Source organism: Cannabis sativa, chromosome 9 (assembly GCF_029168945.1).
Source record: "Cannabis sativa cultivar Pink pepper isolate KNU-18-1 chromosome 9, ASM2916894v1, whole genome shotgun sequence".
Taxonomy (NCBI): domain Eukaryota; kingdom Viridiplantae; phylum Streptophyta; class Magnoliopsida; order Rosales; family Cannabaceae; genus Cannabis; species Cannabis sativa.
The window spans coordinates 58897363-58961447 of NC_083609.1; the positions used below are offsets into that span (position 1 = coordinate 58897363).

Below are 64085 nucleotides of genomic sequence, written 5' to 3' on the forward strand. Positions count from 1 at the left end.
CATATATTTGTTCCATCTTGTTGTATGATCTTAATTTTCATATCAAAAGATCATATATCTATAATTCTTGATACATATGAAGTACTTCAGGACTTCAATACTAATGAACAAACTTTATACATTTAATATTTCTCGATATACAAAAGAAATAAAAGTTTGTTTTGCAATTAATCAAAAACTCTTCAAGAGTCTATCACAACGTATAATTTACGTATTTATATTGCATAGACAACCATAGGTATTTTTCAAATAATAATTTACTTACATGTCTTTATTTCATACAAAGATCTTTGTCATATAGTGCGCGCGACTTTGAATTTATATCACTTAAGACATGTATTAAATTCTTCTAGAATTTTTAGATAAGGCTTATTTCAAATTCTCACTATATTAGGAGCTCCAAATAAATAACCTTTTGTTGCAACATTTATGTGACGCTTATAAATCCTCATAAAATATATTCCATGCTATAATCAAATCATGATTATATTTTCTCAATATTTAAGCCTTACTTCAATCAATCTCATGTCTATGCAAACTTTGTACAACAATTCATTATGTACAAATACATATATGCAAATTTCTCATTAGAAATATTTATTTGCACACCCTACAGGTCTTACTTCACTTTATGTGAGTAAAGTTGCCTGGATTGCGTCATAATATTTTGGCCAAAAATCAAAATGTATGTCGATGATTCTCGACAAATCTAATACCATGATCCTTGCTATCTCATGTTAATTTATTGCATATGCAAACATTCAATATTTATTGTCGACAAAAATTTCAATAAATGATAATTTCCTCCCATATTGACATAACTTATAGAGATCTCTTTAAATTACATATTTTTCAAATATGTTTATCATTTATAGGTACCTATATAGAATCACTTCAGGGATTCAATTATGATCAAATGTGTTATGTCTAACTTCTCTTGGGAGTCTTTTCGAGTACCGTTTTCATCACGGTTATCATTTTAATACTTTATAACATTAAGGTATCTCCATGAGTACCTCTAGATTTAACAACTTCAGGGCAAATCAAATGAACATTTATTAATAATTTCTACATTGTTCATTTACGCTTCAGGCGTTTTCAACTCATTCTATCTCAACTTTGAATAATATTGATTTGCAGTTGGTATATATCATTTTGAACTATATCGTTCTTATACTTTGTGCAAGGATCATTTTTCAAAATTTATCATCGATCCCAACTGCTTCTCTCCCCCTGATCGAGAGAATTTTAAGAAATTGTGATATCTAATAATATTAATACACTTGTAGGGATTTCAATATATCACAATGAATCAATATCTATTTAAACTCATATATATTATATGACATTGAACTTCAGGTTCAATAACTTCAGTTTCAAGTTCAATACTTATGAACTTAATTCATTTCTAAGAATGAGTCATACGTGTATAATTAGAAATACATAAATTTACACATTTTGTAAATGCATGATCATATAATCTTATCACATCGATAAGAAACTATGCAATAAAAATCTAACAATGGCTCAAGATTGTTAAAGAAATATAATTTAAATATTTTCTATGTGCAAATATATGCACATTCTTCTTTTGAGCCTTATAAATTAACAATGAGAAGAATCTTTTGGTTCTTCAACAAAATTTAGTCAAATTCTTTGACAATTTATTGCATATGATTGATCATGTCAAAATAATTCAATTAATGAACTTCAGGTTCACTATAATTTGTATTTCAATGAAACTTTCACAAGGTAATGTAAAATCACTACAACATATAAGTAATCATAAAATGTTTCATTTTTATATACACGAATAATATAATTATATTATTCTCCAAAACATATACACTCTTCAGGAGTCACTATTATGTTTATCAAACTTTATATTTCTTCAGGAATCACTATCATCAATTCAATGATGTGTATAATTTAAAAGATACATGACAACTTCATCATGTTATTGTAATGGTCAAATAGATATAACCATAATATATCATTCATTTTTCCTGGTATCTTTTTAACAAGTCGTCTAATTTATTAATAGACTATTCATCAGTCTAATTATCATGATTTGATATATTATATATTTAAATGTACAACCAGTACATATAATAAGTTATTTCTTATCACTTTTATAACTAGATAAAAGTTATACATCTAGGTACATACAAATATATTTTACTACTCCAAGTAGCAATTGTATGTAAGACTTCTTCAGGAAGCTTTTCAAATAATCATTTTGTGATTCTTTATCACTTTGATTATATTGGATCACTAACAAATATTAGTAAATTATATATCCACTTTTGGGAATATGCAAACTGAATTATATAGTAACTATATATATACATATCCTGTGCCAACAATAGTTTGAAACTATTGATTTCAAGAAATAATAAAATATGTATATACTAATTTGCTTCTGGCATTACCAATATATGTGAAATCTATATTCTTTGAAATAGAATTTCATGTCTATTCATTCTCTTTAGGTAATGATATTTAAATATTCTAAATGTACAATAAGTTTGTACAATTCATATTCTATTAAATAATCAAGTATACTTTTATCTTGATTATAAGTGTGTCCGTACTACAGGTACGCGACCACTATTATTCAATTCCACACATGATATATAGATTTCATGCACTTTGATTGTGTGTGGTATTTCATCTTTTGGTTGTTTCCAATTTCTTCTGAAAATATTTGAGTAGCAAACAATGCCATTGATTATTTAAAATCATTACATTCACTTCGGGGAATGACGTTGAACAAGTAGAACATTATTATAAATTTCTTAAAAATTTATTACTTGTTCATATATAAAAAGAAATTACTCAACAATTTCTTTCACAATATTTCAAAGAATATATGAATGCAATTTTTGCATAGTCTCCAAGATGTATGCAAAATTTAATCTTTAATATATGTCAGATTCAATAATTTCCAACATTGCAAGTAATAACAATGTATAGTAACATGACTAATACAAACAATCTTTAAAAGTAGTTGAATTCAATTCGTATCATTCTCTGCAGGGAATGATGAACAATAAATACATGTCTCATGTATTTAAATAACATTAGTCATGCTCATTGTTATTCTTATACTTTGATGTTTCAATGCAATTTTCTTAACATTCTTTTTGGATATTCAAAACCCACTATAAAATTGCATCAATAATAATCATTTTTAATGATTCTTTAGTTGTATTCACATAAATACAATCATTTTTTTTCTTCGATAAATATAAAACATTTACTTCAGGAAATGTTTGTCAAAATCTATATCGATATTAGATTACTTTTCATTGTCCTCAAAGAATACAAGAACATATATATAAATATGTATTCATCTCTTTCATTATGTATCCATCAACTATATAATGAATATTACATTTGCATAATCTTCAGGATATATGCAAGATTTTATTGAGGACGCATAATCATCAGGATATATGCGATATTTTATCGAGGATGCATAATCTTCAGGATATATGCAATATTTTATCGATGATGCATTATCTTCAGGATATATGCAATATTTTATCGATGATGCATAATCTTCAGGATATATGCAATATTTTATCGATGATGCATAATCTTCAAGATATATGCAATATTTTATCGATGATACATAATCTTTCTGGATATATGTATAATTTATATAGATTTTCTCTATCATATCATAGACAAACATATATTGTAAATATTATGAATGATAAGTACATAATATGTATATATATATGAATCAATAATAAATATATAAAAATATATACATACATATATAATATATAGATATATATAATAAAAAGAAAAAAGAAAACAAAGGATTCTTGAAATTGTTTCAGTCAGATAAGTATATATATAAATATGTATATTTAGTGTATCGTGACTTTGAAACAATTCAAGAATTTTAACAAAATACTTACATTGGGTCTTAGGAAGAGACTCATGCTTGAAGCTTGGGCAGAGACTCGTGCTTGAAGCTTGGGCAGAGACTCGTGCTGATAACGTGTTATGAAATAATATAAAATAATATAAAGTAGATGAGAAGAAAGAAGAAGAAGATGAAGAGAGAAAGAGAAAGTGAATGAGAATTTCTCAGTTCTTTATTCCAATGGGGTGAACCCCTATTTATACAAATACAAGAGTGAGATATTAAGAAACTAAGAAAAAGGGAAACTAAGAAAAGAGTAATGTTAATTACAATTAATGGTAATAAATAAAAATTTGGACATCCACATAATTAATAATATTTATAACAAAATCAACCATAATAACAATTCAAGATAATAAAAATAAGGGAATTTTTTTTTTTAAAAAAAAAGTCCTTTTATTTATAATTTTACAGTCTAAAATTTTTAATTACAAAAATACGTTTGTAAAGTTTTAAAATTACAAAACTACATATTGCTTAATATAAAAAAATAACTAAAAAATAATGAAAAATCAAACTCATTACAACTATAAATCAACTATATAAAAATAAATTATAAAACATACTAAAAACAATAAAAATTATAACAACTATAAATAAAAAAAATATTTTACTATTTTTACTGAATAATATTTTTATAGATAAAAAAAAATTAAAGGATAAAAATGAAATTCTTACCATAGACATATTTTTATAATTTTTTTTTTAATTTTTTGTTTATTATATAAATTTTTGTAAAAATAATATTTTTAATACATTAAATATTTATTTGGCTGGTTGGGGAAAACAAGGAAAGAATGTGCAAGTTAAAAGGCTTAAGCTACGTACCTACGCTACAATACGCCGTGGACTCCATTGCTTGACACCTTCGGCTGCTTATTTAACCATTCTCTCTCTCTCTCTCTCTCTCTCTCTACAGAGAAAATCATGGGCTCAGACTCTTCCTCTACGGTTCGTCTCAACATAGGTCAGCTTCTTCTTCTTCTCTCTCTCTCTCTCCCTTACACGTTTATTATTCACGCAGATTCTTTTTTAAAATTACTTGAATGTTTCCCCCAATTCTCATTCAATTCATTGCTTTTGAACCTTCTACGAACCCTAAATTTTGATTTAACTAATCTCAGATTATGATCGGATCCGATTGTCTATGACAATACTGGTTTTGATCGATTTCCATGTAAATTTTTACTTAGATGAAATTGTGAATAGCGGTATTGAATGATGATTCATTTAGTTTGAGATGATATAATTGTGCTTGTATTGTGAATAAGAGCTGAGTAAGGAAATCTTTTGCTGATTAATCAATGTTTTTAGATTACTCCATTCTTTTTCCAAAAAAAAAAGGATGATGGGATGTGAATTTGAGAATTTTTAGTTTGCCAAAGTGGTTAGAATTCTCTTGTTCAAATACTTGTTGATTACATATGTGATATGGCCACTCAAAGTTGGCCTTTTCCTTCATGCTCAATTGTAACTTAAGCAACTCTCTCTCTCTCTCTCTCTCTCTCTGCATTGTTATGTGAAGCTTCATTAATTAAGCATTACAGTTTCAATTGGAAGTAACTGTATTGTCATGAGGTGGTAATTACTTACTAATTTCTAATGTCTTGTTTAGAATAATAGTTAGTAATTATACAGGAAAATGATAATTTTTAGTACTTAATATTTAAAATGGGGTATGGGAATTAGAGTGTAATCGAGACCTCTCAATTACCTCTAATTACACAATTACAGTATTATTATATGGTTAAACAAATACACAAACTATATAATTGCCTTCAATTACACCCAATTCCAAGTTCCTCATGACTTCCCAAATGCGCCCTACAGGTTTTCTTTTTGATCATGATTTACAAACAATCTGTAACTGGGTGTATATTATTATTGTTTGCAGGCGGGGAGAAATTTTACACTACTATTGATACTTTGACTCAACGAGAGCCTTATTCCATGCTTGCTGCAATGTTCAGTGGTAGACATACTGTGTGTCAGGATCCTGAAAAGGTAATTTGATTATTAATCCGTGACATTTCATTTCCTTCAAATGCTGGCTTTCCCAATGTTTGAGTGGTGGTGTGTGGTATATTTGTCCACAGAAACCATTATCCCACATTAATTTGAGTTGCTGTACTTTGGTTTAACTATTCTTGGGATGATCTTTGACTTTTTCATTTTACTTAACATTTCAATTTCTCCAAGTCTATAGGGATACTTGTAAGCAATTATGCTCGCTTGAAAACTGTATAAAACTAATTTTGTTGAATATTTAAGTCATGGTATGTAGATTACACATAACCACTAAACCTTTTAAAAGATATGCATATTCATTTTAAAACCCGTATGACAGTATGTTATATTCATAGCAACCTAGAAAAAGTCAAATTCTGGGTTGCTACATGGGCTTACAAAACAAATAATTTGTAGAATTTTCTTTGCAAGATTTAAGTAGAGAATGGGGAAATCATATGCAGTAGTTTCTAAGTTTTTTGGGTAGTCGTTTATTTTGGAGACAAGTTTAAGGGTACATGTGTAGAGTTTCTGTTTGATTATTGGTATTTATGCGTAACTCTTGTATGTTTTGTTTTGATTTGTTACCACAGTTATGTGAGGCTCCCTAATAAACTTGGGAGGAGGTCAATCTAAGACATATGACCTCTGTCTTATTAAGGCAATAAAACAGTCAATACTTAATTAATTTTGAAAACATCAGTCCTTAAACTCACTGATTATTTGCAGGGATTTGTATTTGTCGATAGGGATGGAAAACATTTCCGACACATACTTAATTGGTTAAGGGATGGTGTTGTTCCCACACTAAAAGACTCTCACTATTCAGAGCTTTTGCGGGAAGCAGAATACTATCAGCTACTAGTAAGTAGAGTTTAATACTTATTTTTTGTTAGCTTCAGAATATTGCTTCAGTCTTTTTTTAGTCTAATTTTTATATGCTCGTTTTTTCCTCATGAAAGTTAATCACCCATTTCAATTGCCAAATGTGTCTTAATGCGTAGTTTCCTTTCTTCTGTTAAAAGTATTTTTCACATTTAATAAGACAGGTTTTCAGTTTTAAGAAGATTGAGATAGTATTAGTTATACCCTTGAGTTGCATATTCGTTCTTTTTTTTTTAATGGACATTTCATCGTCAAATTCTGTCCTATAAGCTTGTTAAATGCGTTAACTTTATGAAAAATTAATGATGTTTAGTGTTCACAAAGTAAACTTTTATTCTGTTTATTTGCATAGGTCATGATCTTTTAAACATTACATTCTTAGTTTATTTTTGTTTTTATATAGGAAACAATGATGATGTATTGATAAAAGATGATAAAAGTATGAGTTACTACCTAATATATCTCCATATGTTTATTTGTGTAAAGTAATATAATATATCTGATTCTCCATATTTTATTTTTTTCGTTACTCATTACAAGTGACTGCTGGCCAACGATAAATTATCAATTACAGGGACTTATGGATGGAATTAATTCTGTGTTAAATAGAAAGAAGGAGGACGAAGATTTAACTACCGACCTAACACGACTCGATATCATCAAATGCATACAGTCAGAAAAAGTTAGATTCCGAGGGGTTAATCTTTCTGGCCTTGATCTTTCAAAACTGGTAATTTTTCACACCCATGTTTTGTCTTGCTGAAGAGCTTCTTATTTTTTGCCAGCCAGATATGGTTTGTAGAGCAACCTTATTTATTTGGAAGAAGAAAAGTTTAATTATATGGTTTGGCATATAACCATGTCAGTCATAATGACAGTACTCTGCTCTGCTTAATTGAGTTATATTTACAATACTGTGTTTTTGAAGCTTCACCTTTTCTTGGAATTCTAGGATTTGTCTTACGTGGACTTCAGCCATGCTTGTCTTAGAAATGTATTCTTTTCCCGTGCAAATCTACAGTGTGCCAAGTTCCGAGTAAGTATTGCTGTGTAATTTTAATAAATTAAAATATTTTTGCTGTGTTATATTTCAGTACACAAGATATGGCTGTAAAGGAATGAGATAATTTTTTAGGATGTTGCAGTTATGGGGGAAACTCTTTGGGATTTCATTAAATTTTGGGTAGCCCAACATTGGTGTGTAATGTTTAAGAGTTTAAGGGAGAATTGCTCTCCGATTTAATTTGGAATTGGAAAAATTTATACAATTTGTCAACTTACAACCCCCCATTGTCTTTCATATTTTTTCTTCTCCAAAAAAAAAAAAAAGATTGAGAGGTTTCTTTTCGGTGTGCTACATACCAATTGTTTTTGGTCTTCATCATCAAAGTTGAATCATCGTTAATATCTGTGTCAAAAACAAATTATTAATTTCCATGAACACTTGGAATTTTGATTCTAATCTTTTTTTCTTTTGCTTTCTTGGTTTGCTTTGCTTTGGGGGCTAATATTTTTCTTTTGCCTTAGGACGTGGATGCCGAGGGTGCCAACTTTCATAATGCAACTTTGCAAGAGTAAGACAGTTGAAGAGCTACTCTCTTTCATTTGCTTATATCTATTAAATGGAAGGAAATACAAAAACCCTTTAAATTATCTTTATTTTGTCTAGAAAAGATGTGAATTTACTGGGGCCAATCTGCGTGGAGCTTTATTAGCTGGTGCTAGTCTTAAGAGTGCAAACCTACAAGGCAAATCTTTCTACACTCTGATAATCATTTGAGTAATTGTCACATCATCTTGGTCATATAAACAAACAAAAAGGGTTATATCATCTTATCTATATAGATTGGGCTTCACTCTTGTCACCCTAATTTCATATTGATTGTTAATTTTCTATCCTAAGTAATAATGTCTAAAAGAAATAGTTCTCCTTGCCAACTTTTGTATGTGAAAATTCAATTTATGTTTTTATTTCAACGTGCGTAGTTTATTTACTGTTGATTTTTTCTTTCTGTAGATGCATGTTTAGCCAATAGTAGTTTCTGCCAGGCGGACCTTAGTTGTGCACACTTACAGGTATCTGATTTTTATTTCTCAATTATATCAGTTCTTCTTTTCTAGTTATTATTATTTGTCCTTGGACACTTACCCATCTAACCAATTGTGTTAGCTTTTATGAATTGGCTAATATAATCCCATTTTATCCATAATTATTTTTTGGTTGTTCATATTACATAGTGAAGAAGTAGATTAAAAAGTGTAGTTTACCCTATAAGTAATCAGAGAAAGTAAAATGAAGAGTATCATCCTAAATGTTGTGGTTTAATTTTTTAATTTTTTATTTTTTCTCAGAATGCGGATCTTACTAATGCCAATTTAGAAGGAGCTATACTAGAAGGGGCCAACATGAAGGTAATTATTAATAGCTTTCAGGGTGTTCTTCATTCAAAACATATGTAAGACAAATTTATGTTAGAACTGCTTTTGAAAAAATAGGGTGTTTGAAAGTTGTTATAAGAACTAAGAAGTGATCCTTGAAAATATCTGCTATGGAGTTTTTCTGAACCTTAACCAATAGGGTCATATTGAAGCCCCTCCATGGCCATGATTACGCTGAAAAATCATAGACTCTCGCATCACTTAGAAAGACAAGAGATAGAGAAAGAAGAGAGTATTAAATGTAACTCAATTACCATATCATTCAAGAGCAGTAGATAGATTTATTAGTTGGAATTGATCTGTTTCAGGGAGCTAAGTTGAATAATAGCAATTTGAAGTGTGCAAACCTTCAACGAGCTTATTTACGACAAGTCGACTTGAGAGAAACAGTAAGTAAAACTAAAACCCAATATCTCTGCTACAATATCATCATATTATGCTCTAGCTCATTATTCTAATTTTTGTGTGTGAAACACCTAGATTAAAAGTTTTAGTTCGCTTGTGTATATATAATCGAATAATGTAATTCCTTTTCCATGTTTCCAGAATTTAGAAGGTGCCAAGCTTGATGGTGCAAATTTACTTGGGGCAATCAGATGACAGTAAAGCATTATATTGTATTATTTGTGCATTAATTTAAGATTATCTATGATACCCTCTTTATTTTCTTGTTCATATACTCTGGCCTTGTAAATGAAGTGTTGAACTCAAATTTAAGTTATAAGTTGATAAAATCTTGTAAATGACACTACACTAGCCAGTTGTTTATTATAAACTTTGATTTATTTTTACCTGAATAACCATTATTATATGTGTATCTATTCTTAATGAAAAGTACTTTGGAGGAAAAATAGTTTCTCAAAAGTTTTTTTTGGGAGAAGCTATAAATCTTAGTTTTTTTTTTTCTAAAAAAAGACTTTTAAATTAAAAAAAAAAAAAAAAGACTATTTTTTATCTAAACACTTTTAGAATAATTTTTTTAATTTTATAAGTTAAAAAATTGCAAATATTGATGAAAAAAATTGTATTTGAGTGAGTTGAAATTTGTAATTACTGATTTTCCTTGTTCTTTTTGAAAATTATAAAAAGAAAACAAATAGAAAAATGAAGTTTTTGCACCAGGGAACCTAATTTTGCACTTATTTACGGATTTGGCCTCGCTTTAAATAATACGGTTTTATACCGTTTTTTTTTTCAAATTTTTTATGCCACGTATACCGTTTATTGTGTTATTGGTTTTGTCCATATCTGATACGTGTATTACACGTTTATAGGGATATAGGCTAGATTTGCTTTTTTCAGTTAGTCCCAATCAGTCACGATCATTTCCTTCTTTTTCTTTAATCTTCTCTCTCTCTCATTGTTCAGTTTCAAAACTTTTCTTGCTTAACCAGTCACGATCTTAGACGGTTGATTTCCTCAAGGTTCTATATATTTTGAATTGATCAAGTAAGATTTCTTTATGTTTATGCATTTCTTTTTTAATTTTTTTTTTCTGTTCTTCTTCTTTAAGTTTTTCGAAATAGAACTGATTTTTAGGGTTTGTTTTTGTGATCTGTAAGAGTTTGAATGTGGTGGTATGGCTATTACTAGAAGTTCGATTTCTCCATCACCGTCTGGTTCGAAAAGAAAAGATGTTGGTGATGAGGAAGGCAATGTGAGGAAAATGTCTTTGGGTGATGATAAGAGTGATGATTCTGTTAGCAGGGATGTTGTGAATGAGAGGAGGAGTAAGAAGAGTAACGATCCTGTGTCTAAGGATGTTGTGAATGAGAAGAGTAAGAAAATTAACGAGAAGGTTGCTGAGAGTGTGAAGAAGAGTTCAGTGAGTTCTTTGGCGAAGAAAAAGAGTCGTGTGCCTGATATTGTTCCTGATGATCGTAAATCGAAGAAGTTAAAGTTGAAGAGTGTGGCAGAGGTTGATGAAGGAGATCTAGATTCTGAGGATGAAAGTAGTATTGCTATTCCTTCGAAAGCCAAGGTTAGTTTGGTGATTTTTTAGTGAAGATGTGTTGTTTTTTTTTTATTAGTTGATCAGTGACTGTTTTGTTTTTTTTTTATTGTTTTTTTTTTGTTATTTTAGACTTTTTATAGGGTCTGTTTTGATGTTTGGAGGTTGAGATGTTTGTTTTTTGTTTTTTTTAAAGGTTTTTTGTTTAGAATCTTTTTAGGTTTTTTTGTGTATGTTGTTATATGTTGTGTTGAAAAGTTTCTATTTAGTTTCTTTTTGTATAGTAGAGTGTTCATAGTGTTTTTTGTAAGTGTTTTAAGTTTTGCTGAATTTTATTTGATATGGAAAAAATGGGAACCGTTGTGTTTATCTGTATTGGTTGCTTGTTCTGTTAAGGCAGTTAGTAGGGGGATTTAAGGCAGTTAAAGCGAGTGTAGTCTCAACTAGTTAAGTTGTAACAAAAGAGTTCATTATGACATTATCTTTTAAACTGTTCATGTGTTTTATGCGGTGTAAGTGTCTATTGTGTTACTTATTTTGTGATTTTTAATGGTTTTATGGTACACGTTTATGTTGCAGTTGTGGGAATTTTACTTGAAGCCAGAGGAAAGATTTTGTGGTAAAATCATTTTCTGGGCTCATAATGATGATGTTTTAGTAGATATTAGAGCAAAATTGACTGAGAAGCAGCGTGCTATGTTTGTTGCAACTTGTTTTGGGCATTTATTGGATATTCAGTCTTATAAGTTGCAGCATCAGATTTTTCACACTGCATTGAATAGGGAAGTCCATCAACCAAATTCGAAAGAGATGTGGTTTGATTTTGGTCATGATAGGGTTCGTTTTGGTTTAGGGGAGTTTGCTGTTATTAGTGGTCTGTTGTGTAAGGGTGATATTGATATGATGAAGTATGTTGGGAAGGGAGACGTGTTTGTAGATAAGTACTTTAGTGATATGACGGTTACTCATGGAGCCGTTAAGCAGCGTTTTCTGAGTAGTACTTTTAAAGATGATGACTTTGCAGTTAGGATGGCAGTGTTGTATTTGGTTACTAACTACTTGTTAAGCAAACCTCCAGATAAACATGTTAGTATTGAGTTGTTACATTTGGTAGGTTCGGGTGAGTTTGATAGTTTCCCATGGGGCAAGGTTGTTTATGATACTACATTGTACTATTTGAGGCTTGGTTTGAAAGGTAAGAAGGGTGCTAGATTGAAAGCTCTTTCTAAGGCAAAAGGAATTGATAAGAAGGGGAGTGATTCAAATTGTAAAACTTACAAATTGGCTGGGTTTCCTTTCATCTTCCAAGTTTGGTTGTATGAGGTTATTCCTCTTTTTAGAAGTCAAAACATTTGTACTTTTGACCCTTCTTCAACATATAGGGTGTGTATGTGGTCCAGTGCGAAAGAAGTTACTTCAAGTGAGGTAGAGAGGAAAATCTACTTGTCATCTAAGGTATGGTTGCTTTTTTTTATTATGTTGTTTTTTTTTGTGTGTTTTTTTTCATTATCTGTTTTTTGAGTTATGTTTTGTTTGTATTTCAGCTTTCAGTGACTCCTGTGTTTCCTTCTGCTGAGGAGAATGAGAAATTTGATCTTACTGGATTTAATTTTTCTTATTTTTCATTGTCTGATGATGATTTTGAGAGTGTGAAAGTACCTAAGAGGCAGTTAGACAAGGGTGAGTCTTCAGGTGTTAAGGAAAAAGTTACTGTTGGGGGTCCTATGTTTGATGATGTTAAACATTATGTGATGCGTATTATCAATAAGCAATCTGAGATTGGGAGTTCTTTGAAGGAGCTGAGGAAGGATATTGATGATAAGTTTGTTCATTTTGAGAGTAAAATGAAGGCTCACATTGATTCTAAAATTGAAGAGGGTTTGGTTTTGTATTTGGATAAGAAGTTTTCAGATTTAAATGATGTGTTGGAGGGCTTGAAAGATTGTGTTAATAGTCAGGTAAAGTTCACTTTACTTTATTATTATTTTTTTATTTTTTAATTTTTGTGTGTTTTTATTTTAATGTTTTGTTATTTATTAATATTTGTTTTAGAGGTATGATGATCAGAATGGTGGTGATGGGAGTGATGATAGTGGTGGTGCGGATGATGATGGAAGTGATGGCGGTGATGGCGGTGATGGCGGTGATGGCGGTGATGGTGGTGATGACAGTGGTGATGGTGGTGACGGGGACGATGATAATTCTGATTCTGGGAAACTTGATGATATTGATGTGGAAAATGAGGTACTGATAGGTTACTTTTTTAGTTTTTATGTTTGTTTTTTATTTTATTTTAGTATATAATATAATGTTTAGTTTCCATTTTAATAACTTTTCAATTTTTATTTTGTTTATAATTTTTTTCATACGTGTTTGTCATTGTAGGATGATGGTGAGGGTAATGGTGCAGCTGTTGATGATTTGGGTGGTGTTAAAGATGATGGTGCTGAAGTTTATAAGGTGTTTATAAGTTTATAAGTTTTTAGGATGATGATTTGGGTGGTGTTTTTATATTATTATTTGTGTTTATAGGTTTTATTATATATTTGTATCTTTTTGCTGTCTTTTTTCAGGAAATAAGACAAATATCAGATGCTGTTGTTAATGAAGTTGTCGTTCAGGCTGGTGATCAACATGCTGAGGATTGCATGGATAAGGTTTTGTTTTTTATTTATTTTTGTTTTATTATGCTTTTGTATTTTGTTTTGTTGATTTAGTAACTAATATGTTGCTTTTTCAGGTTGGTAATGATCGTCCAAGTTTTGATATTATGGGTTCCTTGTTGGCCCAGTCTGAAAATGTTGTAGATTTGTTGGAAGATAAAAAAATTGTTGGGGATGACAATGTTATAGAAGCATCTAAAAGGGATAGTGAGAGCACTGACGATGGTATTACATCTGCTGAGATGTTAATTATATCAGAGAAAGTGGATGCTGTTTGTCATGATTATGAGTTGAAGAAGAGTATGGTATGAATTGTATATATTTATGTATGATTAATTTTTTAATTATTTTTTGATTTATTTTGACTTTTTGTTTTGGGTTTTCATATTATTGTAGGAAAAATCCAAAGTTATTGATTTGGGTAGTGCTGGTACCCCAAGGGATTTGGAAGGTGTTATTAGAATTGACTTTGGTGATTCGTCCGGAAAATCTGATAAGATTGGTGAAACAAAGTATTTGAAAGGTCTACACCCTTTCAATTCTGAGTTGCTAGATCCACCGCATTGTCTTCAACAAGATTCATTTGATGAGTGGTTTCTTGATGGCTTTAATGACCAGAATAAGTATGGTTTTTTTTGTTTTTACACAACTTTGTTTGTTTGATGTTTATCTGTATATGGTTATTCACTAATCTGTTACTTTTAATAGGAAGAAGAAGTTTGTTAGGGGAAAGAACATGTTGGATTCACCTTTGGATTTCTCAATTGATTCTGTTAGTGATAAATGGTGGTTTTATGATCTATTGACGCCTGGGAGATGTTTGTCTGACTCTGTGAGTATTTTTATATATATTTTTGTATCTTTTTTTATTGTTTGTATGTTTTTTTGTTGTTGTCTATAATTTATATAATTTTCTTTTTCAGCATTTGGATGTTATATTTTACTACTTGAGAAAGAAACTGAAGTATGATCCTCGGGTTACTGTTTCTGCAACTACGACAGATTTTAATTTTTACAACAAGGTGGTTGAGTTGTATGATAACTTTGTGAAGTCTAAGAAAAATATTGATTCTGTGCCTAAGAGTAATATGGTAATTGAGTATATGGAGGGGTATTGTATGTATGCTAATACTCGGTGGTTGTTTGTTGATTATGTTTTGATATATGTTCATGTCAAAGATGATCAACATTGGGTTTTAGTTGTTTTTGATATAAAGAATAGGTGTCTCAATGTCTATAATTCAATGTGGTCGAAAAGAGATGGTGACAAGACGACAGGATTGTATATCAGGCCTCTTGCTGTTATGTTGCCAATATGTTTGCATTTGATGGACTTTTATAGTCGAAGGGAGGATATTGACCGAAGCAAAGGTTGGTTTAGAGGGAAGAAAGACAGTGACAAGCTTGATGTGTTTACTGTGACTAATCTGCCCCAGCAATTGGATAAGTAAGTGTATGTTTTTTTTTTTTTTTATGTTTTAGTTTGTATATTTTTATTTATTTTGTTTTTTTTTTGTTTGTTGCAGTGACTGTGGGTTGTTTGTTGCTAAGTTTGCTGAGTTTTTTATCCACGGTGCGATTGATTTACTTCCAAATCCATTAGATGTGAAGTTCTTTAGAAACAAGCTTGCTGTGGATCTGTATGTTCATGCTAAGAAGAAGGAGATCAATGGGTACGAGTCTGAATCTGAGTTTCCAGGGAGGATTGGAAGAAGTGGACAGAAATGAAGGCTTAGGTTTAGAAGTGGACAGATTGGAAAATGCATAGTAACTTTTTTGAATTGTTTGTAAATAGTTACAATATAGTAACTCTTTTGGATATATTTAGTACCTTTTTGTATTTCTAAGACTAAGTACGATTTGCTGTTGTTATTTTTTGCCTTATAATGGATATTGGCAAAGTATTATGTTGGATATATATTTTGGATTTTTAGTGTGATATTTTTGTTGAAGTTTATAATGTTTTGTTGTATGTATGTTGGTTTTTTTTTTTTAAAGATTGATATTATTGAATTATTTATAAAAAGGTGATTCTATTATTTATTTATTTTTTATTTTTTTTACAGGAGTTATAATTAGCAGTTGGGTATGGCATAGGAAGAGTGACTGTATTTTTATGAGATTAATTATAATTAAGGTACACATTAGTAAATGTTTCTTATATGAGATTTATGATTGTATCTTCAAATTTTCCATGTGGAAATCTTTATTTGATGTTGAATTATTCAAACAGAACATACATGAAAAAATAAGAAATTTGGTTGCAGATAGTAATTGGAACGTATTGTTCATGTTTATTTAGTAGTTGTAGGAATTCAATGTCTATTTAGTATCTTTTTCTCTTTGCGGATGGTTCCAATGGTTCATTCTTGCAAGTCCTTCGGTTGTGTCCTCTTTTCAAGCATTGTGTGCATTGATTCTGTGTTGCTTTCTCCATTGCGGTCTTATACGAATTTGTTTTCTTGGCCTTCCCGCTGGTCTTTTGTGCTTTGGTGGCGACTTCAATTTGTCTAATATGATCAGGTAACTCCCATGAGTCTCGGTCACCTATTGGAAACACAGTTTCTTCGTATGTTGCAAGGAAGGCTTGTTTTGTGTAGAAATAAGAGCAGAAATTGTAGCATTTGAAGTGTCTTTTTGATATTACTGCCATTGCATGAGAACATGGCATTTCGTCATATTGGAATCTTTGACATGTGCATGTCTTTTTTGAATGTCTACTATGTACGAACTTTTTAACTCATTGACTGTATATATGGCATGGTTTGATGTTTCAACCTGGAAAGTTATAGGAAGGTAACTGTTAAGTATTTTTCACAGGTTATAATGAAGTATTGTTGAAAAGATATATTACCTGCAATTTTTTACTGCGATCTAATTTGTCTTTGAGTTCCTTTTCTGGTCCTTTTGCTAGTGTTGTGAGTGTAGCAAGAGCTCTATTTTTGTTTGTCCAAGTCCATCTTTGAACCAAGCAGCGTAGACATTCTAGTAGTGTGCCAATGGGTAACTCTCTTACTTCTTTCAAGGCTGAATTCACGGATTCGGATATATTTGAGGTCATTGTTGAGTAACGCTTGTTTGTGCTATAAACCCTTGTCCATTTATTGAGGCCAACTTCATTTGTCAAGTAAGGACGAATTCGGTTGTCTATGATGTCTATTTCTTTCATGAATCCTTCAAAATCAGCAAGATTATATGCTTTTGCCTGATAGAATGCATCTCTCAGCTCATCTCCTCCTTTTCTAAATCTTGATTTTATATTTTGGAATAGATGGAAGCAACATACCCCATGCATCAAGTTGGGAAATACCATTTTCACTGATTTCGCGATACTTTCATGTCTATCTGAAATTATGCATTGCTCTTCCCGTTCCCCATATGTTTGTTTGAGTTTATCCATGAAGTATTGCCATGACGCATCATTTTCTGAATCGACTATTGCAAAAGCTAGTGGAAATATATGTCTGTCAGCATCTTGTGCATTAGCAACTATAAGAGTACCTCCATATGCATTCTTCAAAAAAGTTGCATCCACAACTATTATTGGTGTGCAGTGATTCCAGCCTTTGATAGAAGATGCTAATGCAAAGAAACAGTATTTGAATCTCCCCTCATCATCTTGTACAAGATCTGTTATTGTTCCTACAAATATTACACATTATGATATAGTTAATTTATGAAACAGGTACTGTTTTGTTACTAATTGTTTTATTATAAGTTTATTTGTGTACCTGGGTTGCATTTTTGAATCATGTATAGGAAGCCAGGGATTTCATTGTATGAATCATATGGGCTTCCTTTAACGTCGAAAGTAGCTTTTTCTTTTGCTCTCCATGCTTTGTGGTAGGAGATGGAGATACTGTAATCTTCTGCTATGTCTTCAACAATGTCATTTGGTTTGTAGTTTCTTTTGGGGTTTATGATCCTTCGTTTGATGCAATCAGCAATTATGTCACTTGTTGCTTGAGGATGGTCTTCATAAATGATTTCTAGGGAGCATGTATGAGTGTCATTGAGTTTTCTGACCTTAAACATGTCGGTTTTGCCATGTTTTGATGCTAGGAAGTACCATTTGCAGTTACTGTCAACACATATTAGGCTGTAGTCCTTGGATGATGACCTTTTTACCTTGTATTGTTGATTCATTTTTATGGCATAGAGGCTTATGGCGAGTTTCATTGTGTCTTTGTCTTTATAAAGCTGTCCAATTTGTACGCTTTCAACCCTTGGATCAGTAATTATGTTTGATGTGTTCTCCCAGCTTGTGTTGGTTGCTTTTTCAACTTGGTCTGTTATATATTCTGCAATTGTTTGTGCAAGTTGAGCTGTTGTAGGTAACTCTTCTGTTTCTTGTACATACGGTTCAGCATTGCTGTCTATTTGAGTTGAGTGGGGAATGCATGATAATTGTTGGTCTGATAGACTTTGGTTGGGGTCTGAAGACACTGAAAAGTTAATGAGTAATGGGTATGCAGCCTCATCATCATTTTTTTTCCTTATTTGCTCATAGAATCTGCAGCCACTGTCATCCTTGATCTTCATTGGTGGTATAGTTGGTCGTATTTGAAACTGGATTTCCATACTGATTAGTGTCTTGTTGTTCAAGTCTAACTCACTACAAATTTTGGTTTGTAGGTCATTGTATGAGAAACTTTTTGGTAATAGTATCCCTGTGACTTCATAATCAGTGTATATGCATTTATCCACAATTTTACCATTGTAGTAAAGCACCAATGTCATCAATTCCATTTGTCTGAGATTAACAATGTAAAGATTTTCAGAAAAAGGAATAGAACATGTCTAGTTGAATGTGCATAATGAGGTATAAATGTAATATTAACTTTTCTGTTGAAAAATTACAAATGTATGTTAGGATAATCCTTTAATTACCTCTGTTTTATAGAGAAATTACCTCTGTTTTCTTAGCTTCTTTGGAGAAATTGAGTGTTTGTTGGAGCTGTTTTGTTGCTTTTTTCTGCAGGAAAGTTTGTATGAGGAACGAAGATGTTGTTGAGTTTTTCCAGTGGCGATTCTGAAGATTCGATTGATCAACTAATTCTCAGTTTGCACAGCTTCGATCGTGTATTTGATGATTAGAGAAACGCTATGGTGACGATCGACTTAATTTTTTGTGAAAATTGTGGTGATCGATCTGAAGCTTTTTTGGATATTGGCATGCACGATCGCTGAGTTTTTTTTTGCAGATGTAGGTGTTAAATCAAGGATGTTTTCACAATCGGTTGCCTTTTTTTTTGGTTTGATTTTTGGAATCGAGAGTTTCTGATGATTTTTCACAAGATCGGACCTTCCATTGTTGAGTTGCAGAGCTCTAATGGAGGTTCTGTTCATTGCTTCAATTATTTTTCTGGTGAGGTTAAAGTATATATAGGAGTTACTAATAGTGTATTGCTCATCTTTTTTTTCCATTTTTTCAGGGAAATTTGGGCTGTTGATGTCGGTTGTTTCTTCAGCCGGAGAAGATGGTGGTTTCCTAAAATCACGTATATTAGTTTCCGTTTCGGTAGGGACATAAACGGTATTTGCTACAATTAATGACCGAAGGTTATATTGCTAATTTTGTTACATTTTAGGTATATTACTAAAAATTGCCCTAGAAAAATTCTCTGTTTTTTCAACATAGAGATGTCAAAATATCACATTTTGTGAGATTTAGCTCGGGTTTAATCCACATCGTATTTTTCTAACCTTTTCATAAATTTTGATTATGGGAATTTTTTTTTTTTTTTTTTATGTTAAAAAAAATGTAAATCGTGACAAATAATAAAAAAATTATGACACGATAATGTTAATTATGTTATCTACTACTTGTGTCATTAAGCATTTCTCTATATATTTAACTTTTAAATTATATGAAAGAATTAATTTTTATTAATTATATATATTATACACAATTGCTCCACATAAATTTAAAATCAACAAGTTTTTTTATTTATTTCATATTATTATCTCTTATAATAATAGCCTATAATATTTATTTAAGTGTCAAATTAATGTATATATTTTAGTACGTCTAATAATAATGTGCTAAATTTAGTACTAAATTTTGTATTATTTTATCTTTTATTTTACTTTATTGCATTAACTCATATTTACTTATATAAGGACATGAATAAAAAATTAATACAATGATAAATAATATGCTAAATATATTTTATCAAAAAATACATGTATACATATGCTAAATATAAATTATTTATTTCCAACTATATAAAGCTCCTCCTCCGTGGACTCCATTTCCTGCTCACCTTAAACCTTAACCTCTCTCTCTCTCTCTCTCTCTCTCTCTCTCTCTCTCTCTCATGGGTTCAGACTCGTCTTCCACGGTTCGTCTCAATATAGGTTAGCTCCTTCTCTATCTTATATCTATACCTTTGCTTAATTTTCTATATTGTATAATCTTTGGTACATTAATTACTTGAATGAATGTTCATCTCAAACTAAAAACCCCCTCAATTTTGATTACCTTATTAACATTCACAGATTATGATCAGATCCACTTGTCTATGACGATCGACTTTCCTTGATTAATTTTCATCTAATTACTACTTAGAGGAAAGAAGCAATGGCTTACTCTCTAATTCAGCTAATTAGCTGTATTGATCATCTGTTTTAGTAGTAAGAGTATGGAGATTAGGTGATCAATTTTTTTCGTCTGAGTTTCAGAATTGTTAGGAAAACTCATACTCTTTCTCTCTTATAAATTATTAGTAAATAAATAGAGTAATTTGCGGCAAAACCCCCTTAACTATCAATTTACTTGCAAAAAACCATCCAACCTCATATTTTGGTGGGAAAACCCTCCAAAGTACTATTCTGTTTACATTTTAAGATGTCGTCTGTCCAGCTCCTAATTTTGCCCACGTGGCAATGACAAGTCACTAAAAAAATTATCCTATGTGGCCATATTTTACAAAATAAAAATAAAACTTTAAGAGTAATTTGCGGCAAAACTCCCCCAACTATCAATTTACTTGCAAAAAACCATCTAAAAAACTTTAAGGTTGGATGGTTTTTTGCAAGTAAATTGATAGTTGAGGGAGTTTTGCCGCAAATTACTCTTAAATTTTTTGTTTTTATTTTAATTTTTATTTTGTAAAATATGGCCACGTAGGATAATTTTTTATTGACCTGTCATTGCCACGTGGGCAAAATTAAGACTTAACGAGGCTGAATAGACGGCACCTTAAAAATGTAAACGAAACAGTACTTTGGAGGGTTTTCCCACCAAAATATGAGGTTGGATGGTTTTTTGCAAGTAAATTGATAGTTGAGGGGGTTTTGCCGCAAATTACTCAAATAAATATAACATTCATTCGTTAATTTGAGTTGGAACTTGGTCAAAGTATCTAAACATGGAAAATTCAATCAGGAGGAACAATACAAGTGATTTGCTCTTTTAATTGTATCTTATTATAAACAAAAAAGGTCAGTGAACAACAATATTAACCAATCAAATACAAAATCATACTTGTCTTTCTTTACACATTATATGAGCATGTTAAGGCACCATCCAACTGCCATTATAAGGTTCCTGTTTTGGTCTCTGAGCTGCTGTGATTACTGAATTGACCTGTGTAGCACTGCCCGAGTTTATTATTGTTGTTGTTTGGTGTGTTTGTGATGCTTTACATGTTTTCTTTTTTATTTAAACATGAGTTAAAACCAATCTGTAATTGAATGTAATTTACTATTGGTTGCAGGAGGGAAGAAATATTACACTACTGTTGATACTTTGACTCAACGTGAGCCTAATTCCATGCTTGCTACAATGTTCAGTGGTTGGCATACTGTGTGTCTAGATCCTGAAATGGTATTTAATTTTCAAATTTATTCCATGAACATGTCATTACTCTCCCCTTCAAATTCTTGCTTCCCCTATCTTTGAGTGGTGGTGTGGTATAATATTTTTCCACAGAAACCATCATCCCACATTGATCTTTTTTGGGCTCAAAACAGATTATCACTTTTATGACGTAGAAGAAAAAGATTACAAATAGGAAGAGAGATTTTTTTCATCCAACTAAGCTCATTGTCTAGCTTTAGGATATGCATAGCCAATCCGTGAGTGTTGTTATTATTACTTTTATCCCAAAATAATTTAAGTGGCTGTACATCGGTTATGATGACTCTTGGTGTGGTGGTCTAAAGTAACACTTGTAAAGCAATCAAGCTCATTTTTAAACCGTATAAAACTAGTCGATTTGAATATTAAAAACATGCTTTGACATTCGCATTTTGAAACCAGTATCATGGTATGCTAATAATTTTATATAAATGGCAATGGAAAAAGTCACTACCTACTGAGAGATGTATGGTTGTGTGTGTGTGTGGTAGTGAGAGATAATTTATTAGCATATGCATATGCTTTGTGATATGCAATGAATGAGTTTATGCTTTAATATTGATTTTGAAAAGATCAGTCATTAAACTTGTCGATTATTTGCAGGGATGTGTATTTGTTGATAGGGATGGAAAACATTTCCGACACATCCTTAATTGGTTAAGGGATGGTGCTATTCCCACATTAAAACACACTCAATATTCAGAGCTTTTGCGGGAAGCAGAATACTATCAGCTACCAGTCAGTGGATTCTAATACTTATTTTGTGTTAACATCATGATATTGCTTTGAGTATGTTATATAAGAGTATCCCACATCAAATTTGGTGTGAGGATATCAATCCGCTTATAAGAGTATGGTTACTGCAATCACTGCCAATTGGTTTTGAGATGAACCAGTGATTGTTCATTTCAATTAACCAGACATGTCTTAATGCATTGTTATAACTTATAATAAAAGGACAGGATTTCAGTTTTCAACATACTTCAGAGTTTATTAACTCTAATAGTATTAGTTAGACACATTGATTTGCATATTTTTTCGTTTTGCGTAGATGAAATAATATAACTGATTTTCCACATTTCATTTTCTTGTGTTACATGAACTATTGATAACAGGGACTTGTGGAGGAAATCAATGCTGTCTTAAGTAGAAAGGAGGATGAAGAAGATTTAACTAATGAACTGACACGTCATGATGTCATCAAATGTATACAGTCAGAAAGAGTTAGATTTCGGGGTGTTAAACTTTCTGGCCTTGATCTTTCAAAACTGGTAACTTTTCATAACCTTGTACTTTCAAGTTGCAAAAACAGTTTTAGTGAAAAATAATGAGTCTTGCTGTAGAATTTCACATTTTTGGATATGATTTCTATAGCAATCTTTCTTCATTGGAGCTAACACTTTTGTTTATCAAGTTTCACTGTATATATTTTCATGAATTGTAGGATTTGTCTTATGTGGACTTCAGCCATGCTTGTCTTAGAAATGTATTCTTCTCGCGTGCAAACCTACAAAGTGCCAAGTTCCGGGTAGGTGTTGTATGGGTTACTCTTCTTCCATACCTTTCTACCTTGGTCTGATTTTGTTTGTTTACTGAGTTTTGTTTTGTGTTTTGGGCTAATATTTGATTCTGTCTTAGGATGTGGATGCTGAGGGTGCCATCTTTCATAATGCAACTTTGCAAGAGTAAGACAGTTAAAGAGCTACTCTCTTTCATTTAACAACAACAAAAAAAACTTATAAATGATCTTTTATTTTGTCTTGAAAAGATGTGAATTTACAGGGGCCAATCTGCGCGGAGCTTTATTAGCTGGTGCTAATCTTAGGAGTGCAAACCTACAAGGCAAAAAACTTTCTACTCATAATTATTGAGTAATTGTCATTAGAATAGTTTAGAAAATTCCTTAGGTTGTTATCATTTATTTGATTATAGCTGTTATGAATTATGATGTCATGGGGATATAAATACTCATATTAGTTAATGTAAGGGAGATTCAATATATTAAGTTTCAAAAACTCTAGAGTGTTTTCTCTCATTTCTTGTTTATTTGGCCATGAATTTGGATTAATTTTATCTTCTATTTGACATTTTTTTATCAGTTTTCCAAGTTGAATATTTTTCCTTTCCTTTCCTTTTATTTTAAATGCATAGTATATCTAATATGGTAGATTTTTCTTTCGCAGATGCTTGTTTAATCGATAGTAGTTTCTGCCAGGCCGACCTTCGTTCTGCACACTTACAGGTATAGGATTTTAAACTACTTGAGCTCACCATCCACAAACTCAATCACCCAACTACTTCTCCTTTTTGGTTTTTCCTATCTCAACTCTATATTGATAAATGTAAGATATTTTTAATAGTAGAGTTTTCCCCAAGTGTGTTTTTAAAAGTGTAGTTTATAAGAAAGCATAAAGACATGAAGAAGATGGCCTTAAAAGCAAGCAAAATATTTGATGTCTTCTTTTTGATTTTAAATTTTTATTATATTTTTTTACATTCTCAGAATGCAGATCTTACTAATGCCAATTTAGAAGGAGCTATACTAGAAGGAGCCAACTTGAAGGTAAGCATAATAGCTTTCAGCTTATGTGCATTCAAAACATATATAAAAGACAATTTCATACACAAGAAATGCTTTAGAAAATGTGTTATATTTTGAAACCTCTTAATATAAGTAGAGAAATGTTGACACCAGCAGTGTCCAACACTAAAGTGTCATACTGTTACTGGGTGTAATTGAATACCGGACCTTATAGAACACTACTACCTGTAATGTGTTGCCTGGACCACCGGTGCCTAATATCAATGCTTTTATAGGATTGGGCAATCGAAGAATGAAACTCAAATTCTAATAAATAGAACTGATTCTGGCTGATGTACTGTTATGTTTAGGGGTGAGGCACTGTTTAATGAACTCTATACCGAATGTTACAAATATCAACTGTATTTTCGCTCTTCTTTTTTTTTATTATTTTTTTGGGAAAATCTCCTTTTTTTTTCCTTCAAATAATTGTTAGAATTGATCTGTTTCAGGGGGCGAAGTTGAATAATACAAATTTGAGGGGTGCAAACCTTCAGCGAGCTTATTTACGACAAGTAAACTTGAGAGATACGGTAACTATTTATTTAAACACAATTTTTCTTAATGTTATATATATCATTATAATATATATATATAGACACACTGCATAATTATTGTTATGCCCTCTCTTTCCATGATGAAATTTAAGTGATTGTGCTCTAAATTATTGTATTCTAAATTGACTAAAACACCTACACAACTTCAATGTTTGTTTGATGTTTTGAAAATGTTAGTACTTTTTTCTTACATTTTCATATCTTTGTACACATGCACCATGAGATAAAAACCATATGATCTCATCCATTACAAGTATATAATCGAGTAAATCTCAGTGTGTAATTCGATTTTTCATGTTTCAGAATTTAGAAGGTGCAAAGCTTGATGGTGCAAATTTACTTGGGGCAATCAGATAACAACATTAAAGCATTATTAATATTTGAATCCCTTTGAGTAAGTAAGTTGTATTACTTGTGCATTAATTTTACATTATCTGATATATGATACCATTTTGATGCCAAATGTTAATTGTTTGCATGTTTGATGAGTATTGGTGTCTCTAATATTTTCTTGTTCATATACAAAGACTTGTAAATAAAGTATTGAACCCAAGTTTAAATTGTAAGTTGATAAGTGCGTATCCAAAATGTAGTGCTATAAATTGAATTGACATAAAAAAAATAACATATTTTTTTAAAACAAAAAATAATGACAATGTTGTAATTACAATGTGATATTAGTTAATCATTAAGGTCCGACCATCGGACCCATCGGACCATGGGTCCGACCATCGGACCAATGTGTCTCTTTGTTTTCCTCAAATTGAAACAAAAAAAAAATAAATAAGGACCCATCGGACCTCTGGTTTTTTTTTTCAGTTTGAGAGAGAGGAAGAGAGAGAGGGGTTGGGTCCGCGAGAAGGGGCTGGGTCGTGCGTGGTTCGGACGGTGGTCGTGCGTAGTCGGGGTGGTGGGTAGTCGTCGGTGGCCGGGCGTGGTGGTCGGGCGCTGAAGCTGTGGTCAGCGAGAGGGAGAGAGAGGTTCGGGATGAGGCAGCCATGGATGGATGATTTGAGTTTTTGATTTTTTTCAAATGGGAGGGGTATTTGTGGGATGTTAGGAATGTGGTCATATATGACCAATATTATTAAGTATGTATTTAGGGAAAAAAAATTTAAGATTTTTTAAGTATAAAAAATCAAATTTCCCATACAAAAATACAGAATTTTAAATATTTTTATAATTTTTAAGATTTTATTCGTAGAAATTACTGTTTTTTTATGTTTTCATGTTATTTTTATTTTGTTATTTTCTATATTATTTTGATGTCGATGGAATGTTATTTTCTTATTACTTTTATATGATTTTTTTGTTGTTTTCGTAATATTTTTAATGAACACTATAAAAATGTAAAAAAAATATTTGATTGTAAAAGAGTAAAATTTTTGTAAACTCCTCAATCTGAGTATTTCACTTAAACCAAATTGAAAAACTTGACCAAAATTTAATCATTGTCAATGAACTCGAGCTAATCCAACAATAAAATTATTTATTTTTAAAATTTATGTATTTATATCGTTATTTTTTAATTTTAATATTTATTAGTAACTTATCTAACAATTTAAGTATTTATCCCTCATTTTGATGTAAGGAAGTTTTCTTTAATTTATTTGATTCAAAATTCAATGTGATGATAATCTCAGTCAAATTTAATGCTTTATTAAAATGAATTGCAACAAATGTTAATAATACTTTTTTATATATATACTTTCTCCAATGAATGAATGATGTGTGTATTTTTATCAATAATTTATAGTATAAATAATTATATAAGAGAAATAAGATTTTTTATGCTTATATTTGGTTAAAAAAAATTTCATAAACAAATAATAACTAATATTTGCAGGATATGACAACTTTTATGATATCCCTAAAATACCCTCATTTACATCATCGGACCACCCATCGGGCCACCCATCAGACCATCCATCGGACTCATCGGACCAGATCTGCTACCAATTTTTTTTTTTTATGTTTTTGTACATACAAAAATGGGCATTTTACAAAAATACTGGATTTGGGTAATACTTTTCAATTTTACTGCCACACGGCAGAATTAACATTTATACTGTCCTCCTTTTTTTTTTTCTTTTATACTGTCAATACCAAAACAAAAGAACGGCAAAACAACGGTAAAACAACACTAAAACAATCAAACAAAACAAAAGAAAAAAATGATTAAAAAAAACAAACAATCTGCTGCACAACCTCAACACCAGATGCAAAATCAACTATATTTGCAAGTCTATTCCTAAAAAATTATAATAAAAAAAACTACTAAAACAACACTGAAACAACACAAAAACAAAATGAAGCAAATATAACTACTTAGAAAAATATAAAAGAAACACACACCTCAAAACTCTCTTGTGAGTGAGCTCGTCAAATATATTTATAGGAGAACCAAAAGAAAAAAACCACAAAAATAGCCAAAGAGAACGAGGAAGAAATGTATTTATAGCCTCCATCTTCCACACTCACAGACATAACCATCACAACAACACGAGAACACCCAGAAAATACCTATTAATTCCAGCGAGATGGAGCAAGGGCAGTGAAATCGGCATCAAATAAATAAATCATGAAAAATAACAGTAAAACAATACTAAAACAATATACTAAAACAAATAAAACAATAAAAGAAAAAAATGATCAAAAATTAACTATGTTGTGCACATCCTCAATACTAAATGCACTATATTTGCAAGAAAAGTTCTAGAAAATTAGAACAAAAAAAAAACCACACTAACTCTTATATTTTCAAAAAAAAAACATAACTAAGAACTTCAAAAAAAAAAAAATTTTAAAAAAAAAAAAAAAGAAGAAGAAAAGAAAAGAAGATGAAGAAGAAGAACTGAACATGAAAAAAAAATAAAAATCATGAAAAACAACAGTAGAACAATACTAAAACAACGGTAAAGATGAAGAAAAAAAAAACCTTGAAGAAGAAGATGAATATTAGAACATGGGGGTGAGATTTATGTGAAAAGCTAGAAGATAAAGATGATGAAGAAGATGAATCGTGAGAAATGGGAGTGGGATTTTTAAATCTATTTAAATAAAAGAAAAAGAGTGAGACATGGGGTGTGATTTTTAAATTTATTTAAATAAAAGAAAAAGTAAAACATGTCACTTTTATGACACATCCCATCAACCTTTTCATCAAAATAATAATTATTAAATTATCTCAAAAAATAATAATTATTAAATATTAAAAGGGAATTTTGATTTTATATGCTTAAATAATTAAAAAATTTTATTATTATACCAAAAACTTAAACCATAAAAAAACTATACTTTTTTTTTTCAAAACCCCAAAAATACCTCCCTCACAATTCTCTCTCTCTGCATCATCATCTCTCTCTCTCTATCTCTCTCAGCCAACTCTCTCTCTCTCTCAACTCACAGTCGGACCCAAACGCCACCCACGAACCCAAACCCCATCGGACCCAAACGCCACCCACTCTCGGACCCAAACGCCACCCACGAAACCTTCGGCTGTGGGACTTTTTTTTTTTTTTTTCAGATTTCAGAGAGAGGAAGAAAGAGGTCCGATGGTCGGACCTTGGGGTCCCATGGGTCCGATTGGTCGGACCCCAAGGTCCGACCATCGGCTGTGGGACTTTTTTTTTTTTTCTTCAGATTTCAGAGAGAGGAAGAGAGAGGTCCGATGGTCGGACCTTGGGGTCCGATGGGTCCGATTGGTCGGACCCCATCGGACCCCAAGGTCCGACCATCGGCTGTGAAACTTTTTTTTTTTTCTGCGATTTGAGAGAGAGAGGAAGAGAGAGTGGGTTTGGGTCCGAGAGTGGGTGGCGTTTGGGTCCGAGAGTGGGTGGCGTTTGGGTCCGATGGGGTTTGGGTTCGTGGGTGGCGTTGGGGTCGACTGTGAGTTGAGAGAGAGAGAGTTGGCTGAGAGAGAGAGAGAGAGAGAGAGAGAGAGAGAGAGATGATGCAGAGAGAGAGAGAGAGAATTGTGAGGGGGTATTTTTGGGGTTTTGAAAAAAAAAAGTATAGTTTTTTTATGGTTTAAGTTTTTGGTATAATAATAAAATTTTTTAATTATTTAAGTATATAAAATCAAAATTCTCTATTAAAAATAATAAATAATAACTTTTACATCCATTAAAATAAAAAATTAAATAAATAACTTGAGCCCATGTCCCAATCAATAAAAAAAAACAAAACAATAACATAAAATTGTTGGCAGTACACTGCCGAAAAAGAAAAAAAGAAAAAAAAAACAGTATAAAAGTTAATTTCGAAAAAAAAAAAACAGTATAAAAGTTAATTTGAGCGTGTAACATTATTAAAGAAATAAATGGGGAAAAAACAGTAATCTGTGTAAATTTCCCTACAAAAATAGCATCAGGTGACCATCGGATCACCATCGGACCCCATCGGACTACCAACTTTTTTTTTTTTTATGTTTTTGCACTAAAAAAAATACGGGAAATTTGAGAGGGGTATTTTTGAATTTTAGATAAAGTGGTCATATATTTTCAATGGTGATATGTATTAGTTTAGAAATAAAATATTAGGTATATGTAAGTATAGAAAATCAAATTTCTCTTATATAATATAGACGTGACCACATGCCATGCATGGACGAAAAATAGTGGGGAAATTTGATTTTCTATACTTACAAAACTTTAATATTTTATTCTTAAACCAATACATTTTAAACTAAAAAAAACATGACACTTTTTTCAAAACCCCAAAAATACCCCTCTCATAACTCAAACCCTTTCTCTCTCATTCCCTCAAACTCTCTATGCATCTCTCTTTCTCTCTCTATCTCGGCATCTCTTCGCTGACCCACCCAAACCATCTCACAACCTCCACGGCTCAACCAAAGAGCACGGCTCCGATGACCTCCACGACCTCCGACGACCACCGAGGACCACCCAGGCCCCCTCTCTCTTCCTCTCTCTCAACCCGTGAGGACCACCCAAACGCACCACCACCTCCACGGCTTACCTCCTCCACCTCCGAGGACCACCGAGGACCACCCACCACCTCCGACTTATGACCCAGCCCCCCTCTCTCTTCCTCTCTCTCAAACCGAAAACAAAAAAAAAAAAAAACCGGGTCCGACAGTCAGACCATGGGGTCCGATGGGGGGTCCGACCCATCGGACCCTGGTTTTTTTTTCGGTTTGAGAGAGAGGAAGAGAGAGGGGGCTGGGTCCGACGGAGCCGATGGGGGTCTGATGTAGGGCCCGATGCGGGGGTCCGATGCGGGGGTCCGATGCATATGCAGGTTGGAAAAAATGGGGCTAAGTTATGAGATGAGTATTTTTAGGTTGTAGATAAAAGTGTCATATATTTTTTAGTTTGAAATGTATTGGTTTAAGAATAAATATTAAGGTTTTTTAAGTATAAAAAATAAAATTTCCTAAATAGTGTTAAAGAAAGAGCATTGTTATTGGACAGAGTGGTGTTTAGCACATTCTATAAGTATTTCTTTTTTATTAGTAAACGATATTCTTTAAAAGTTATTTTTTTAAATTATATGAAACCTACTATTTAATTACACTAATAACAATATGATAGTAAAAAAAATGTTAGATACCAATACTGCCTTTAGCGATTTTCTTAAAGAAAGTATAATATGAAAATTTCATTAGCCTCTGAAAAAGTTTTAAGTGCTATTATCCTCTTAAAAAGTTTCAATGATACAAATATTATTAATAATACCAAAATGGAAAATTAGATAATAAAACTTACATTACTTAATCAGAGATTGTTCTATTATATTATCTATTGAAAGTGGATAGTTGTCTACTTTATAGAACTAATTAATTAGGTTGGAAGTTAGGATGATAAGATAAAGACGGAATTAATTAGGTTTAGCCTTTAGGTGGTCATAGAGATGTTACGGTAGTGCTTAGAGTAGAGAATAATAATAATAATTGAAGAAGTGAAACCAAATATCTTAATAGATATATCATGTCGGCAAACATTTGACCGTACACGTGTCACTCCATTATTCATGGAAAGCACACATATATAGAATAGATTTTATTATGTATTATGAGGACCACATTTTCTTGAATCACACGCCTTAAAAGGAAAGATATTTGCAAATTAATTTTGAGAAAATTACATTGTATGCCTATTTAGGGGTGTGCATAAATCGATCCAATCTAATGAGAACCGACCGATCCAATTATAACCGACCGCCAAACATTGGATATCCAATTGTGATCGAATCGGATTGGATGTTAATTTTAAATATCTAATTGGATCAGATCGGATGGTGGATGAGGTGTCTAAAACTCCAATACATCCAACATTCAATCGAACTAATTAGTATTTTCATTTAGTTTGGATGAGTAATTAGATTTTATATTGTTATACGTCAAATCTATATGTATATATGAAAATTAACATTAAAGTTTTACTTTTTTTTTTCTTGGATTGGATGGATCCAGTCCAATCCAATACATACAGGATCTAAAATATTGGATGGATCTGATCCGATCCAAAAAATACTAGGTCTAAAATATTAGATAAACTGAAATTAAATAAATAAATAAATATGAAATACATCCAATGGATAGAACCGATCCAATCCAACATCCAATGAATGTTGGATCGATTGGATGACAAAATTAATTGGATAGGATCAGATGGTAAAATCTAACATCCAATATATGATTGGATCGGATCTGGATAGGCCTAAAAATATTAGATGTGATCCAATGAACACCCCTATGCCTATTTATATTCTTTGAGATATACTTATTTTTGTAAATGTTGTCCCCATTATATTCCTTAAGTTAATGAAAATTGGGTGAGAGTATATTGGGCAACCCACCCACAAAGGTGGATATATTTTAATAAAAATATAATATGAAGGTATTTTTGATTAATTGATAAAAAAAAATAAAATAATAAAATATTCCTCAATTTATTTTATTAGTTTGGGATATTTGTGGCCAAAGTAAGAGGTATGCACACGGGGTGGAATATTAGCAGGGAGTGCTTTTCTATTCTATCTATATATTTTTTTGTTAGAGATGGGACGAGATTCTCCTAATAGGGTAGGATCCTTTAAAAAAAAGTTTATATTAAAAATCTAAATGTGTAAAAAATATTAAACTATATAAAAATTAAAATATTATACATTATTTATTATTAAATATATTTATTTTCATCTCAAACACAATTTAAAATTTTATAAACAAATACTATTATACTAAATGTATAAACATATATTATAAATATATAATGTTGTTAAAAAGATAACAAAAATATTAAACGGATTCTTGTCGGAGCGGGAAGTGTCATCCCTATCTTTGTCCCGTTTAATTTTCGGGAATAAAAATAACTCCAGTACCTAACACATTCCCTATTTAGACAAAAAGTCTCTGCTCCTATTAGTGCAAGTCCCCGTAAGCCCCCATTCCATGAGAATAATATGTATTCTTATGAAATTTTTGGTATGTTACAAATATGATCCTAATAAAAAAAAAAAAAGTAACAACGTAACTTTATTTTGATATTATTTTATTGTTTTGTTTTTTATTAGTTGTTAAGTATGTCAACTAAGTCGATTAAATACCAAGTAAATATACGTTGATATGGTAATATATTTTTTACTACTTGAAGTTAGTTAAATGGTTATAGGAGGGTGTGTGTATTGGAAGTTTCCAGTTTGAATCTATAGTTATAATATATAAATGCTCAAATAACAAAAAAAAAAAAAAAAGAGTAATATTTTTATACGTACTCATGCTCATATCTATCAAAACTCGTAGCAATTTCGTGTTAAAAAAAAAAAAAAAAATCAAATAGTACATAAATGTTGTACAAATATCTCTAAAGAGAATAATAATACTATGCCTTCATTTGTCTTTGTAAAAGTGAATTATTGTTTAAAGCTTATAATCTGCTTTTTTTATTTAGTGTTGTCTTTTAGTAAGCATCTGTGCTTTTTTGTTAATCTTAGGCATAACATGTCAATTTTCTTAAATTGGTGGAATTGAGAATCTTATTTTATTTTTATGAAATAACTGAAATTTATTTTGTTCCCTTTCTCGAATGATCTGAAAATGTTTTATCAGAACAAAAAAAAAAAAGGAAAGATATTCTTCAATATAACCATATAATTATTCTGAAATATCTTCTTCTTTTTTTTTTTTTTTTTTTTTTATAAAGTTACATATATCTCTAATAAAATAAAGAATATACCATATAATTAAACAATTTTTTTATTACTATAATGTCACGTTAAATTAATTTTACTTGATTTAGTGCAATGACTATAAAAAGTGTGAGATAATATTTTCTTTAATTGAGATGTGAGCACGTACAAGTTTTTTTTACAATGCAGCTGCCTAACAGATTAATTATAAATTAAAATGTATAAAAAGAGATCATATATTAATAATAAGAATAAATAATAATATAAGTATTTAAATTTTTAAATTTATAAACATCATAAACTTAATAATTTTTTCATTTCGTACAAAAAATAATTTCTAATTTATACTAATTGCAAATTCAAAATTTTAATATGAGCACATGTGATCACGTGACTATAACGTACATGATTATAAAAAGAAATTACTAAAAAATTATTTCAGATATTAAAATAGATAGAAATATATTAGTCCATTACTAATATTTTCCAATTACTTTTTATTTTATTGGATAATAATAATTCACGTTACTTATTCATCTGTGCCTGAGTTGGGGCTTTATTGACCACGTTATGGAATGTTTCGCTGTGCCTCAAGAGTTCCGAACTTGGGTTTCTCAGTGCATTTCTACCACCTCCCTTAATGTTTGTCTGAATGGAGGACTCGTTGGCAAGATCTTTCCCTCGTGTGGGCTCCGGCAAGGTGACCCCTTGTCTCCTTACTTATTCATCTGGGGAGCAGAAATGCTTTCTAGACTTCTGGAGGACGCCCAGAGCTCACGAACCATTAGTGGGATCCGGTTAAGTAGGGGAGGCCCGACGCTTTCTCATATTTTTTTCGCAGATGACCTGATTCTTGTGGGAAAGGCCAATTTAGAGGAGGCCAAAGGTTACTGGGACTGCCTAGAAAAATTTTGCAACTGGTCAGGCCAAAAGATTAATAAAACGAAAACCTCTATTTTCTTCAGTAAGAACACCCCCAATACTATGAAACAGAGGATCAAGGAAATGCTGGGAATAGGATCATTAGAAGGAAAACTTAAGTATCTAGGGCTCCCTTTATTCAGATCAAGACAAAAAGATGCTGATTTCAACTTTATCCTGGAAAACCTGACTGAGAGGCTTCATGGTTGGAAGGCCAAGACACTCTCGAAAGCGGGGAGAGCTACGCTTATAAAGTCAGTGGGTCTATCTTTACCTCTGTACGCTATGCAGACTACAAAGTTATCCAATCGCATGGCGTCTAAGATTGATGGTTTGGTGCGTGATTTTTGGTGGGGCTCGGAAAAAGGAAACCACGGCTTGTACCTAAAAGCTTGGGATAAACTATGCCTCCCCAAGTCGCTAGGAGGCTTAGGATTCCGTAAATCCAAGGAAATGAATCAGGCTTTCCTTGCTAAATGGGGGTGGAACCTCCTTACAGGCCATCAATCTTTATGTTGTCGTATTCTCGAAGCCAAATACCTGAAGGGTAAGTCATTTCTTGATTGTGAACCGAAGGCCTTAGACTCCTGGTTTTGGAAAAATGTGACAAAATCCAGGACTATTATTCGAAAGGGTGCTTGTAAGCGTGTGGCTGATGGAAAGGAGACGAATATCTGGTCTGACCCTTGGATTACTCACCTAAAAAGTTTCATTCCTAAGCCGATTGGGCAGGCTCCGAATAGGGAATCAAAGGTGGCCGAGTTATTTCTGACGAGTGGCGGATGGAACATCCGAAAGCTTAATGGTTTCTTTGATCGCGATACTGTCTCTGCTATTCTTAAAGGAGGTACTCCTACCGGCTCTGGCAAAGACAGTTGGGTTTGGACTTTGGAAAATAATGGTCGGTTTTCCTGCAAATCAGCCTATAGAGCCCAGACTGAGGATCGAGTAAGTCAAGCAGAGGTGGCCCCCTCCATGTGGAATAAAATGTGGAATAGCAAAATCCCTGAGCGACTCAAGGTTCTGTGGTGGTGTATTCTTTCCAAAGCTCTTCCGATTCGCTCGGTTATAGGTAGGAGGTTTCCTATTGAGGATGAGAGCTGTCCCCTGTGTGGTACGACCACTGAAACTATGGAGCATCTTTTCCTTTCTTGTAATTTCGCTTTCCACCTTTGGAGATCCTCCCCATGGGGATTCTACCCCATTTGTGACACTGGTATAAGAATGTGGGACTGGGTAAAATTCCTATGGGACCTAAGCAAAAAAGGCATAAGTGAACAAGAAGTTTTTCTCTATGCATCGCTGATCGTGGACACAATATGGCGGACTCAGAATGATAAGGTACATAATAACTGTCCAGCAGATATAGTTAAATGTATTGACACTATTCGTTGTTCTTTTGCAGATCATCGTGCTCACTTGCTCCCTTGCCCCATACCATATCCGACGGAAGCTTGGCGCCCTCCCCCGAAGGATTGGTTGAAACTAAATTGTGACGTCAGAGTGGGGTTGGACAACATGTGCGCGGCTGTGGTTGCAAGGGATCACGTTGGCAAGGTGATCTGGGTGGTTACTTCTAAGCTGGAATTTTCTAATGCTCTCTGTGGGGAAGCGATGGCGTGCTGTCTGGCCCTTCGGGAAGCAAAAGTTCGTGGCATCAAGTTTCTTATTTTGGAGAGTGATTCGAGGGTAGTCATCAATGCTCTTATTGGGAAGGAGTCCCGGTGGGAGCTTGATAACTACGTCTCCTTTTGTAAACTCACCTCCCCTTTTTTTATTGGTTGTATGTTTGAATCTGTTAGTAGACGATGTAATTTTATGGCCCATAATGTGGCCAAGTGGGCATTTTCCCATCAGAGGTTTGGCTCTTTGCCTCTTTCCTCCATGCCTGAAACTATATTTTGTAATGACCACGAGGTCTGACTATTTTTATTCTAATGCATGAACGCTTTTCTTCAAAAAAAAAAGGATAATAATAATTCACAAACCCGGTCCCACCCGCAACATGTGATCACATCATGCTCAAAAGAAAAAAGATTAAAAAATAAATAAATTCGAGAATACCGGAAATTAATTAATGCACTAAAAGTCAAATCAATGAATCTTTATATAAAAATATGACCACATCTTATCCACACACATTTATCCAAAATGACAAAATAAAATAAATATGTAAAAAGACACTATCGTCATCCACATCTAATACCCAATGCCTTTCGCCGCGTACACGTAATAGAGGGCATTTTCGTCATTTCACACTAAACACGCAATCTCCGCATCTCCACCGTCCAAAACTAATTAATTAAAATTAATTAAAATTAACTCTCTTTTTCCCTTCCTATAAATAACAACGTTCTAAGGTTTCAATACCCATTCAAATCCAAAAACACAGAGAAAAAGAGTGAAAGAATTGTAATCAAAATCATCAACAATGTCTGGAATCATGAACAAGATCAGCGAAACCCTCCACATGGGAGGAAGCCACAAGCCTGAAGATCAACACAAATCCGGCGAACACCACAAGGAAGAGCACCACAAGGGAGAACACCACAAGGTCGACGAACACAAGGGAGAACACAAGGAAGGTATCATGGAGAAGATCAAGGACAAGATCCATGGCGAAGGAGGTCACGAAGATAAGGGCGAGAAGAAGAAGAAGAAGAAGGAGAAGAAGAAGGACGGTCACGATCATCATGGACACGATAGTAGCAGCAGCGATAGCGATTAGATTCACTGTATATATATCAAAACATCATGATCCGTCGATCCATTTAGGTATTGATTTCTTCTTTTTCAGATCTGAAATTTTCTCTGATCATTTTCAAATTTCGTGGTTTTTTTTTTTTTGTAATAATTTTGATTTTCAATTAAGAGGACTGATTTGTAAAGTGATTTTGTTTGGAGGGCTGATTTGTAAATTTGGTGTGAAATGCAGGTATTTCGGTTGAGTGATAATATCAGAGGTTGGGTCGGGTCGGGTCATGATTTCTGAATCTATTACGTCGTCGTTTTGTGTGTTTGGAATTGGAATAATGATATTGTGATGTAATAATAATGGTATTAATTAATTAATTAATTAATATTGATATAATATCATATGAGATGTTGTAGGGTAGAGTATTTTAATTTCTACATATATATTGTCGTTTATGAATGATGATATTTTATGAAATTAATGCAAATCTTTATTTCTATGGTAATATATTTCTCACTCTATTATTGTTTTCTAACTAAATATTTATTATACTAAATTATAAAAAAGAAAAGAAACAAATTCTTTTCTTACCGTATTTGTAATATTTTTCAAATCTCACACATTTTGGTCCATTTAAAGAAAATATAATGAATCGATTTAATATTTAATTGTAGTAATAATAATATAACAACTTATAATAAAATTAAACAACAGATCCAACTAAATAAAATACTGTACTTAAAAAAATTTAAATATATATTTTTTAGTTTGATAATTATAAATTAAGTAAAAAAACTATTATGAAATAAATTAAATCTAGTATACCTAATATTATAATATAAGCATAAATATATTTTTTTTTATGATAAATAAACGCTTTCACAAAGTAAAAATTTTGGAAGTGAATTGAGAATAATACATATTTAATAAATGATAGTTCTAACTTTTAAGATGAAACGAAAAAATAAAACCATCAATTAAAAATTGAATTTCATTTGATAATCTCTAATCCAAGTATTTTTTTTATGGAAGCACTTTTAATTCTACTCTTTCTATATCTAACTCACATAATAAACACCCATAAATAAATTTTTATGACCCCTAAAATATGTTTTATGTCAGAATTACAATGTAAACTCGATACATTTTTATATCTACTCTTTCTATCGAAACTCATTAATTTTTTAAAATTTTTTTGAAGGATATAATAGTCTAATGTCATTATGTCACCACTTCAGGCTAGCTCATTAATCAAGTGAGAAAGATTCATTTGAGAAAAATAAGAGAAAAATATTTAAAAACAAAAAAGATTTATTTGAGAGTAACCTAATGTCACCACTTGAGGCTAGCTCAAATGGCCATAGGTGGGTGTGTGTGTCTTGTAGGTCCTGGGTTCGAGTTCCAAGTAAAATATGGTTGTAATATATAAACGCTTAAATCAAAAAAAAAAAAAAAAAAAGAAATAACCTAATGTCACATGTATGAGCTTAAGTTGGGCCATTTTAGTGGCACACACCAAAATGGATTTATAAGCTTAACTTGGTTTATAAGTTATGTCATATAAAGTAATCTTCTATCAATAAACTAATATAATTATTTTTCTTTTGAATTCTAGAAAAAATTAAACTATTTTTTTGGGGGTGAATGAAGAAATTTGACTACATATAAACATTAATTTATTCTTTGTTAATGGATTTTAATTCTTCAATGTGGTTTTTTTTTTTTTGTTTGTGAAGATCTTAGAAGCTGGTTTACTAGGCTTTTAGAAGTCATTTCTTTTTATTATTTTTAATGAGTTTCTCATTTTAACTCAAAAAATCATTTAAAAAAAAATTAGTAATTTCTTGAAGAAGAGCTTCTTAAGAAAGAAATCCCGGAAATATCTTATCTTCATTTTTCTTCTTGATTTTGTAATAAATTGTCAACTACTTTTATAATGTAAAAATTTTGTTTTATTACTTTTACACTTCAAATCAATTATTTTATATTTTTACAAAATACACATAGCAACCTATATCACAATCAAAATTCACATAACAACTTATATAAAAACTATCAGAACAATAAATTAAAAAAAAAAATATATAATATATAAAATAATTCTCTTAATTTTAAACTTAAATATGCCTAATAAAAGTACTAGTTTCACAAATTTTTCAATATATATTTATAAAAATAACGAGATATATGTATATATATATATATAAATAAATCATTACTACTTTTCATTTATGGGTAGGAACATTATTATTTTAAACATTTAGAAAAATTATAACCTAAACTTTTGTTATATAACTGTGAATATTGTAGTAACATTGTAATAATAATAATAATAATAATAATAATAATAATCGACACACTTGGTTATTGACATTTGATCAAAAAGAAAAAGAAACAAACAAACAAAAACAAGTAATTCTAATTATCCCGTTTCACATACATTTTATTTTACACTGAAGAAAATAAAAACCAAAAGAGTGCAAACCACTCATAAAGTGCCACATCGAGCAATTTAATATACAAACGTGAAAAACCCCTCCAGTCATGCAGCAAATAAAACTGAGTTGTATGACAATGATTCTGAAACTAATTATAATAAATAGATTAAGGATTCTGTATGTACATACAGTAACAATACAATAAACAAGTTTTAAACAGCAGCAACAGGAAGTGAATGAATGCATATAGCCAATTCAAGTTGGCCTCTACAACCAAAAAGATTCATGGGAATAAGTAGGTAACCCGACGATGGACCGGTAGTAACAACCCGTTGCTGATTGCAGCTCGTGAAAGACTCTAATCGAAGAGTGGTTTCATCGGTTTTGGCCAGAATTTCGTACCAGAAGCCCTTAAATGGGCAAGGCCATATACAACTAATCCAGACCATGTACCCGAAAGTTTTGAAAGTCGAGTTAAGGATAAATATGACATTGTCCTTTCGTTCTTGAAGAACAACGAAATCAACACAATTTAACAAGGTGACAGAAAAAGTCAAGTTGTAGTCGAATGAACGAACGCCAGTAGAGATTGAGTGTTGACTTCTGAAGTGGTGGTATAACTCTGTGGATGAAGAGATGAAGTCGCAGCTACGAATAGGGCAATGGCATGGAGAGTAAGTGCAACTCGTTTCGTGCTCTTTCTTCTTGTTGTAACTCACTGTTTCTTTACAACCATACGAAGCGTTTGAGCATCTTATTTTAACAGATTCAAGAACCTTCTCGATTGCTCGGCAACGGTTATATCCGATGGGAAAAGAGCAGGAAGGACATTTATTATTAATTTTAGTGCAACAGGTAGAGCAAGCTGTATGCCCATTCTCACACTGAATAATAATCACACAAGCATTGAAATAAGAATTAATATTATAAGCACTTTCATTCAACTTCACCTTCTGTCTTAAGTGTTTCAGAAATACTACACACAAATAATCACATCAAATTCAATAACAGGGAAAGTGGGAAACCTTATTTGTAAATAATATAAGCTTGAGAAACCTGTGCTGGATATAACATTAGCAAGAGCTTATGCACTAAAATATTAGAGCTCATGCCAGTTCTAATCAATGACTCTTGACAATATGTTATATCAGGATGCATCTCTTCATAAGACACCAAGATGGACTAACTAAAATTATGTTATGACTACTTCAGACTAACTACACTAACTGCCCTTATCTTTCCCTCTCTAACATAATAAATTCTTATTATTGGTCTATAACAAACCCACCGAAACTATATTTGCCAAGCCAACCGTGTAGATGTAAGCTTAAAGTGAATTAGAGAATCACCAATAAAATTCAAGCCATCTCTTTCTCGTTAACAACCAATAGGAAATTTCTTAGCTTCTAAGAAGCATTAAATAACCAAAAAGAATACATGAAATGAAAGGTTACTTGTATTAATGAAATGGAAGGAGAAGAAAAGTACATGAAACTAAACCAACACACTACAACCCACCCACTATAATGGATACTCCCAGCCCAGATGACCAGAATTGAGGTCTTATTGGTTACTCGAATACATCACCAAGAAACTAAAGGTTAGCTTGCAGACATTTGATTAAAGCTTCAGCATTCACTTGAGTTGAGACTCAATGGTTTGTATTAAGAGCATGCACATCTAGGATACTATTTCATTAGGTTAAGACCTTGCCACTATTGCATTTCACAAAGACCACGACTTGTTTGTGCCTATCCACAGATTACATAACTAATCATATATGGGTTCTATAGTATAGTAATTTACCTAGAAATACTTCCCTCAGTAATTTTCAATTGTAAGAACCCAATTCGGTTAAGGATACTGACAATGTTTTTTATATTACAATGGAATTTTGCAACTATCAAAATCAATATAAATTTTGTATATGTGCACCAAATTTCAATGATAAAGCAATAAAATACTAAATTCTTTATCTTGAGGAAAATAAGTACCTGGAAAACGGGAATGGTCAAGGGCTCAAAGCATATAGAGCAATCAAGAACATCTGGATCGGTCAAAACAACGGGAATCGATTTGTCCCTGGTGATTGAAACAGAACCATCTGTAGGAGTCGGAGATCGACCCAGTAATGAAAAAGGAGATCGACCCAGTAATGAAAAATCATGCTCGGAAACATTGCTTTCTTCTTGTTCACGTTCTTGTTCTTCTTCTTGTTCTTCCTCTTGTTCTTCTTCTTCTTCTTCTACTTCTTCTTCTTCTTCTTGCTCTTCTTCTTCTTCTTCTATTTCTTCTTCACCTCCTGTTACGTTAATGTCTTCTCTTTCTTCTTCACCTCTTGCTACATTTATGTCTTCTATTTGTGGTTCTCGAAGTGGTTCAAAAGGAAGGTCATAACCAAAAGGGTGCTCATCTTCGCTGGAGGAATAGGAGCATTCGCTTTGCACAGAACGGTGTCGTTTCAGTCTTGAACTACTACTGGGAAAGGCTACGCGTTTGCCCCCATTTTCTTCTTCTTCATCTCCAGACACAGAGAATCTCGTCATTCCTCTTGCTCTGAATCTCCTCAGGCTCTGATTCTGGTAGTTTTACTTCCTAAATTCACAATACTTTTCATATTCACAAATCTTCATCTCACAATCTTAAAGAAACACCAATAATTACACTTGGTACTTTTGATGTTAGATTCAGGTATCATCTATCTTCACATGCCTAAATTCTTTCAACTTCTTATGAAATCAGATCAAATTCAAAAAATAACATCACAACAAAATATTTTTACCCAATTTTATTCTTCTGCACCAATTTACCCAAATAAAATTTCAAAATCACAATGGAAAAAATTCGTATCTTCTTTTTTTCTTTCATTATCAAATTGAGAATAAAATCATATATTCAAATTCCGTAAACCTAACAAACAATAACCAATCAAATTCGCAACTCATACAATAAAAAAGCTCCAATCCAACAAAGTACCAAATCTGAACATGGACGCGAACAATATCATAGATTCCTCTAGTTTTGGTCAATAATATCAAATAATTGAAATCAAACTGAGGAGAGCGATGAAAATTTACCTAATTAGAGATTTCGAGAGCGAGAGTCGTCGTAATCTAGATGAAGCGCCAATACATATACACGTATATATAATTATGAATTTGTAATTTTGAAGGAAAGGAAAGGAAAGAAGAAAAAGCGCTTGCAGGCGGCGACGGCGACGGCGAGGCTCTGACCTCTGAGTGTGAGGTAAGAAGGGATGAAATTGGAAGAAGATAGCAATGTTGAGGGTACATCCGTAATTTACTCGTCCCAGGCTGATGAGTGGTCCATAGTGCATCCTTAGATGTGTTGACTTTGACTAGAGGGAGTAAATAGTAAATGCCATGCATTTTGAGAGCATTGCTATTGGTGGTGCCCATTATTAGGCTAATTAAGATTTTTTTTCCCCAACTTTTAACCTGTACCAAATTATGTCTCTTGAATATTTTTGGCCATTAAAAATTCTCCTGAACTATTGAGATTATTAGATTTAAGGACTTTTGTCTAATTTTAGTAAATAAATTCTAATGTGTATTAAAGTTCAATGAGCATGATTTAGTATATATTAAAGTTTGAGGGCATGATTTAGTACATATCAAAATTTGAGGGGCATGATTTAGTAGATATCAAAGTCTGAGGAGCATGATTTAGTACATAAAAAATCATTGAAACAGTAAAATTGAATGAAATTAGACAAAAGTTCTTAAATCTAACAATCTCAATAGTTCAGGGGAAATTTTTAACGGTCAAAAAAGTTCAGAGGACATGATTTGGTACATGTCAAAGTTCGGGGAGAAAAAAATACTAATTAGCCTTATATTTTAGAGTAAATACCATTTTGGACCCTGTGTTTTGCAAAAGTTACAGATTGGACCCTGTGTTTTGTTAAATGACAAAATGGACCCTGTATTTTCTAAAATAGTAAAAATAGGACCCTGAGCTTAATTTTTGATAATTTTTTTTTAATACAACCAACTTGAAGACAATGCTTAATACGAACAGATACAAAAAATGTAAACAGTTTTGTCATATAGCACTTTTAGATCGGATTATAATTAAACTTTATTTTGACAAAAAATCAATTCAGGGTCCTATTTGTACTATTTTAAAAAATACAGGGTCCATTTTGTCATTTAACAAAATACAAGGTCCAATTAGTAATTTTTGTAAAACAGAAGGTCCAAAATGGTATTTACCCTATATTTTATTGGTCATGCTCTACGATTGACTATCCATAATGAATTACTAAAATGTACCAATAGTACGTAGTATTCTCTTCGGTGTTAGTTATTAGTGTAATTAAGAATCGGCTCCCATATAATTTAATAAAATAGCTCTTGAAAATATCGCTAACTAATCGTGAGACGTCACTTATAGAATGTGTTAGATACCACTCGTATTCAAAAGCAATGCTCTCATTGATAATATTCTTTAAAAGTTATTTTCTTATGTTATCAAATTCGATATTTAATTATATTAATAATGATATAAGACTAATAAAGTTGCACATTAATTAGCAGTTCGTCCACTCAGAGTAGATGTGGAGCTAGTTTGGATGGATGATTTTCCATTATTCCTTTATGATGTATTAAACTCTGATCTTCTTCAATGAAAGTTCATTTGTCAAAAAAAAAATTGAAAGTACTAGCACTAATAATATCTTTTAGTATTTCACTAATAGTATCTTTTACTATTTCTCATTATTTATTTGCTTGTTTTGTATGGTTTGTGTATGAGCTTTCTTATTTATGCTCAAGCAATTATTATGTAGTTTGCATAGCATTTTCTTATGGTTTCTGTAGTTTGTACAACTCTACATTTGAGTGTAACTTTATTTAATTTACTTTTTAAATGGTAACTTTAGAATTTGTAAAATTATTTTCTAACCATATCACACTAATACCATATATTTTTTTTGGGCATTTTTTACTTTTACACTTCAAAATATTTTTTTTTTTGTATTTTTACAAAATTCTATATAAAAATTCTTATTGCAACTAGCGCTGCAACTTAAATTGCAACAAAAAATCGTACAAAAACTCCTATTGCAACTAGCGCTGCAACCATTTTAGAAATCCAAACCGTAAATTTAAAAAAAAATTAAAAAAATAGTATTTGAGGTAATTTCCCTATTCTTTTTATTAAATGAATTATTCTATATATTATATTTTTTTTTGAATAGTTTTTATGTAGGTTGCTATGTGGATTTTGATTATAATTTAAATTATTCCGTTAATTGATATATGCGTTGTTATGTAGAATTCTATAAAGTGCAAAAAAAAAAAAAAAGTATAAAAATAAGAAAAGTCATTTTTATTATATTTTTCTTTCTTAAAGAAAACACACACAACTATAAGTATATTAGTAATAAATAGGTCATCACTGCACGATAATTTCAATTCAAACTACAGAAAAGTTGGTTATTGTCTTCTGAAATTGACACTATCCTTTTAAAATTTAAAACAAAAATGTCACTATACAACTACTTTGTACAGCAAAGTACCTAACCCTAACAGTGAACCTAAGTTAGTATATACTTTCTTTCATACTAAACAAAAAATTGAGAGACTAATGGTTAAAACTAGTTAGTCCAAAATTACATGATGTGAGCTCATTAACATCCAAAATTTGATGATAATATTAGGTAAATGTATTACTGTCATAATTATATATATAGCAGATTTCATGTAATATACTCTTAATCAACAATATAGAATAATAATTATTTATAGAAATGACTTAAAAATTAGCTAGATTTTTTTGTAGTTGATGATTAGTTGGCTTGTTCTCTAAAAATGTCACAATCAATGAAAAGGTCACTAAAGAAAGCTGAGATTGGAAATTTAATTTGAATAAGTAATAATCGATCTCCGGACTTAATTATTTAATAAGACTTAATTGTTGTTTAATTCATTAATAATTAATTAAGATATTTAGAAACAAGGTTTTAGATAATCTAATCTCTTCTCTTGCCGTATTAGCAAAGAGAAAATACAAACAAAGAGCCATTATTTGTGTTAAAAAATAATTAATACTTTTTTGTAATTATTAGTTGGCCAGGTAAACTATAATAATTAACTCTTCAGATATTAGTAATTCTCTACCAATAATTTACTATGTATAGTTTCACAAACTTTTGTCCCATTTCCAAAAAAAAAGAAAAGAATGCATTTCATTATGTACTAAGCTTTATTTTATTTATTTATTTATTTATTTTGAAACAATACTAAGCTTTTATTTGGTTTATTTTATGTACACTTACTACTCTCTCACTTTGATATACTTTTTTTTTTGGTTAATTAACAATGGCTGAATCAACTAAATTATAATTCATAGGATATAAAAATAAATTACGTTATTTTCGATAAAATTTGAAAGGTGCTTGATTAAATCTGTACTATTTTATTTATAATATATTCGATCCATACTAAATGTGTATTTTATATTATCATCCAATTCAATTTCTATAAATGTAAATTAAATTGGTTGTTTCTTTTAATATTTATTAGAAAAATATTTTTTTTTACATAACTAATAACAAAAATAAATTAATTATTGTTGTTTTACGTCTTTAGACTCTAGCAACCAATTAAAATAAAAAATTTAAAGCAAAAAGAAAAAAATTATATGTGTAAATAAGAATGAGATAGACATTTAATCTACTATGTTTTGAAATACATTAATATCATATGTATTAAATTTTTAAATACTATTTATTTATATCAAAATATCAATTGTACATATAATTTTTTAAATATATATAAATATGTATATATAGATTGAATTTGATCAATTATTTTATTCAACATTCGTATAAGTAAGAATTTTAAATTTTTCAATCTAATTCAATATTCTACAAACGCAAATAGATTGGATTGGATTAAAGTGTGCAAATTGGAATAAATTAAGTATTTTATAATACTCCTACAAAATTTAATTATAGTTAGTTAATTAATTAAATAGCCTAGCTAGCCAATGCATGTCTATGCTCTATAAAATAAATTAATGTAATAGATTATGCAAATGTGCATAGACGAGATTATTAGTTTAACATGAACACAAGTAGTTAAACATAACGACATATTGAAGATTATATACCAAGACAACTTTTATTATTAATTCTTTTGTCTACTCATCACCTATTACCCACGCACATAAACACATATACAAATATAAATATATATTCAATTATATATACATACAATTCTACAATTAAAACAAAAAAATTCTTAAAAAATAATAGTGATGTTTAGTACTATTCTATGTCATACTGTTATTAATGTGTTATCAAGTATCACGTCTTATATAATTTAATTAAAAAAATATTTTTTAAATAATATCGTTATTCAATTATAGAACGTTACTTATAGAAAATATTACCGGTACCCGGTGTCTGATAATAATGCTCTTAAACTAAAGGCTAATTAGGATTTTTACTCCCTGAATTTTGACATGTACTAAATCAGTCCCATGAACTTTTAAGGTCGTTAAAAATACCCCATGAACTATTGAGATTGTTGAATTTAAGGATTTTTTTCTAATTTTAGTAAAAAAGTCTAACAGAATGAAAGACCAGGAGCCATGATTTAGTACATGTCAAAATTCAAGGTGTATGATTTTGTAGATTTCAAAGTCTTAAGAGCATGGTTTAGTGTATAACAATTACTGAAATTAAAAAATTGAATGAAATTAGACAAAAGCGCTTAAATCTAACAATTTCAATAGTTCAAGAGGCATTTTTAACGACCTTAAAAGTTCAGAGTGTATAATTTGGTACATACCAAAATTGAAAGAGGAAAATTCTAATTAACCTAAACTAAATAATGATTAAGTGAGAGTGACTACCTTGCATAAGCTTAATTAATTAATTAACAACTGTTTTCTTAGTAATTGTATCAAAACACCGAATAGAACAAGTCAGCTTTGTTTTCTACGTCGCCACATGTCACTCTCTCAATCAAAGCCGGCTTCAAATTCTTCTTTATATAAATTACTCTCATCACCCAAATCTTCAACCCTTTCATTATTATTTCAATCCAAAACCCAACAAAGAAAATCACAATGAATAGGTTGATAAGCTTAGAACCCTCAAATCTAGTAACCATAAGAGTAGAGCATGGCCAAAAATGTCATGGAAAAATCACCTTAAACAATGTTATGTACACTATGCCTGTGGCCTTCAGATTCCAACCACTCATCAAAACCCGTTACTCTATCAAACCCCAATCAGGGATTATTCCACCTCTCGAGAAATTAACGGTCGAGATCGTTTATCATCTCAATCCGGGATCCGACGTTCCAGATTTGTTTCCTTATTCCAATGATTCTTTTCTGTTACACAGCGTTGTGGTCCCGGGTGCAACCGCTAAAGACTACTCAAACTCATACGACGCCGTTCCGAACGATTGGTTTACAGCTAAGAAAAAACAAGTGTTTACTGATAGTGGTATTAAGGTTATGTTTGTTGGCTCGGCTGTTCTGGCTCGGCTCGTGGCTCACGGCTCCATGGATGAGATTCGTGATGTTTTGGAAAAGAGTGATTCTTCTTGGAGAGCCGCTGATTCTGTTGACAATGAGGGGAATAGCTTACTTCACTTGGCTATATCGCAAAGCCGAGCTGATCTTGTTCAGCTCATTCTCGAGTTCGATCCCGATGTCGAGGCTCCGAGCCGGCTCGGGTATAGCCCGATCGAGGCTGCCGTGGAGTCCGGGGAAGCGTTGATTGTTGAGCTTTTGTTGGCTAGGAAAGCGAGCACGAATAGGTCGGCGAATTCGACTGCGGGTCCTATCCATTTGGCCGCCAGAGGCGGCCATATGGATGTTTTAAGGCTTTTGATTTTGAAAGGAGCTGATGTTGACGCCCTGACTAAGGACGGCAACACAGCTTTACATCTCGCTGTTGCTGAGCAGCGGCGAGATTGTGTGAGACTTTTGCTTGCAAATGGGGCTAACCCGAATGTTCGCGATACTTTTGATGGGGATGCGCCGTTGCATGTTGCAGCGGCGCTTGGTGATGAGTATTTAGTAAAGCTTTTGCTTCAAAAAGGCGCGAATAAGGATGTTAGGAACCGCGTTGGCCGTACGGCCTACGATATGGCAGCCGAGAACGGCCACACTAAACTTTTTGATGCTCTTAAGCTCGGGGATAGCCTTAGTCTTGCGTCGAGAAAAGGGGAAGTAAGGACTATGTTGAGACTTATAGAGCATGGCGCGGCCATCAACGGCCGCGACCAGCATGGTTGGACGGCTCTCCACCGAGCCTGTTTCAAAGGTCGGGTGGAGGCCGTTCGAGCTCTGCTCGAAAAAGGAGTTGATGTGGATGCTAAGGATGAAGACGGGTACACCGCGCTACACTGCGCGGTGGAGTCTGGCCACGCAGACGTGATAGAGTTGGTGGTAAAGAAAGGCGAAGCGGATGTGGAAGCTCGGACGAATAAGGGCGTTACTCCGCTACAAATCGCGGAGTCGTTCGGTTATAGCGGGATCACTAGGGTGCTAATTCAAGGTGGTGCTATAAGAGATTATAAAAGTAATAACAATAATAAGAATAATAATAATGATAGTGAGATTTCAAAAAAGATGATGATTGTTTCAATGGAAGAAGATCAAGGGTTGAAGAAGAAGAAGAAAAGCAGGATTATTAGAGGAAGAGCAGCTCGTGGAAGCTTTGATAGGTCAACAGCTTCGGTCATGGTTTAATGGTGTGTGGGTTGTGGTGTTTGAACAGAAATGTATAATCATTCGGTTTCTTTTTTTTTTTTTTGGTCATGATATTCTTGAGAGTCTCTTGTTAATTTGAACCTCATATGGACATTTTGTTTATGGTACTTTTCAAATTTTGTAGAGAATTTTTTCTTTTTTCTTTTTAATGCTAGTGAATAATAATGTATTATTAATTACTTTTTTTTTTCGCTTTGGTCAATGTTAATTACAAATACATAGTTTAGCGAATGATCACTCTCAAAATACTGTTTTTATAATAGTAGTAATCTTTAAGAATACACAAATATACTAGAATTTATATGAAATTAAATAAAAATAAATTTAGCTCAAGAGTGAATCAACCATGAATCTTTATTGAATCTTTATTGATTGAATAGTTAATAGTATACAATGAGATATGTCTAAAAATATAACTCAAAACAATGAATAATTACGAAAAAAAAATATCTCAGGAAAATCAATTTAAAAGTAATACTTTCATTACATCCCGCCACACACACATCTAATATTTGACTCTCTCTTTAAATTTGACTGTGAAATTTAAATTATGAGCATTAGAAATTACTTGAGTGAGTAAAGGCACTACTATTTATAGTTGTTGGTGGGACTCTTTTTAATTAGTAGGTGTCAAAGCCAATTGTTCTTTGAATATGACTAGTGATAAGATAGAACTACTAACTTGACAGATTAAGTGAGTTTAATCTCAATATATTGTGAGATATTAAATGTAAAGAATTTGAGAATAAGTAGCCAATACCATATATATACAACTATCCGTACGTGTTAACAAAGAAAAAATGTTATCTTAATGCACTAAAATGAAATATCTCAAGTATCTAATCTTACATGGTGGTGCGTTGTGAGTTGAGTTGGTTGGTTAGTGTGGTGTTATATGGCCTATTTGACTGAGCTGTTTTATTTTAGAGAACAATGGAGCTCATAATTAATTTGTATAATTCTAATAAGCAGTGTCACGAACGTCTTAAAAGAAGCGATTTAGTCTGCGATCTAACCTAATTTTCATTTGATAATTTTGTTTCTTTTTTATTTTTTTGCAGCAACTATTCTAATATAAGTGGTGCTTTGTGAGTAGTTAACGATTTTTTATATTATTACCGATATTAGATTGCATTAATAACAATGTGATATGGTATCTCTTGTATTGCTTAATATTTGAACCTTTCTCACTGATCTATATATTATATATGTAAGATATAGTGTTATAAGGCATCATGAGTTTATGATTCAATATATAGGGTTGGTATTCACCATTATAATCCCCTACTTCAGTGTTATTCAACTCATTCTTCTATTTTACTAATGTTTCTCGGTGGGCCTGAACTAAGCAGGCTAATGGGGCTAGGGCCCAACTTGCCTAGGAATCCAAATATATTCTTTCTTTAATAATTTTTAAAAATACTATTTATATTTTTTAATAAAGGTCTCATAACTTTTTTTTTTCTCTTAAGGCCAACCAAATCTCAAGATCAACATAAAAATAGTTCAATTTTCTACATTGATCTTAACTTGTTTTACAATTGTATCTTTAGCTCTAGAGCATTGATCCCAATAGATATTTTTTCTATTTTGCCAAATTTAACACACAATAGCAGTCGTAGCTGCCGCGAAAACCTGCTTCTTGAACCGCTGCCTTGGGATCCACCTTAGCAGCTGGTTCAAGGTCTTTGCCAAACTCCGCCAAAGTTTGATCTGCTTGAAATTCAACTTAATCAAATAACCTCTATTCACCAAATGAAGGTCTAATAAATCAAGTATCCAACAACTATAAAACTATATTTTATAAAAGTCAAATAAAAAACATGTAAATTTGGTGATATTTTGGATGTTACAAACCTGTAACCAGATTTGTACAATCCAAAAATATTATTTACCAACCCCAATTTGTCACATTTTTCATTTAATCTAAAGATTATATTTTATATAAATTAATACAACATTGGGCACATGCTTTATTTTTTTTAGTTTTGTCATTATTGTTAACTACAAACTTTTTCATGGCTTTTGATCTTCAAACGAATCAATAAAGATGCTGCCAAATAAAATTATTTTTATGTTTAGAATTTTGTGCATTTTTTGTTTTTTATTTTTTTAAAAAGAAGGATTTTGTACTTGAAATATTTTAAAAATACCATTTTTCTAGGTTCAATACTATAAAATAAATAAAATTATATTATGTTCAGAATTTCGTGCATTTGTATTTTTTGTACCCTTTTTTCTGAAAAGGAGGATTTTGTACTTTGAAATCTTTTAAAAATACCACTTCTGTATATTTACCATATTATGAATAAATTAAGGGGCCCTTCTACAATAAATATCAAATTATTTGCTATTTTTGCAAATTACAAGAGACAATTTCTTGTACAATATTTCAGCCAAACAAATAATTGGTAGAAATAGTCTAACACATATTATATATTTTTCTATTTCTTGTACAATTATTTTTCGATAATTAATCTTCAAGGATTTGATTTGAGTTGTGTGAAGAAGATTTGTGAGTAGCAAAATGTAACAATCAGAGGTTGGCAAGAACAGATATGAAAGTCACCTTATGTCAATATCCATATATACTACCAATACCAACCATTATATATATAAATATAAAAAAAGTCCACACCTACTCACAAGTCTTTTACTTACAAACCCAAAATTCTATGTTTGAATATTATTTATTTTTTGTGTAATGTTAATTGGAGCCTATAAAATATTTTTCAACGTAATGCCGTGACAGCTCTCTCTAAACTCATCATATCATATTATATATATATAAAATACATTTTATGTATAACTTGTTCCATATCTGAATCAAAATTATCATGCAAGTTACAATTAATCTTTATTTTAAAATAATAATAATAATAATAATAATAATAATAATAATCTCACTTTAGCTATATATATGTTTGAATTGATTAATGTTAAATGATTGTGTTTGAGTTAGACATGTAAGGCAGTTTCCCAAATACTCCAACCTAAATCTATGTATAGACTAGACATTTTATTAATCCATGTCCTTCCTACTACTATTCTTACTATAAATTATTTTAGAAAAAATTTGTAATTGGTGGCTTTTTTTTTAGATGTTGTAAGTGGTGTTTTGGTAAATCTTTTTTATTTTTGTATTTAGGAAAAAAAGTTTAGTTTTTTGTTTTTTTTACATGATTGTGTACATTCATGTATTGGTGCAATTTTTTACTGTTTCGGTATTTAGAAGAATTTTTTAGTCTAATTTTATATATATTATAATTATTTAAGACATCCCGTAAATTTTGAAAAAATTCAGAATAATTTATAATATAGAATTTAATATTCAAACTGTCTATTTTATATGCATATAAAATAAAAAAGTCACGCGTTTAATAGATTTTTTAAATTTTATTTTTAACGTAAAATTTTTTTAAATTTCTCAAAATTTTATAGACTATTTTAAATAACTACAATATATATAATCATAATATTTTTTTTAAATACTCAAACAGATAATCATCGATACACATTTTTCATTGTAGAATTTTCTAAAACTAGTTTGAAGTTGAAAATATTAAGGGTGTATAGGTCTTTTTAGAATGCACTTAAAATTTTGGTGAATTTTGTTTAAATAAAAACAAACGGCCAATAGATTTGCAGATGGTGGTGTGGCTCCTCTACCAATATGACCAACTTACTTACACGTGGACCAAGTGGTGGTGGGCCCAATCAAGCAGATACTTGTCATTTGTCAATAACCGCGCGTGCTCACAGACTCGTCATTAGAGTCTGGGCATTCGTACCTGAAATGTCAGAGTATTGGTCAGCAAAATATAGGGAGGCACAAATCTGTGTTGATGTGCGTGCCCTGCCAAAATGTGCCACGTGTACGGTTCCATGCAAAGACAAGTGTCATCACCGACGCTCTCAGCTCTTGTGAAAGTCACGCGCAAGAAACACGCGCGGGGATTCAATTGAAAGAATCTAACCCATTTCAGGGTCAGGATTCAGATTGATTAAATATAAAAACTAAAAACAAAAGTGCTTGAGAAAATGAGGTTTTGTGTCTCAACGACCGACACGTTTAACTCTAGTTAAATATTTTTATAACAATTATTAAATTAAAATATAATAATTAATACAGTAGAAACTCCTCTAATTTGTTATAAAAAAATTAAGTACTAATTTAGGCCAGTTATAAATAAGAATGACCTCTAAATTGTAATTAATTATACATTTTTTAAGTCACGTATTACTAAAATATACCTCTATATAAGAATAATTACATCTTAATAAAATATATATATATTTTGTAAATTTATTTATGTAAAATTAATAATTTTATTTTAAATTATAATACATGTATGAATATTATATTTACTCTAAAATATTTTTATTATGATATAGTATTAATGATTATTTATTCTTATTATTGTTACGTTGATATTTTTTGATTTTTTAATTTTTTTTCTAGTGTAACTCTATTTAGTTATAACCTCTCAATTAGAATATAATTTATTTGGTCCCAAGTGTATTCTTGGATAGAGGTTCTACTGTATTTATATGATTTAATACAAATTTTTTTAAAAAAATATCATTAATCAATCTTACAGTGTCATTTTTATAAAGTATTAAATAATATTAGTATTCAATAACAATGTTCTCGTAAGAAAAGAATAATATTAAGTATCAGTGATACCTAACACCTTTTATAAATAGTGTCCTAAATTATTTTTTTAAGATATATAAGACTTGATATTTAATTATATTAATAACAATATAATATTAAAAAATATGCTAATTACTAATAATATTTTTTAACATTCCTCATAAAAAAAAATTTACTTTTTTTCATTAATGCCAAACACATTTACTAAAAAAACTTATAACTTTTAGCTTTTTTAAAGTATATAAAGATTTACCAAATTGCCCTTAGTATTTCTTTACTCATTAGTTAAATTATTATTGTTATGGGCTATATTCACACATTCTTTCCCAAAAATAGAAAGATCTGTATACAGATTTTCATTAATTGACAGATATATTTATTTCATTTGGTGTGTGAATGAATGGGTTAAGTTCCAATTATTCCTATTTGATCTTTTAATTCTTTTCTTTTCTCTTTTCACATTAAATCAAATAAATAAAGACAAAACTAATAATTAGGTGGTGTTGTTAAAGAGAATAGATCTTACATATCTTCACCGACACAATTTTCCAGCTCAAATTTTCATCTTAAACTCTCAAAAGGCAACTAAAATTCTCATAAATATACCTTCATACAGCCAATATTAGCCCTTTTATCTTTTTCTTTTTTAATAAATTTAATATTTGGGGATTTTTTTTCTTCTTTCCAATTATATTCTCATTATTAATTATGACATAATAAAAACTAAAAAAATGCATGTGCCTAGTTATAGCAACGATCTATCATTATTATCAACCTCTGCAATTTTATTTTATTTTATTTTTAAGTAATTCTTCTTTGTAAAATTTTTACTTGTGAAAAATAAAACTTACCATTAATATAAACTATAGTAATAATATTTTACTTTTTTTAAAAACATGCCTAATATTAACCTAATTAATATAGATCTAATAATATATATAATTATTATGTGAATAAAAATTAAAAGATGAACCTGGTTGAGGATGATTTCAGTGATGAAGCTTTGATTGTTGGTGATTCTGAGCTTTAATAATAAATAAATAAAAGTCTAATAAAGAGGACTCTATTACAGATGAACTCCATAGAAGAAAGCTTAAAATTATAAAATTTTATTTTAAGAAGAAAAAAAAGACTGCTGTGAAGAGATTGGCAGCCTAAGCTAATAGAGAGGAAATGAATTGATTTATAGAAAAAATTGAAGATGATTCATTTTGAATAATTCACTTGAAAAGACTAAATTACCCTCCCACCAAGAAAATTGAATTAGTTATTTTAAACATAATAATAATAATAATAAGCTATTTGGATTTTTATTTTTTATTTTTTAACTAACAGCTAGCCTTTTTTTTTTTTTTTTTAAATTAACTAACAGCTAGCCTTGAAGATTATAAAACACATGAAATTAAAAGTTGTAATTATGACAGTTTTGACTAGAGAATTGCTTAAATAATTTTGTATGTATATTTATGATAATTAATTTTTGGGGGTAGTTGAGAAAGTAGTGGTGAGTGGTCATCATTTAATAGTATAAATTTCATCTTGGAAAAATGACAAGTGGAAAGTACTCATTCATACTCCTCTCTCTTTGCCTAAAAACCATTAACTATTAATTTAATTAAATTTTAAATTTTTGTGACATATCTAGGGATACTAGATACGAGTACCTAATAATAATACTCTTTTTTACTAAACTTTCTTTTTCTAATGTAAACTAAACTAATTTAATTACTCACTAATCATAAAATTTTACCTCTAAATTTAATAATTTTAAGCACCTTACCTTAAGAAGGTTGGGCCTGGACTAAGGCAGGCTATGCCCGTACCTTGGTCCCATCCAGGCCAAGGATCAAAAAAAATATATTTTTTATTTAAAATTATATATATTTTTAATAATTTTTGAAAATACCACATATTTTTTAAATAATAGGCTCAATAATTTTTTTCTCCTAAGGTCACCCAATCTCAAGCCAGCTAAATCAAATAACAAAACTTATTAACACATTTTTGTTTTTTTGGGTTAATATACAAACTTAAATTATGATTTTGTGTTGAGTAAATCATTTGCATGATTCATAAATATATATAGTGGTTCAATTAATTATAAATACTATAATTCGGGATTATTTTAGGTAACATTAAACAGCATCATCACATTCAAAGTTAAAACAAGCTCAGAGCACTACAAATTGTTCACAACATTGTGAAAGAACTACATTAAAAAAAATGCATAGGTTTTTGTTAAACCAAATAAAATAGACCACAACAACTATTAGAGCAATTAACACTTGATATTCAAATATGAGTCACTATTAGAAGTTAGAAGTAGGGATGCACACGGCCCGAAAAATTAACGGAGAGTGTTCCTCCCATCTCATCCTTGATAAGGATTTAATCCTCATCGCTTATTTTTTATGGGAGATGGAGCAGAAAATTCCCTAATAAAGACAGAAAAAGAGTGAAGAATCCCCTAATAAAAAATAAAATTTATAATAAAAATATAAATATATAAAAATATTGAATTACATAAAAATTAACATATTAAACGTTAATTATTATTTAATAAACTAATTATTATTCAAAACACAACTTAAAATTTATAAAAAAGATATTAATATACTAAAAAAAATACAAATATAAATTATAAATTATAAATTATTATTAGAAATATAAAATAAAATACTAAATGGGTCTCCGTCGAGAGGGAGTATCATCCCCATTCCTGTCCCGTTTAACATTTAGGAAAAAAATAACTCTTGTTTCCGTCTCGTTTTTCATTTAAACAGAAATTCTTACCCATAAGGGGTGGGTTCCCACATGACTATTTCCATAAAAAATGTGTCCTAATTACAAGTCTTAAATGTATGAAAATATTTACCAAATTATTATTCATTAAGTTATAAAAGGAAATGAGATTAATAAGAAAAATCATACTATGCTAATATGCTATACCTGGATTTCTATTTGTGTTTAGATTTTTTTTTTTATTATTATTATTTATTTTAAATAATGCTTTTCAATTTTATGTGTGTCTTTTGTGGTCTTTGTATTGTATTGTACCCATGTGATGTGAGCATTCTCATCTAATTGGAATCCATTCAAATTTGTCGTTTACAATCTAATGATCAGATTTCAGACCATTACAAAAACAAAAATTACTAATGTAAAAAAAATACCCTTTTTCCCCATGGTTTTTATTTTATTATACTTTATTTGTTATATAATTTTTCATTTTTAAAAGCAATAAATTTTAGAGATTTTATTTATTAGTCAATACTATAAATCTAGATCTAGACCACTTACCAAAGTATTTGCATATATTATTATTTATAATGCTTAAAAACAAAATACATTGCCATTTTTGAAGTGAAGTATGTATAGAATAATAATTTACACAAAAATACATTGCTACAATATCATAGTCCAACAGATTCATAGTGACCTTGTTTTGTCAACTCACCAAAGGAAAATGACAACTTAAGGTAGGTGTCACCACACACTATTATTTTTCTGAAATTTAAAATATATATAATTCGATATTAAATTGTACAAATAACCAAATAATAATATGATACATTTAAATAATATTTGAGCTCATACTACTAATTCTTTTTAACATAATATATATTTATAAAATGTAATAGTGAAAACATTTACGAAATCAAAATACTATTCGAAACAATATTTAGTTGCAACACCATATTTAAAAAAAAATTATGTTACAATTCTCTATAAGTTTGATTTTTTTTATTTGGTCTAGCTTCCCATTCAAGATTGCAAAAATGTACTTGTTGAAGAAATATTTTTGTTTTCTTCATTAAACGACAAGGAAATGAAGTGACACGGAATTTATTAAATTTGACTTCCTTTCAAATTTCATAAGCAACTGTTTGTTCATGACTCCATTAACAAGATTACGAATAATTTCATTACCATCACGAGAAAGATCACTTCCCTCACATTTCTCCAAAAATGTCCTAAAGTTTCTTCACCAAATTATAGTACCGAATCATCTCTAAAGATCTGAGTCAAACTAGGCATATCCCAAACATGAATACCCCTAAAACCACGAGATGAACACTTGATAGAGAGACCCAATCTTCAATGAAATAAATTAACCCGTATTATAATTTAATAAAACCAAAACTACTACCTTGATAGTTATTTTAGTTTAGAATAACCTTAACATGAAAAAGTGGGAAAGTGATGCCCCTAAAAACCTACTTAAATATAAATATATACATATATTTATAAAATGTAAGAATCAAAATAATTAATTAATATATAAATAAAATCACATTTTTGTCTTCCATTTTCTCCAACCCCTAATGGCAACCATGATTATTATTATTAACATGTACACACACACATGTCCATCACTTGATCTTAATTTTTAAGTTAACAAAATTGTGGTCCCCATCTCCTCTCCTCACCTACCCTCCCATCAAATAGCATTATAGTATAGCATGTATTTTTGTTCATGTTTTCAATTTCAATGTTTCACTAATAAAATATAGTATAGCATAAATTAGCTAGAAAAGTATTTGATAACAACTTTCCACACCATACACTAATACTGTATATATCAATCTTATGATATTAAGATTTATACTTAGTATGGTGTTGAATATTCTTTCATTTATTTGATCCCGAAATTTAAATATATATATATATTTTTTTTTTTGTTAAACAATATTTAAGTTTAAAATTTCATTATATATTTGTATTAAGCATGAGTTCTCCTCACTCTTAATGTTTTTTTTTTATAAATTAATTTTGATTTTTTATAAAAAATTATTATTTTGTAAAATCGAATTAAAATTTTTGCTAAATAATATAAAAAAAAATACACTTTAATTTGTTTTGGCATCCAGAATTTTAGTTTATTTTTCTTTCATAGTTTAAGACATCCTGTAAAATTTTAACAGATTAAAAAATTGAATACGCCAAAAACTAAGTTTAAACAGTCTATTTCATACTTGTATAAAATAAAAGAATCACGTATGTAACAGATTATTTGAACCATGTTATCGACATATTAAATTTCTTAAAATTTTATAAAATGTCATAAATAATTACAATGTTTACTACTAAGAAAAAAATTAGAATTAAAAAATTTCTCAAATGCAAAAAGAAATAGGATTTTTTCATTTTTATACTTCAAAATAGTTTTTTTGTATTTTTATGAAATTCTACATAGAAAACTCTATTACAACTAGCCCTACAACCTAAAAATTGCAACAAAAAATCGTATGGAAACCAGTGACGGACCCAGGATTTTTACTTTGTGGGGGCTTATTTATCGTAAAAAAATATTTATAGCTACATTATAATCACTCTTACTAAATTTATCTAATTTAGTGGGGGCTTTTCTACTATTTTGGCCTATAATTATTAAATTAAAAAATTTACATTTAATTTTTTAAAAGACAATATTTTTGTTCGTGGGGGCTATAGCCCCCCACATCACTTTTAATGGGTCCGTCCCTGATGGAAACCCTTACTTCAACTAGCGCTGCAACCATTTTAAAAATTCAAATCGTAAATTTGAAAAAAAAAAATTAAAAAAATAATATATGAAGTAATTCTTCAAATAAATAAGGGATGCATCGTCGGTATACTTATTGTATAGAAACTACCTAAAAAAATTTATATATATTTAAGTATTTAACAACTTATATATTAGAATCAAAATTAATGAATAAATTTATTTTTTTGTTGTGAAATTAAAAATTTATTAAAAAAAGAAAAGAAAATAGTTAATAAAGTAGTATTATTAAGTATGTAATTAATTAAAAAAATGTATTAGGGGTAGGAGGAGTGGGGCCCACAGAGCCAAATACCAATCCCCGTCTTTACCAACTGCGGCCACCAACTCCCTCCTTGCTTGCTTCTCTTCTAAAAACTTACCAAAATCACTCTCAAATCTCAAATATATATAAAATATTATTATTTAAAGTTAAATTACAAAATAAAATTGGTCCAAGCGCTTTTCCTGCGCGTGACATAACAACACCAACCTACTACTAATAAGTATGATTTGTCATCATCTTTTATATTTTAAGAAGAATATTGTTATTGTGTATTTGTGGTGAGCCATATAACATTCTACAATTAATTAATAATACTTTTTAAAAATTATTTTTTTAAATTATATGAGATCTGATACTTAATTATATTAATAGTAGTATGATACTGAAAAACATACTAGATACTAATAGTACTTTTTAACAATTTTTTTTTAAAAAAATGTTAAAGGTACCAATATCCTCATCAGTGTCATATCACTATTAGTGTAATTAAGTATCGAGTCTCATATAACTTAAGATAATAACTTTTAAAGAATATCGATAATTATTCGTAAGTAATTACCTTAAATTATATGAGATACGATTATTAAATTATATTAGATCCATCAATTTTTTTTTTAAAAAAATTAATCTTAATTTTCATCTATACATATATATTGTAAGTATAATAACATTAAATTTAATTATTTATTCAAACTAAATAAAAATACAAATTAATCCAATTAGATACTAAAAAAAAACATATAACCTAATTCAATTGTTATTGGCTAAATATTTAGCATACAATTAAAATTAAATTAAATTAATTTATACACATTCTTAAGCCATCTTGTAAAATTTTCCACTTTTAAAATGGGAGAAGATGATTGTTTTCACCTTCATTGTTTTCCTCCACATTGCTAATACCTAATAACTACACATTTCAACATTCACCAATGTCAACCTTATGGGCTAATTATTTCATCATGATTAAAAAACACTTACACCATTTGAAATTCTTGTTAGATTTATATGAAACTAAAGTATATATATGAACAATTCTATAAATTAGAAATAATGAATATAGATTGAACATATATGTAAGAGGATTGAATATATGTACCTACAACTTAATAAATACAAATTCTCACTAACATATAGATCTTGAGATAGCCATAGATTCATGCAAATCGATTCCTACTAAGATTTTTATACTATTTTAAAAAAAATAAGATCTATTTTATTAATTAACAAATAGAAAATTCAATTGGTAACTTTTACAAAACACATCATTCAAAATAGTATTTATCACCGAATAAAAAATAATAAAAAAGATTCGATGAATTAAGATATGCATGGTGACCCTCACTTTTGATTGGTTGATTTTATTTTTTGTATAATAAAACCTATATTTTATAGTAATTAATTAATAATTTTTTTTTGCATGGTATCGTAATACCTCCTATATGATAACATGGCTTAATTATATCACAAGTTTCCTACAATTTATTAAATAAAAATAAAATTTACAATACTTATTATTATTATTATATATTTATGTTAAATGCATTATTATATGTAAAGAAGCTTTTCTTCTTACAGACATTAATGATCACATTCTCATGGTCTCATTCATTCGTTGGTCGGTGAAGTAAATCTGGGACTGCCATTACTATAGTTTTCAACTTGTCTGCAAGTACTTACAATATTTTCAAAAAATAATTTCACAATTTTTTTTTTTAAAAAAATCAAAATATATGTAGTTATTCTATAATTTAAACATATATACTATTCATATATTTTTTTTTTATTACTGAAAAATGAATGGTAGAAAGGCTATTGTTGTCCACGCAATAAGATTCATACTTACAAAAATTAAAATTATTGTTTTAATGTTGCAGATAATTAAATAAGTTGTTGATTGGAGCTCTCAACATAATTTAAATTTACGTTTTAGGTATATCCGCTTTCTATATGAAATATTAAAATGGTTAAATGTACAAAACTATATACTTATTTTGATGAATAACATGTTTTAATTGCATTTAACATGCATATTTTGTTGTTTTTTATTTGCTAATTCAACTATTAAAAAACAAAATAAAAATTGTTGATTTCTTAGACGAATAATTATAGCAAAAGTAAAATTTATGTTGTTTGTTAGTTGGTTACTTGTAATTTGTATGGAACTTTATGATTTTTTTTTTTTTAATTTGCTTGTCTGCATGTTTAAATTATGCTTTGCAATGATGTTATCTTAAAAATTGATTTAATAGTCATGTATACTAATGGTTGTTATTTTGTTAAAGTTATATTTATTTGTAAGCTAATGTATGATAATCAATTTATTGAAATTTGGTGATTTTGCATGCAACATAATCATTACTAATTCTCATTTAGAACTATTAATAGGGTGAGTTGGTGAATGAATTGAAGAAAAATATAACCAACTCGCAATGTACAATCAAAGTAAAAATTTTAATCGCATAAAAAATTCAATAAACATACTCATAAAAACTCTTTGTCTACTACTAATATTATATGGAGAAATAAAACATTATTATTGGGCACCATTGGTGCCTAACACTTTCTAGACGTATCGCCTGATTGACTAGCGATACTCTCTAAAAGTTATCACATTAGACTATGTAAGACTCGATACTTAATTATACCAATAGCGATATTGACACGTAAGAAAATATTAGGCACCACTGAAATAAAGGTCAAAAGATAAGGATCGTTGAAAAATCATATTTTTACATATGCTAATAAATTTCTTTGATAATAGTAAAGAAAATTGTGACTGTAAAAATCTTCAATAACAATTGGAAATTTATTACTGTAGAACATAAATTTGCAGTAATAGAACAAAAATAATAGTACAAAATATACAAATTTTACAGAAGAGAATTATATGTGGTAGTAATGTTCTTTCAAATACTACTAGTCTACAGGGCCACACTCAAATAAAAAACATCAATTAATAAAATATCAAAGATTACAAAGGCAATTGACTTAAATAAAATTAGATTCCCTCTAATGATTTGTTGCAACCCTTCCACCTTACTAATATGAAATACACCAAGTAGTGAACTCCCTTAAGCTATTTATGCGTGCTCATTTCCTCACAAAATGAGTCTTTAACATATCTTCTCCCTAAGATATATGCTCACTTCCTCCTTAAATGAGACTTAAAAAATTCTTCTCCCTGAAGACTCACACTTGTTCAAAGCTTTCATTCAACCTATTCTATGAACAATATAAGAGATCATTATAAGAAAATTAAAATTTAGTTGAACACTCCAGGTTTTTACAAAAAGAATTACTTTTCTTATAAATTTTTTGAAACAAAGATTGCAATTTTATTAATGCAAATCAGCTATTAAAATAGCTTCCAAACCAATAGGGACAAACCCCCTACTGGGAAGACGGTCAAGACATGAACCAAAAGAACGAGCTAACCAATTAGCCGCTTGGTTCCCAGACCGTTTAACAAACTGAACTGAAATATGAAACATCGAAAGAGATCGTATAAGACTAATACAATCTGAAACAATTAAACCAATAGGAAAAAGAATTTGCCTACTATTATTAATGGCATTCACCAACACTAGACAATCAGTCTTCATACACACTGCAATAGGGAGCCAGCCTTCAACCGAACCACCATCACCCCAAGTTCGTTTGATCCAACTTAATTCTTCCTTCATTGACATTGCTTCAGCCACCACAGGGTCAACATCACCATTTCCTTCACGGCAACAGTAGTAAGAAGCTCACAGTAGAGTCTCGAGCAATTCACCCCAGACCGTGGCTCTTTCCTCTTGAAAAAAATAGCTGCATCGCAATTGACCTTTAACTCACCCAAAGACGGTTTACTCTCAGACCAGCCGAGACTTTGCTAGGAGAAGCCGAGACACCTCCATTTTTCAGCTGAGCAACTTTCCAGAGTTCAAGGTACGTAATTGCAGTAGAGACAACTCTTTCAACAAAAGCAATCTTCTTATTCCAAAGCAAGTCATTTCTAGCTCCCCAAACACCCCATAAAATCATTACCAATTTATCAATATCATCTCCTGGGTGAGTATTGCAGAAGCTCTCAAACTAGGATCTGAAGTCAGTATCTCCAAGCCTGAAAGAAAAACCCAGGCCCCGATCTAAACATGCCGTAGTGAAAGGACAAGCAACCATAATATGAAAAATAGTCTCACCTTCTCCATTACAAAGAGGACAAGTGCTACTCACATTAACACGTGGTTTAAAGTGAAACTAGAGTGGGAAGACAATTAGGAAGCGCTTGGTTGGGAGGAATGAAAATATAAGAATAGGAATGGGAATGGGAATAGGAATAGGAATGGAATGGAATAAAATTTAAAATGCACAAAAAAAAATTGATAAAAAAATCATTAAATTTTTTTTCTTGTTACATTGGAATGGTCATTCCTTTCTTTTTAAAATGGAATAGCTATTCCACCAAAATGGTGGAAAGAACATTCCATTGGAATGTCATTCCAATACTTTAAAATGCAACCAAACAAAGGAATGGAATGAAAATTGTTTCCATTCCATTCCATTTCATTACCTCCAACCAAACGCCACCTAAGAGAGAGCCCTCCATATAAAATTCTTAACTTTTGTTGGAATACATCAAATTTGCGACTAAGAGAGAATCTATTTATGCATAAGTCAATTACTTTATATTTTTAAGATCTCTTTAATAAATCTTATCTGTGAGCATGACCCCGTGGACTAATAATAATATACAAAGATTGCTGATACCATGTATAAAAA

General features: G+C 30.4%; 7 protein-coding genes and 1 long non-coding RNA gene across 11 annotated transcripts; 5 read left to right on the forward strand and 3 right to left on the reverse strand.

Annotated features, from left to right (window-relative positions):
- Window positions 1–4768: 4768 nt before the first annotated feature.
- Window positions 4769–10071, forward strand: LOC115723989 (FH protein interacting protein FIP2). The gene is made up of 11 exons (XM_061103535.1): window positions 4769–4907; window positions 5835–5944; window positions 6677–6811; window positions 7407–7562; window positions 7785–7868; window positions 8360–8406; window positions 8507–8580; window positions 8850–8908; window positions 9185–9244; window positions 9580–9660; window positions 9818–10071. The coding sequence occupies exons 1-11, from the start codon at window positions 4868–4870 to the stop codon at window positions 9869–9871; spliced, it is 900 nt and encodes a 299-aa protein (XP_060959518.1). The 5' UTR covers window positions 4769–4867; the 3' UTR covers window positions 9872–10071.
- A 97-nt stretch (window positions 10072–10168) lies between these two features.
- Window positions 10169–15690, forward strand: LOC115702453 (uncharacterized). Of its 2 annotated transcripts, XM_061103534.1 has the most exons (12): window positions 10169–10720; window positions 10834–11252; window positions 11802–12677; window positions 12767–13180; window positions 13275–13466; window positions 13608–13682; window positions 13796–13879; window positions 13963–14190; window positions 14282–14508; window positions 14594–14717; window positions 14809–15332; window positions 15412–15690. In XM_061103534.1, the coding sequence occupies exons 2-12, from the start codon at window positions 10851–10853 to the stop codon at window positions 15611–15613; spliced, it is 3348 nt and encodes a 1115-aa protein (XP_060959517.1). In that variant the 5' UTR covers window positions 10169–10720; window positions 10834–10850; the 3' UTR covers window positions 15614–15690. The 2 variants fall into 2 exon arrangements, with proteins under 2 accessions (XP_060959517.1, XP_060959516.1); XM_061103533.1 differs by lacking the exon at window positions 10169–10720 and having other exon boundaries at window positions 10727–11252.
- An 838-nt stretch (window positions 15691–16528) lies between these two features.
- LOC115704472 (uncharacterized) lies at window positions 16529–19053 on the reverse strand. The gene is made up of 3 exons (XM_061105064.1): window positions 17617–19053; window positions 16740–17527; window positions 16529–16663 (listed from the first exon to the last, which is right to left on the reverse strand). The coding sequence occupies exons 1-3, from the start codon at window positions 18632–18634 to the stop codon at window positions 16529–16531; spliced, it is 1941 nt and encodes a 646-aa protein (XP_060961047.1). The 5' UTR covers window positions 18635–19053.
- A 1045-nt stretch (window positions 19054–20098) lies between these two features.
- On the forward strand, window positions 20099–26953 carry LOC115722589 (FH protein interacting protein FIP2). 3 transcript variants are annotated; one of them, XM_061103536.1, is made up of 12 exons: window positions 20099–20245; window positions 21607–21716; window positions 22353–22487; window positions 22865–23020; window positions 23194–23277; window positions 23388–23434; window positions 23518–23591; window positions 23933–23991; window positions 24253–24312; window positions 24783–24863; window positions 25191–25281; window positions 26734–26953. In XM_061103536.1, the coding sequence occupies exons 1-11, from the start codon at window positions 20206–20208 to the stop codon at window positions 25242–25244; spliced, it is 900 nt and encodes a 299-aa protein (XP_060959519.1). In that variant the 5' UTR covers window positions 20099–20205; the 3' UTR covers window positions 25245–25281; window positions 26734–26953. The 3 variants fall into 3 exon arrangements, with proteins under 3 accessions (XP_060959519.1, XP_030507689.1, XP_030507688.1); XM_030651829.2 differs by lacking the exon at window positions 26734–26953 and adding an exon at window positions 25707–25772; XM_030651828.2 differs by lacking the exon at window positions 26734–26953 and having other exon boundaries at window positions 25191–25447.
- Window positions 26954–36317: 9364 nt separating this feature from the next.
- On the forward strand, window positions 36318–37159 carry LOC115722177 (protein SRC1). Its single transcript, XM_030651312.2, has 2 exons — window positions 36318–36734; window positions 36895–37159. The coding sequence occupies exon 1, from the start codon at window positions 36391–36393 to the stop codon at window positions 36685–36687; it is 297 nt and encodes a 98-aa protein (XP_030507172.1). The 5' UTR covers window positions 36318–36390; the 3' UTR covers window positions 36688–36734; window positions 36895–37159.
- Window positions 37160–39050: 1891 nt separating this feature from the next.
- Window positions 39051–42448, reverse strand: LOC115722869 (putative E3 ubiquitin-protein ligase SINA-like 6). The gene is made up of 3 exons (XM_030652215.2): window positions 42170–42448; window positions 41087–41687; window positions 39051–39976 (listed from the first exon to the last, which is right to left on the reverse strand). The coding sequence occupies exons 2-3, from the start codon at window positions 41636–41638 to the stop codon at window positions 39305–39307; spliced, it is 1224 nt and encodes a 407-aa protein (XP_030508075.2). The 5' UTR covers window positions 41639–41687; window positions 42170–42448; the 3' UTR covers window positions 39051–39304.
- Window positions 42449–47188: 4740 nt separating this feature from the next.
- Window positions 47189–49206, forward strand: LOC115723234 (protein VAPYRIN-like). The gene has a single exon (XM_030652666.2). It carries the CDS (start codon window positions 47193–47195, stop codon window positions 48828–48830), a length of 1638 nt encoding a protein of 545 aa, XP_030508526.2. The 5' UTR covers window positions 47189–47192; the 3' UTR covers window positions 48831–49206.
- A 3233-nt stretch (window positions 49207–52439) lies between these two features.
- LOC115721733 (uncharacterized) lies at window positions 52440–54783 on the reverse strand. The gene is made up of 2 exons (XR_004012664.2): window positions 54482–54783; window positions 52440–52642 (listed from the first exon to the last, which is right to left on the reverse strand). It is a non-coding gene; the product is annotated as an uncharacterized LOC115721733 (long non-coding RNA).
- Window positions 54784–64085: the final 9302 nt, after the last annotated feature.

What these genes read in the sequence shown, in the direction of transcription:
- LOC115722869 (XM_030652215.2), bottom strand. Translation starts at nt 41,638, where the DNA reads ATGACGAGATTCTCTGTGTCTGGAGATGAAGAAGAAGAAAATGGGGGC. An exon ending in TGACCATTCCCGTTTTCCAG is followed by an intron (nt 39,977 to 41,086) that starts GTACTTATTTTC and finishes ATTATTATTCAG; the next exon opens with TGTGAGAATGGGCATACAGC.
- LOC115704472 (XM_061105064.1), bottom strand. Translation starts at nt 18,634, where the DNA reads ATGGAATTGATGACATTGGTGCTTTACTACAATGGTAAAATTGTGGAT. An exon ending in GATTCAAAAATGCAACCCAG is followed by an intron (nt 17,528 to 17,616) that starts GTACACAAATAA and finishes TAATATTTGTAG; the next exon opens with GAACAATAACAGATCTTGTA. An exon ending in ATCGCAGTAAAAAATTGCAG is followed by an intron (nt 16,664 to 16,739) that starts GTAATATATCTT and finishes ATAACTTTCCAG; the next exon opens with GTTGAAACATCAAACCATGC.
- LOC115722589 (XM_061103536.1), top strand. Translation starts at nt 20,206, where the DNA reads ATGGGTTCAGACTCGTCTTCCACGGTTCGTCTCAATATAG. An exon ending in CAGAATACTATCAGCTACCA is followed by an intron (nt 22,488 to 22,864) that starts GTCAGTGGATTC and finishes TATTGATAACAG; the next exon opens with GGACTTGTGGAGGAAATCAA. An exon ending in TAGAAGGAGCCAACTTGAAG is followed by an intron (nt 24,313 to 24,782) that starts GTAAGCATAATA and finishes GATCTGTTTCAG; the next exon opens with GGGGCGAAGTTGAATAATAC.
- LOC115722177 (XM_030651312.2), top strand. Translation starts at nt 36,391, where the DNA reads ATGTCTGGAATCATGAACAAGATCAGCGAAACCCTCCACATGGGAGGA.
- LOC115723234 (XM_030652666.2), top strand. Translation starts at nt 47,193, where the DNA reads ATGAATAGGTTGATAAGCTTAGAACCCTCAAATCTAGTAACCATAAGA.
- LOC115723989 (XM_061103535.1), top strand. Translation starts at nt 4,868, where the DNA reads ATGGGCTCAGACTCTTCCTCTACGGTTCGTCTCAACATAG. An exon ending in TGTGTCAGGATCCTGAAAAG is followed by an intron (nt 5,945 to 6,676) that starts GTAATTTGATTA and finishes GATTATTTGCAG; the next exon opens with GGATTTGTATTTGTCGATAG. An exon ending in TTAGTTGTGCACACTTACAG is followed by an intron (nt 8,909 to 9,184) that starts GTATCTGATTTT and finishes ATTTTTTCTCAG; the next exon opens with AATGCGGATCTTACTAATGC.
- LOC115702453 (XM_061103534.1), top strand. Translation starts at nt 10,851, where the DNA reads ATGGCTATTACTAGAAGTTCGATTTCTCCATCACCGTCTGGTTCGAAA. An exon ending in AAATCTACTTGTCATCTAAG is followed by an intron (nt 12,678 to 12,766) that starts GTATGGTTGCTT and finishes TTTGTATTTCAG; the next exon opens with CTTTCAGTGACTCCTGTGTT. An exon ending in AAGATTGTGTTAATAGTCAG is followed by an intron (nt 13,181 to 13,274) that starts GTAAAGTTCACT and finishes TATTTGTTTTAG; the next exon opens with AGGTATGATGATCAGAATGG.